Source organism: Plecotus auritus (genome assembly GCF_963455305.1).
Source record: "Plecotus auritus genome assembly, chromosome: 11".
Lineage (NCBI taxonomy): Eukaryota > Metazoa > Chordata > Mammalia > Chiroptera > Vespertilionidae > Plecotus > Plecotus auritus.
In genome coordinates, this window is record NC_137777.1 from 54,707,655 (window position 1) to 54,778,072 (window position 70,418).

Below are 70,418 nucleotides of genomic sequence, written 5' to 3' on the forward strand. Positions count from 1 at the left end.
CATCCGGGATCGCTCACCATTCGCATCACTGCTCCGCACAGCCAGGCCAATCACCTGCCGGGCCAGGTGGGCGGGCCGAGCCCGCTGCCGGCTGTGATTGGATGCGCGGTCTCTTAGTCCCACCCACGAGCTGTGGCTTCCCAGAAGGCAGCCATTCACTGAAGATATCTTACTGAAATGCGTATTTTGTTTAATATAAGTATATTTTGGAACAGAAAAAAATGAGTTGAATACTTATATAATAGTGTGATGCATGAGCTTTGTAACACCTTAAAAAATAATTAATGTGCCCTAGCCGGTTAGGGCCTGCGGACTGAAGGGTCCGGGTTGAATTCGGGTCAAGGGCACATGCCTGGGTTGCAAGGGATGTCCCCAGTAGGGGGGCGTGCAGGAGACAGCCAATCAGATTCCCTCTCATCATTGATGTTTCTATTCCTCTCTTCCTCTCCCTTCCTCTCTGAAATCAATAAAAATATATTTTTAAAAGCTTTTTTTAAAAAATAATAATGTTATAAATCAGAATTTCTCAAATAATGTTCCAAAGAATACTACTTCTTCAGGTTGTAAAGGCCTGAAGTGCCGGAGCAGAGGCAGCCACTGTCTAATCAGCTGTTTGGAAAACACCGTTTCCAGGTTACCTCAGAGACTCCACTCAGTGATGCTCACTCTATGTCCAAGGGGGACCTGCTTACTGCCTATTGCATCTCCCAAACCTGTATGTTCACGGGGCTTTTCAACCCCACCCGCCCCATTTCACAGAACATCTCGAGATGTGATAAGTCTCTGTGAATAAAGGTGGTCATGAAACCAGGCTGTGAAGTAACAGGTGAAAAGATGAAGTAATTTGCTGTTTAGGAAGCAGAAGGCTTGCTTGCATTAGTGATGAGACCAACAATGTTTGGAGATGGGGAACAGCAGGGCTCCTGATGTCTTAAAAAGTCTCTTGACATAAGCAACTGGAAGCCCCGTTTAAACTCTGATGTGACATTTCCCAAATGAAAAATGTCCAGTTAAGATGAAGCAAACGACAATTGCTATGATGTTGTGGTGACCTCTTGTGGCCCAAAACCAAAATGAGCTTTTGAAAAATGAATGCTGGTACCATGAGCATCAAATAACTTGGAGCTTAAGTAACCTTTTCAATGTTCACCCAAACGGCCATCGGTGTTCTCTCTTCAGGTTGGTATCAGAGGACACCCCACCTCATATATTTCTGTAATGGTTGGATTTTTGCAAAAAGCATGCTTTGCTCAGTTGAGCAGAAAATAAAACAATAAAGACAGAACAAAATATAAAATACAGGAAGAAGTAATCATCTTGCTTGCTCGGGCAATTATTCATTTCTCTGCAAGTCAGAATATAAAATTTGGATAAAAATGTTACCAGAAAGGGGACCAGGATGGATCAGTCGGCCCCGAGGTGCTGGTAGTGTGTGGGTTCCTGAATTCGTATAGAAAAGATTTCACAATATGAGTCCACGTGACATTGAGCGCACATTTATTAAAGCTGGGACAGGGAAACAAGGGAGGGCGTGGGACAGAAGACACAACAGGGGACTGGGCAGGGCCGCTGTGGCTTTAGAAACGGTAAGGGAGAGAAGTGAGACAAGGCACGCTGCTGTCAGAATGGTCATGGGAGCCACTGGCTTTCAGGGCCCTTCACTGGGAAGCCAGAGAAAGGGCGCCTTGGAGACAGGTCGGGGTTAGCTCGGACCAGCTGCTACTGCCCATTGCTCCCCTTGTTGCAAGTCCCATGGGCCCCTCAGAGTTTAGGAGGTGCACGCCTGAGGGGGAAGGAAAGGGGAGGAGAAAGGCGGGGATGTGATCCAGGGTCCTTTGTTTTGAGCATTTTAAAGGCTGGGAGTTTAGAGGTCTCAGGGGAGACCTCAGTAGAATATTCATCAGCTTTCCAGGTGCCCTTCCAAGGCTGTGGTCTCCACTGATGGTCAGCACCAGGGCAGGGTCATATCATCGCAGCCTGCCCTGGCTGCGCCCACCTGGTTCTGCTGCTTTTCTGGGCCTGAAGCCTAGATGTTACCTCTGGGGAGGTGACCTTCTGTATCTGCTGGAAATTGCGCCACCACTCTGGTTCAGCTGTCTGCCCTGGTTTCCCCATCCACTTGCCAAGGAATTTTTCTACCTTCTTACTAGGCTGCCTCAAGAATACTAATTAATGACCTCAAGCTTATGAAATAAACAGTCATCCTAGGATTCTGAACACTTTACCTGCTCTTTATAGCCATACCTGTGTAAATATTATGAGTGGTGACTGATTCCTTCCTGATAGGGTTAAGAACTGTTGCTGTTAGAGCAGGTTTTGTTTCCAGAAATGAAACAGGGTCACTGAAGAACAAGGAGACATGTACTGCCCCAGGCCCGGGTATAATTAATACCGCATAAAAGCAAAGCTATTATTTTGTTAAAGTACAAAAGGTGAACCATCAGGGCAAACAGCACATGGCCAGTCACTGGCGGCTCAAGTTCACAGCCAGCACCTGAACTGCTCTGCCATCTCTTCAGGAAGAAGAAATTACTGAGGGACCCTTCAGACTGAATTCTCCCAGATCAGCAAGGTGCCGAGTCCCATCCTCACCTCAAACCTAAGCACCCTCCTGCCGAAGACCACGAAAGCCGCGATTCCCGGGACCATCCACAGGCTCCCGGTCTGTGAGAAGCAAGGGAAAGCAGGTGTCCCCCCGCCCAGGTAACGAGAATTGAGGAGGGGAGGCACCCCAGGTTTGCCTGGAGCACCAGCCTGAGCCACCCCTGCTTTCTGGTTTCCTCACTGAATCCACTTGGATCCGGTTGGGGTTTCTTAGACATGCACAGGAGTTGGTTCATGTGCTTTGTCCCAGTTCTCTGGCAAAGGGCTTTGCTTGGGCTGGTGTCGGAGGTGTGTTTTGTTCTATTAGGAAAAGCTAAGCGCCGGAGAAGGTAAGGAACGGTGACCTTGGCCCACCCACCCAAGCCCTGCGGTGCTGAGCGAGACTGCTCCCAGCACCTGCTGCCCCGCCCTGTGGGGCTCACCCAGCCCCCAGATACTGGTCTGTGGTCAGCAGTTCAGATAAGAACAGAGCAAGGACGCTGAGCCAGGTACAGAAGGTCACCAGGATGGACAAGCCATTGCAGGGGGGACCTCGTCCCCAGGGTGACCTTTCTTCCCCTAGCATATGGCAGGTCATGTGGTTCGTTCCCCTTGACCTTCCCTCCCTAGAGATAACATCTAGGCCTCAGTTGTATGTCAGCTCCAGGCCCAGAGAAGCAGCAAAACCAGCCACGGCTGACGTCAGGACCAGCCGCATTGGACAGTGACCCCCTGCCCAGGTGCCGGCCAATCAGTCAGTGGAGACCACAACCCTGAAAGGACACACGGGAAAAGCAGCTGACTGTTCTACTGAGGTCTTCCCTGGGACGTCCCTAACGTCTCCACCCTTAAAGCCTGTAGGACGGAGGACCCAGTGTGCTCTTCATCTGGGGAGCACGCCCAGGCCTTTCCCTTTCCCTTCCTCCCTCCCACTCTCCCTCCCTTTTCCTTCCTCCCCCACTTCCCCATCCCCACTCCCAAGCTCCAAGACCCCTTCCTTTACCTCTAGAACTTGTTTGCTAAGCCCATTTCTTCTAGAAATTACTTCTTCTGCCTCTGTGATTTACCTTACAGTTCGGGTCTTACTCTGAATGCTTTCCCAGCCAGAACCCAAGTACCGAGGTTGCCGAACCCGGTCTGGTCTGACCCCGCCGGTCAGACACCTGGGGCCCTTCCTGCCGCCTATGAAGTCTTTCCCAACACGCCACAAGAAGGGCAGAGAAATGCCCATCCCAGGTCCGGGCAAAACTGTGCAGAGCGGGCCTGGAACCAAGACGCCCAGAGTCACATCAGAAGAATGTGCTACATTTAAACGCGGAATTTAATGATGACTTTTATTTAAGAACATTATTGGTCACTTTCAGAGGATGCGAAGGCACCATCTCGTTATCTGGAAAGTGGTGAGGAACAGAACTAATGACACATTTATCCGCCTTTCTTTTTTTCCTCATCCGAGAATATTTTTCCATTGATTTTTAGGGAGAGTGGATAGGAGGAAGGAAGGGAGGAGGAGAGGAGAGAGAGAGAAACATCAGTTCAAGAGAGATAGCAATTGGTTGCCTCCTGCACGTGCCCCAATAGGGGCCGGGGATTGAACCGACAACCCAGGTAGTGCCTTTTATGGGGATCAAACTGGAGACCTTCCATGTGCTCTAACCACTGAGCCACTGGCCAGGGCCTGCCTTTCTTATTTGACTGTAAACTAGGGTAACCAAGAGTTGATGCTGAGAAGGTTTCTTTCTATACGTAGAAGTACTTCAGCTAATAAATGAAGAACGATAAACTAAAGCATCAGCATTTTGTCACTCCCCATGAACCTGCATCTGGGGGGTGGGCATCACAGAGCTGACGTTAAACATGGAAAAGCGAAGGCGGGACTTACACACACCCTGGGCAAGCATTCACAACAGATGGGAGGTGTTCTTGGAAAACAATCCAGCATAAAGGGATCCTGCTTCCAGGTCTAACTGCTACCGTATACGAATTAGAGGCGGCAGAGCACGAAGTTAAATGACACCTCAAGATGGAATCAGCAATTCCAAACCGTGGGAAACTGGGGAACAGTGACCCCGTCACTTCAACAGCAAGCGGGCAGGTGGGAGGAGAGGCGCCCATGCAAGGACGCGAAGGGACATATGAGCCCAACGTCACATCTCCAACCAAGAGTAAAACAAATGAAATTTATGTCAAAAAAGTTTGAACATTGACAATATATTTAATATTATAAGGAATAACTTTATTACAGTACAATTGTGATGACATTGTAAAAGAATCTTTATCTTTTAGAGATACCTACTGAAATGGTTATGGATAAAACAATAGGATATCTTGGCATTACTTGACAATTATTCAGGGTGGGGAGGAGGAGGGCAAGGTCAAAGGTCAGGGGTTCGCAAACTATGACTCAGAGGCCAAGTGTGGCCACCACCTGTTTTTGTAAATAAAGTTTTATTGGAACACAGTCTCGCTCATTTATTTACATGTGGCCGAGTGGACTGGTTGCTTCAGAGACTGAGCCTTTCCAGAGAAAGCCTGCTGATGCAGCAAAGCTGACCCAGCACGGCCTGAGCGATGGTTACTGAAGCTGGGCGATGGATTCGTGGGGTCAGTCTGGTATTGTTTCCTTTTGTGTACGTCTGAAATGTCTCATGACAAAGAAATTTAAAACAAAAACTAACAAACAGGAAGAACTGGGTTAGGATTCTTCAGTCTGCCTGCTCCCAATTCCCCATCAGGGCACATGCCCAGGCTGCAGGCTCAAACCCCAGTAGGGGGCATGCAGGAGGCAGCCAATCAATGATTCTCTCATCATTGATGTTTCTACCTCTCCCTTCCTCTGTCTAAAATCAATAAAAGCATATTTAAAAAATTAAAAAAGAGGCCCTCTCTGCCCTGGCGGGGGTGGCTCAGAGGTTAGTGTCAGCCTGTGTACCGATTCCATTCCCTGTCAAGGGGTCAAGGGCACATACCTGGGTTGCAGGTTCCATTCCATTCCAGACCCCCGGTTGGGGCAGGTGTGGAAGGCAACCAATCATTGTGTCTCTCTCAAATAGATGTTTCTCTCCCCCACCTCCCACTCGCTAAAAATCAATGGGAAAAATAAATATCCTCACTCTTTGGGTGAGGATTTTTTTTTATAAAGGCCCTTGCCTGGCCGGTGTGGCTCAGTGGTTGGGTGTCAACCTATGAAGCAGGAGGTCACAGTTCAATTCCCTGTCGGGCACATAACCAGGTTGTGGGCTCGATCCCCAGTGGGGGGCATGCAGGAGGCAGCCCATCAATGATTCTCTCTCATCACTGATGTTTCTATCTTGCCCTTTCTCTCTAAAATCAATTTTTAAAAAGGCCCTCAATTTCTTCACATTGCTAGTCCTGAAGAAATTGAGGACAAATGTCATTTACATTCCAAAGCTCCGCTAGGGGGAGGGATGTTTACAAAACATTCAGGTGTTTCCCCTTTCCTGGAAAAACTGGGGCCCACCCCGCCTCCTCACCCCCCACCTCCTCAGGGGGGGCCTCCTGGGCTGATGGGTCATCGAGCTTATTCACTGTTGCCATCAACACCACTGGCCTCTGCTCAAAGGCACTGACGCTGGAGAAAACTAGTCACAAAGACCCCGCTGTCAGCGGCAGGCGGCTTCCCAGACCGCAAGTCTCCGAGGCTCCTGGACTCCGCTCCCACCGAGCCCACTGACCCGACCCTCGGACCATCCCCATGCTGGGAAGCGCAGAGCTGAGCTTCAATGTGGATTACGGCTACCTGGAGGGGCTGGTGCGAGGCTGCAAGGCCGGCCTCCTGACCCAGCAGGACTACCTCAACCTGGTCCAGTGTGAGACCCTGGAGGGTGAGCTGATGCAGCCGGGAAGGGATGTGGGAAGGGATGCGGGAAGGGATGCCACTGGATGCAGGGGAGGGCGGGTCGCAGCCACAGCCCAGAGCAGGGTCTTCCTCCAGGGCCCGGACCTCAGGGTCCGTGAGCTTGGACCAGGAGACAGTTCATCTCCGTGTTCAGGATTCTCGGCGTGAAGTTTTCCTTCCTTTCATGATGCATGCAGGTGCTTTGTCACCAGTAGGAAGGCAATATGTTTAGATGCTGGCGCAGGCCTGCAGGTGTTTGAAATATACTGTTCTCCCTGTTTCAAAACCACGGAGAATGCTGCCCTCCCCTTTCAGCCTGGGTATCCACTGCCTAGCAGAAGCACAATGTCGCACATCTTCAAATATCTTGCTAACTGTACTTTGGAATTCTACCTGCTTTTATTCTGCGTATCTATTGATATTATTTGGATAAAGACATCACCAAATTGCCCAGGGATCTATGGCAAAAAACAAACAAAAAAGCTAAGAGCCTCAGTCTGGGGAATTGCACTCTCTCCCCAGTTTCCCAGCTTCTACTGATGGAGAGTTTCCTGAGGCTTGTCTCTGATGCTTACAAATAGCCCCACAGGCCTGCGGTGAGCCAGCGGGCGGGTGGGCCTGCAGGAGCCCATGGAGACCTGGGGCTCTCGTTTATAAAGTGCGATGGCCACGCCACTCTGTCCAGTTGTTTGGAAAAATAAATGAGCTGTATGTGGGAGAATGTTGTCAGAACCGGGAAACGCTCTGCAAATGGAAATTATCTGTTTTGAAACCAGGGGATTGAGGTCTGGTCGACATGAAAAGCTGTACATGTTTATTGTAGACAACTCGGTGAGTTTAGAGATAAGTGTGCACCTGTGAAACCACCACCACCTCTGCCACAACCCGCCCCTCACCCCACACGCCCCCCCCATCATCATCATTAGTATTGCTGTTATTGTTGGGGTGTTAACTACAGGCTCTGTGCTGTACCGTAGATCCCCACGACTTGCTCCTCTTGTGAAACCGAAACTTTCTGCCCTTTGACACCTCCCAGTCCCCCCTCTCCGGAGATTACCTCTAAGCTACAATATCTTCAAAACCTCACCAAGTAAATCACATGGTGCAGTATTTTTATTCTTAAAACAGCTACTCACTCATTTTGAAACATACTTATAAAATCAGTACTGGATGTGTCCATAAGAAGGTGCTTTAAAACTTCCAGATTATTCTAGAAAAAGCAAGAAATCTGTAAGGATCCAGACTGCAAAGCGGAAGAAGGTGAAGGTGACTTTGCAGGCAACTCGGGGCGGGGGGGGGGGGGGGGGGGCGGACTGAGGGGCTGAGGTCGGTCACTTGTGGTGGTCTGACCAGTCGGAGCCGGTGGAGGCCCAGCCGCCCGTGAGATATGCACCATCTCACAGATAGGCCCAGGTTGTGGGTTCGATCCCTGGTCAGGGCACATACAAGAATCAACCAATGAATGCATAAACAAAGGGAACAACAAACCTCTCTCTCTCTCTCAAATAGATAAATAAAAAAAAATTAAAAAGGTGTAGTCCGTGCCTTGAAAGGGCTTTCATGCTGGAGAAGAAAATGAAACCCCGGAAGTGCCGGCTCCCTGGCCTGCGTCCGGTTTCCAGGGCGGTCACAGGTTTCTGAGGATGTTGTGTAGATTAAATCATAAGCTTTCCCAGGGCTCCCTGAGGAACCTGAACTGCAGCGCATCTACAACAAGAATTAGTCTCTGTTAGACTCTTGAATTCCTGAAATAATTCTTCCATCTCACGGTTATGGTTAGTGGTGTTTGAGATATGATTCCAAATTTGGGGGGACAGTAGGTTGGAAAATGCCAGTGAGACGGTGGGTGGGGAGGGGAGTTGAGCTGGAGAGATGTTCTGGGCCCGCAGGAAAGTTACTGAATTGCTGATAAGGAAAAATAAAGCGTGTGGGGGTTGGAGCCAGCTGGCTCTGAGGCTGGAATGCCTGGAGATAAGGCTGGAATTTAGGCTGGAAAAGGTGGAAGGGCTTGAAGGTCTGATTGCGGGGCTTTGAGATGCTGAACGAGTCAAATACTTGCTGCTTGACGCCAGGAGCGGTTACTTCTCTGGGCCTCCGCTTTCCTCTGAGACGGGGGCTATTGTTAAGGTTAAGAAACAATGTCTGTTAGAACCGTCCTGTCTGTGAAGAGTCCATAGGAGGTGGCCACAGTGCCGGGCGGCGCCCGGGGTTCTGAACCACAGGTGGGAGGCTGGGACTCAGGCTGCCACAGAAACGCAGGCGATGCTGGACGGGGGATGAGACACCAAAGGACGACACTTCATCACCGTAAGACGACGGTAAAGAGCGAACACGGGGAAGACGTCGGCTTTTATAGACATTGATATACATATTAAAATCAGAGTAATTGTAAGACATGATGGCCAATTCCAATATTTTGGTTGGAAAAAAATTCTGGTTTAGAGAGTAAAAACCACAGTCCTTAGCCAACTGAGTCAAATTATTTTGGTGTAGAGGCTACAAGTGAGAAGAAAAAGGAATTAATATGGTCGCTTCTACACACTGGCTCCTCCCTCACCACAACCCCAAAACCTGGGTTCTATAGCCATTTGTAGAGGAAGACACTGCCGAGGGTCGGGGACCCAGGGCCTGAGCAGAGGGCACCCCGAACAGGTGCCCTGGAGGGGCTGCCTTGACCTCGCCCACCTGGCGAGCGGGTCTGCATGCTTAGTGCGGCCCAAACAGGAAGCTGCCAGAAGACAGACAACAAACTCCATTTTCTGAAACTGATCTGCCCAGTGAATTCATAGATGACCACACAGCCCTGGTCCTTGTCCTGTCTCAGTAGTGATCAGGCAATTCCTGACCCTGGGACTGAGCCTGGAGACCCATTTTCTACTGTGACCCATAACCTGCATGCCCCTGCACACCCCTGCACACGCCTGCACACCTGTAAGCCCCTGCACACCCCTGCATGCACACGCACACACGCCTCTGTGTCCCATGCTCTGGCATTTGTTATGAGAGTCTAATCAACGCCTTTTTTCTATTGCTATAATCCGATTTCATTGATAGTGATCCCACAGATGGGACATTTTTCATGTTCTCATTTGTATAAAAAAAAGCCACTTGTAGCACAGCTTCTCTGGGTGAAGAAGCCGTGAATTTCCGAGTGTGCTGTGTGTCCCTGGGTGCTGTCCTCGGTCTGGGGGCTCTGGGGGACGTCACCCACATTCACTGGCAGAGGCTTTCATGCCTGCAGTTAAGAAGCCTGTTTATTCAAAAAAAAGTTTCCTGAAAGAGAAGAATCCACACAGCAAAATAGGAAACTGAATCACAGGAAAATCTGAGAAAGAACAATAGACATTGACCTGAGACAGTTACTGATCAAGTTACTATGATTCAAGACTAAAGAAGGAATTCTTTAGACATTTGGACAAAAGTAAGTCATTTTCAGGAGAGACGGAATAAAACTGCCCTAACCCTTCTTCATGTCCCAGTAGGTGCCAGGAGAATGGAAGTGCCCCCCCCGGGCGTGGCCAAGTCATATTTACAGTAGCGAGATAGTAAGTAGCTATTCTAGTCTCAAGAGCTCAGGGTCCTTCCTGAAAGCATCTCTTGACCATGAGAGAGAGCCAGCCCCGGCCTCAGCATGGAAGAAGCTCCTGTCGAGGACTGCCAGTGAAGACACTGAATCCACTAAGGATAAGAGCAGTGGTTGTAAAGCTGTGAACCCTGGAAAGGCAGAAGTAAGAGCTGGCAGAACTGGAAACTGGGACGAGGAGAGGAGGAAAGCGCACTGTGCTGATTTCCTCTTCCTGTGGTACGTGTGTGCGGAGTGCATTCTAAAATTAAAATGTACAGAAAGATTGAAAAAGAAGCGTGTTATTCCAAATCATGTCTCCACAGAGTCTGATTCCTCACGTGCCTACTTGGATGAGCGCTTGGGGACTGACGGAACGGACCCATTGCGAACACTGTAAATCTGCATGGAAGCATTGCGGTTATTGGTGGCCCGTCGTGGCCCGGCCGCATGGGAGTCCTAAGATGCTCTTAGCGTCTGCGAGCAGGTGTGCCCGGCCGTCATGGCGCCCATTGAGCTACGCGACGCATTTAGTTTCAGGGTCTCCCTGGCGGCCCGAAGGTTTGCGAGTTGTTTTGTTTAAAAGACACGTATCACGTGAGCAAATGTCACGGTTTCTACAGAAATGCCGTGTCCCTTCATTGGCCAACAGTCCTCACACGGAGCATGCAAACTGTCAAATGACAGGAAGATCTGAAATAAAAGACAAACGAGACATGGCCCCCCAAAAAGTGTATTTTTAAATTAAGTTAATTAAGTAGGTAATTGAGCAAGTAAATTCTGCAGCCAGACAAACAGCATTTCCGATGCATAACCTCCTCCAGATCCTGAGGAGGGCCCTGGCCGCTGAACAGAATCACACGTTTAAGCGTCGCTGCTGCCTCCCACTCGCCACCCCACCAGCTGCGCCCACCAGCCGTCCCCCCTCCCCCCGCCATGGCTTCCTGTGTCCTCAGGAGAGAGGTGCCCTGCCCAGCCCTGCTTGGAACACCCCCGCTCGCTCCCTGGCTCGTTTCTCACTCGCCTTCTCCCCTGAAGCTCTGGCGACAGGGGCTGCGGTGGCCCTGCCGCCTGCACTGACCCAAGGCACCCTTCCTCTGGCTCCTGCGGGCACGGAGGCACCCGGGCGTGGCGGCCTCCAGGGCACGTTCCTGGGCTCCTGTCCCTGTGGACCTGGCCCACTGTGTCCCCCTCAGCCAGGGTCCTGCTGTCAGTCACTGAACCCTGATGTCAGCTCGCAGTTGGACTCTCTGTTTGTGGTGCCTGTCCCCATCAGACTGCGCTTCCTTGGGGACAAGGAGTCCGTGTGGTCAGCGCACAGGAGCTATTTCATCAGCGCTGCGGTTAGTCCCAGGCGCCCCAGGATGCGATATAAGCCCGGCTGCGGGCTAGATGGTGCCAACGACTTTTCTGGTCTTCAGATCCTTAATAACACGTAAATCCCGGGTGCTTGGCTGCCCTAGTGTAGTGGCCAGTGGGGTTAACGCGCTTAAGCCTGAAGCGCCTTGGGACAGGTGCTATGCTAGGAGTGTCATCAGGGAACTTGGAAATTCAGACGAGTGAGAGCAAGTGACTCTGCCAAGAATTCCGGCTGCACAGAACAATGGACAAGCTAATTGAACGGGTTGGCAATAAAATACAGATTCTAAGTGGCTCTGGAGTAAGATAAGCCTGGCTTAGAATTTGTTTATCATCGTGATCTTGAGCCAATTATTAACCTCTCTGAGCATCAGCCTTCTTATCTGCAAACATCATTCCCACCTCCTAGGCTCACCATTAAGTGAGCTAATACATGCCTAGTACATACTAAGCCCTCAGTCACTGGTAACTACTGTGTCAATGTTGAAGGATCCGTTATAATGGGCAAATCTGGGGAAGCTGGGGGCTCCTGGAGAGGGTGGGGTCAGCATGAACAAAAGTAAGGAGGCTGCAGAACACGCCTTACTGAGGAGGAAGGACCAGTAAGTGGAATTTAATTCAATAACCTGGCAGCCAAGAGCATTTGATCAAAGGCTGCTGGCCTGGGCCTGGGGAAACGATTGATTTTAGGGTCAGGAGACCCTGGTTCGAGCTCTGCCCACCTCCCCCTCCCCCCCCACCATCTAACTGCTCCAGTTAGCCCCAGGCTCGGTGTCCTCATCTGCAACAAGGGTGCCGCCTCCGCACCGCTGGCCCAGGTCACTGAGGAACAGCTCTTTTCCACCATGTTGGGCTGGACCCCCAGTTCCTTCTCAAGTTTGCTGAGCAGCTATTTCCGGCTCCAGGGAAGCTCCTCGCCATCTCTGCACCGGGTGGTTGTTAATGTTCTCCGGCCGCGCTAAAAATCCTGGACTCCTAGGTCAGTGGTCGGCAAACTCATTAGTCAACAGAGCGGCAAACCACGGCTCAAGAGCCGCATGTGGCTCGCGAGCCGCAGTTTGCCGACCACTGGGTCATTGAACATGTGTGTTGTACCAGAATACCCATATCGATATTTAATTGTTGGTTGCTTTAGAGAAATCCGCTTGTCTAAATCATACATAGACCTCAGGCTGTGGTCTGTAAGGTAATAATAATTAATGTGCATCAGCATAAAGCTTGCATAAATTGAGTGATGGTTGTAAAGGCTGTTCCTGTGTGTTCAAATGCTAACCCGCTCTGTGGTTTCGTTGGATTTCAGATCTGAAAGTTCACCTGCAGACCACTGATTACGGCAACTTCTTGGCTAATCAAACAAATCCTCTCACTGTTTCCAAAATCGACACGGAGATGAGGAAGAAGCTGTGCAGGGAGTTTGAGTATTTCCGGAATCACTCCCTGGAGCCGCTGAGCACATTCTTCACCTACATGACGTGAGTGGCGGCGGGGAGCCCTGCGGGCCCTGGCAGCGCACGGGCGGGGGTTCTAGGCCTTTCCTGTTGCTCTCCTGTTCGAATGCATTCCAGCCTCTGAGGAGCTCAGGGGCCACACCCCACTGTGAGAAAACAGGCCTCACGTGTTAACCTCGTGATTTCGGTGGTGGCCTCCGGATAAAGCTTGCTTTCCATTTTCTCTTTTCAAACGCCCAGTGGAGCTGGTGGTGAAAGTGTCTGTGCTGTTGGGACTGGCGGTGACACCATGTGACATTTTTGGGTCACTTGTGGTGGCACTGAAACATCACAGATTGTTCTTCAGGCCACAGCTGCCCTTCAGGTCCCCTCACAATGGATAAGGAGGCCCAGCGCAATTAGGAGTGTCTGTGTTTATCCTTCTCTGTCATCAGTGGTCCCAGTCTTTCAATGCAAAGGCCCTTCACTCTAAAAAATGCTGAGCCCAGTCAGTGTGGCTCAGTGGTTGAGCATCAACCTATAAACCAGGTCACAGTTGGATTCCCGGTCAGGGCACATGCCCACATTTCAGGCTCAGTCCCCAGCAGGGGGTGTGCAGGAGGCAGCTGATCAATGATTCTCTCTCATCATTGATGTTTCTCTCTCTCCCTCTCCCCTCCTCTCTGAAATCAATAAAAATATATTTTAAACAAAATTATATATACTAGAGGCCCGGTGCATGAAATTTGTGCAGGGGAGGGGGGCCCTCAGCCCAGCCTGCACACTCTCCAATCCAGGACCCCTCAGGGGATGTCCAACTGCCGGTTTCAGCCCAATGCCTGTGGGATTGGGCCTAAACCAGCAGTTGTGGGATCGGGCCTAAACCGGCAGTTGTGGAATCGGGCCTAAACCTGCAGTCGGACATCCCTCTTGCAATCTGGGACCACTGGCTCCTAACCGCTCACCTGCCTGCCTATCTGATAGCCCCTAACCGTCTCTGCCTCAGCCCCCACACCCAGGACCCAGGCTTCCCTCCTCCAGCTGGCTGCAGGCACCCGAGACCTGGGCTTCCCTCCCTCTGGCTGGCCGCAGGCACTGGGACATGGGAGGGGGGTTCCTCAGCCCGGCCTACCCTCCCTCACAGTCCAGGAGCCCTACTGATGGCCTCGGGGAGTGGGCCTAAGCCACAGTGTGGCCTCCCTCTGTGGAAGATGGCCAGGCTGATCAGGGGAAGGTGCGCCCCCATCACCCCAGCCACTGCTGCTACCTCTGACCTCCCTCTGGGGGAGGCGACCAGGCTGATCAGGGGAAGGTGCCGTCTGCATCACCCCTCTGCTGCTGCCACTGCTGGCCTCCTTGGTGGCCTGCCTTCGGCCCTCACAGCCACTGTGGCTTTGTCCAGACGGACATCCGGAAGACGTCCGGTCTTATTAGCATATATATATATTAGCCTTAGCCAATTTGGCTCAGTGGATAAAGCGTCGGCCTGCAGTCAAGGCCACATGCCTGGGTTGCAGGCTCCATCCCCAGTGGGGGGGGGTGCAGGAGGCAGTGGATTAAAGATTCTCTCTCATTACTGATGTTTCTATCTCTCTCTCCCTTTCCCTTCCTCTTTGAAATCAATAAAAATATGTTAAAATTTAAAAAATTAATATATTTTTTTTAAATAAATAAAATTTTAAAAAATGTTGAGCTTGTACACAATAGTAAATGGTGCTTGTATTAATCCAGTTAATAAATTATATCCAGTACTCAAAACTTTGGTCCCCTCCAGCGGACAAGCTGGGAACCAAGGTCGGCAGCAGCTGAACTGTGTTGCGTATGTGCAATGTAGACGCCCTGTATGTTATGAAGACGAGACCAGGCCCTAGACTGGCTCAGAAAGGCATAAAATGAAAATGTCCCTCTATTCCTCCTGTCCCCCTTCCGCACTCAGCTCCTCCCCCCAAGAGTGACCACTTCTCATTTTCTTAAGCACTTTTCCAGGAAAACATTTACATTTGTATATTTATACTGACACACACTCAGCCGGCCCTCCCCCGCATTCCAAATCCATGCAGTGCAATCAGATGCCTCTGCACTGCCCCCACTTAATATTTCTCACAACGATCCTTGCCAACGCCATTCTTTTGTAGTAACTGCATAGGATTCCATGTTTGGTGACCAGTCATCTATTCACAAATAGTTTATTACTGTGTCCTTCTTGAATTCGTTTCCAAGCTGAATTTCTGCCAGTGGAAGTAGTGAATCAAAGGAATGTCTTCTTTTTTGTTTAAATTTCGCTAAGCTGTACTCAACAAAAGTAGCCTCAATTGGTGCTCCCTACACAGTGCATGGGGAAGCCTGTGACTTACACTGTTATGAACACTGGACATTATCTTTTTTTAAGATCTTTTTATTGATTTTTAGAGAGAGGGAAAAGGAGAGAGGGAGAGCAACATCGATATGAGAAGCCCCACATCGATCAGCTGCCTCCTGCACGCCCCTCCTGGGGATCAAGCCCAAAACCTGGGCTCATGCCCTGACACAGAATCCAACTGGCAACCTTCTGGTGCACAGGACGATACCCAGCCGACTGAGCCACATCAGCCAGGACTCGCACATTCTCTTTTTAATTGCCCAGCTAATCGGTTTAAAAATTGTATCCCTTTGCTTTAATTTATATCTCTTAGCAAAATTGAGCATCATTTCAATTTATTAGTTATCTGTATTTCTACCTGACCATTTTTTGTTGGAATATTCAGCATTTTTTGGTTGACATGTAAGGCTCCTTGTAAATGAAGCAAGTTAACCCTTCATCATATATGTTCCAAAGTTATTCTCTCAGTTTGATAGAATTTAACTTTTATACCTTTTTGCTGTAGAAACATTGAATATTTTTAATTAGCTATAATCATCATTCTTTTCATCTCTTGACTCCTGATTATTATATTCTGCATAGGAAGGCCGTCCCCACGCTAAACTCATTAATCCACGTGTCTCTTCTTCCACTCACGTATTGTTGATGCTTCATTCTTTACGTCTAAGACTTTGGCTCATCTGGAATGTGCTTTGGTGGAAGGAATGAGACCTGGGCTGCAGTTACGTTCCCCCCAGAAGCTATGCAGTTGTCTGTTGTTTCTGTGAATAAGTGAGAAGACGTGACCGCAGTCCAAGGAGGCAGCAGGGACGGGCATGTCCCACGAGGTCCGGGCCGGGTCCCTGGTCTGTGCCGTGGGCCCTCCCATCAGCGCTGGGCCAGGACGTGACTCACGGGCAGACACAGCCGCCGGCCTTTCATAGGAATCCCAAACAGACAGTGACTTGGGATAAAGACTAGGTGTGAGGTGGGTCTGACTCGGGGTCTTTGACAGGACGCCGCAGGTGGACGGAGGTGGGGACCAGAGAAGGCTGAGCGTCTGGGCTGAATCCTCGAGTGTGATGAGTAATGGGTCCGTCTGGCTGCAAACAGGGAGGGAGTCACGGCGAAGGGAGGCTAGAGAGGCAAATGCAGGCCAGATAAGGACAGCCTCCAACGGCGGCAAAGGCAGTTGGGCTGTATCACATCAGAGGGTATCTTCACGCGTGTGTGTCTGGGTGTTGGTATCTGCCAGACCTTCCTTAAATGTGACATCTAAGCAAAACCCACCATGTAAGGGGCGAAAGCAGAGGCCAGGAGTGCTCCCAGGACTCTCCCTGCCACGCCGGTGAGGCGGATGGTGCTGGACTCCGTCAGACCCGACTCCCTAGCCACCACCACGTCGCCTGCATTGCCTCCCGCACAGACATCGTCATGGGTCCTTACGGAGATGTTGAAAGTCCCGAGCGGTGCGACAAGGTGGCCCTGGCCATGTGGGAGGAAAAATGATGACGTCCTGGAATTGCCTGGATATGACTATACGCCGGGCCCTGCGTGTGCTCTGCCCAGTGTCTTGCTGAACCCTCCTGACCAGTCTTTCTTGCTTCTTACCACCTTTTTAAGGATAAAGAAATTAAAACCTACATGCGGTAACTTGCTGGGGCCACAGATCGAAAAAGGGGAGGCGTCCTGGTCTGAAATAACTGTTAACAGTAGGCTTTGTAAAATCAGTTTGCTCAGATGTTGGATGAATTCCGAAAATCTGACCTGAGGTCAAATTTTAACCAAGTCAGGACGCCGCCAAGTTTTGTACATTTTGAGTTGAGGGACAGGTCTCACATGACAGAAATTTGCCCCAGCCTGGCCGGTGTGCCTCAGTGGTTGAGTGTCCACCTATGAACCAGGTCACAGTTCGATTCCCGGTCAGGGCACATGCCCAAGTTGCAGGCTTGATCCGAGTACAGGATGCAGCTGATCGATGATTCTCTCTCATCATTGATGTTTTTATCTCTCTCTCCCTCTCTCTGAAATACATTTAAAAAAAAAATGATGCATTACAAGTCCAAGAATTGAAGAAGGTGGAGGAGGAGGAGGAGGAGGAGGAGAAGAAAGAGGAGGAGGAGGAAGAAGAGGAGGAGGAGGAGGAGGAGAAGGGGAAGGAGAAGAAGAAGAAGAAAGAGGAGGAGGAGGAAGAAGAGGAGGAGGAGGAGGAGGAGGGGAAGAAGCAGAAGCAGAAGCAGGAGAAGGAGGAGGAGAAAGAGAAGGAGAAGGAGGAGGAGGAGGAGGAGGAGGAGGAGGAGGAGGAGGAGGAGGAGGAGAAGGAGAAGGAGAAGAAGAAGAAGAGGAAGAGGAAGAGGAAGAAGGAGGAGGAGGAGAAAGAGAAGGAGAGGAAGAGGAAGAGGAAGAGGAAGAGGAAGGAGGAGGAGGAAGAGGAGGAGGAGGAGAAGGAGAAGAAGAAGAAGAAGAAGAAGAAGGAGGAGGAGGAGGAGGAGGAGGAGGAGGAGGAGGAGAAGGAGAAGGAGAAGAAATTTGCCCAAAATATTTTGGGAAATGCTGTCCCTGGAATGGCAGATTGCTCCATCGATGGTGATGATCGCATGGTTCATTGTTCCCTAATTTTAGAATCTCAAACATGGAAGGAGCCTTGGTGATGATTAAGCGAGCATCATCATTTCACAACAAACCCCCATGTTGATCTAGTTAAAATACACTGTTTTTAAAAAATTACTTAAATTTCCAAATATTTCCAGCTATAAGTGATATTTAAAAACTGTCCATAAGAATACAGGTGGTGCCAAAACCCTGGGTAGAAGGTTACTGCAAAATTGGAAGTGGACAGATAGTTTGGGTAGTATTAGCATTCCGCTGGTGCTGTTGGCAATGGACAGGTTTTAATTTGGAAAATCTCACTTCTTCTGACAGCCGAGAGGACGGGAGAGAACAAGTCTGAAGAGCAATCTCCCTCGCCCCCGCCTGGATGCTCTCTCTCTGTGTCCCTGTCCGGAATCAGTCGGCAGTACGGCCACCGGGTATTTGTGGAATCCATGTTCACTCCTGTAATCAGCGGCACGTTACAGAGCTAGAAAACCCGCGCCCCCCCCCCCCCCCCCCCCACCGCAAGACAACTCAGAATTTCATATTCTATGCGGCCCTGGTGTGTTGGCGATTTCTTAGCCAATATGTTAGGGGTAAAACCAGAGGCCAGTCCCGCAGAGAGTGTGCTGTTGTGTCTGACGGTTTAGGAGTTGGTTTGATGTCGTGGGTGTGGAAGAGCGCTGGTTGCCGTCTCTACAGCAGTTCCCTGGGTGGGTTACAAGATCTTTCCTTTGCTCATCGTCTTCGTCACCTTTCTGGTTAGGCCTCAACTGACCACCAGGGGGCATGACTGGTCACAGTAACCCCTTCTCCTCCAAAGGACTGTGCGCTCTCTCTCTCTCTCTCTCTCTCTCTCTCTCTCTCTCTCTCTCGTCATCTGTCCCGGGAGAGATAGGAGGCCTCCTGGACGCTGCTGCTGAGCCAGATAGCCCCTCGTTTTATCTTATCTTGTTGGCTTTATCCTTTCCATTTATTTTTTAAAATATATTTTTTATTGATTTCACAGAGGAAGGGAGAGGGACAGAGAGATAAACATCAATGATGAGAGAGAATCACTGATCAGCTGCCTCCTGCACACCCCACAGGGGATCGAGCCCACAACCCAGGCATGTGCTCTGACGGGGAATCGAACTGAGACCTCCTGGTTCATAGGTCAACACTCAACCCCTGAGCCATGCCGGCTGGGCTGTTGGCTTTATCTTTCTAATGGAAAAGAAGAACGTGCACTTTTTAAGAGGTTTTTTAATGTATCGGGGTGACACTGGTTTAATAAAATTACATAGCTGGCAGGTTGTACAATTCTCTATCATCTGTATGTTGTATTGTGTGTTCACCACCCCAGTCAAGTCTCCTTCCATCGCCATTTGTCCCCTCTTCATCTTCTTCCACTGCCCCCCACGCCCCTTCCCTCTGGTGATCACCATGCTGTTGTCCGTGTCTATGTTTTGCTTTAACTTATGCAGTGCTCTCTACAAACCAACATTCTCATAATCATTAAATGTGTTATTTTTTGTTAATCCTCACCCGAGGATATATTTTTCATTGATTTTTAGAGAGAGTGGAAGGGAGGGAGGGAGAAGTGGGGAGAGAGAGAGAAACATTGATGTGAGAGAAATATCATGAATGCACCCTGAATGCACCTGACCAGGGCTGGGGATTGAACCTGCAACCCTGCGGTGCGAGAGCCGACGCTCTAACCACAGAGCAACACCAGCCAGGGCTATTAAATTTATTTATTTTTATTTTTAAATATATTTTTATTGATTTCATAGAGGAAGGGAGGGAGAGAGAAATAGAAACATCAATGATGAGAGAGAATTATTGGTTGGCTGCCTCCTGCATGCCCCCATGGGGGATCGAGCCTGAAACGGCTGTGAGCTCCTGGTTCATAGTTTGATGCTCAACTGTTGAGCCACGCTGGTCAGGCTATTGAATTTATTTGATGTCCACAACAGCACAACAACCCTACCAGGCGGCACTGGTGTTACTGGCCTTTCAGAAATAAGGAAACAGATAAGGATGGGACTGCAGTACCCATTTCCCAAAGACCAGAGACCAGAGGTTACGGTTAGATTTAGGGACTCATAAGTTTGTTGCATATCTTTCCAATTATTTTGTAAAAAATAGAAATATGTGTGTGTTAACAAACAAATATAAATATGTGTATATATACAATTACACATACACCATTCACGCACCTTGAAAGGAACTGTGGGCTATGAGGCTGCACAGGGTGGGCACAGGGGCGGGTCTTGGTCCATCCTCTGTGGCCCCGCCCGGCCCCTCCTGCCATGGCCCCCAGTCCCCTGTCTGCCAGCAGCCCCGCTCCGCTGCCGCCACTCCCATGCACTGGCGGTGCCGGCCCCACTCGCACCTGCTGACGGCGTGGAGAGATTGGGGCCAATGCCGGCAGCGGGTGCGAGTGCCAGGCGGAACTGCGGCATGTGGGAGCAAAGAATTTTCAGTAACCACCAGAGGCTTGCCCCGATGACAGCGACCAGCACCCCGCCTTGGTCTGGCGCCCCCGCTCACCTGCTCTGCCATCCCACCACGGCCACACCTGCCATGTTCCGCACATAACCCCTGGTGGTCAGCGCACATCATAGCGACCAGTTGTTTAGTTGTTCTGCCGTTTGGTCTATTTGCATATTAGGGTTTGATATAGAGAGATAGTAGGTTTCATTGTTTGTTTCAGAACAGGGAGATCATATTATATGTATTACATAATTCAGTTTGTCTTTTTCATGTAATCCTCAAAGAATTTTCTACATGGATTATACAGAGCTATCTTATGCAAGGCATGTATTGTGTTCCACTGTGTGGGTGTGCCATCACTTACCTAACCGCTCTGCCTTTGCCCAGCCAGGTGATTTCATTGCTTTGCTGTTTCATGTAATGCTGCAACAGACTTCATTGTACATATATGGGGCTTTCTCGTGCCAGAACTTCTTTGGGGTGGGTTCCCAGAAGTGAAATGGCTTTGTCGACGGATATGCGATTTTTGATTTTGATAGATGCCTGCACGTTGCTCTCCATTCTTGTCTCTCTCCTATCTGCTCGGCTGCTTGCTCTCTCCTGGCCGTAGGACATGCCATTCTCTCAAACCTGTCACGATTGGTGTCTTGAGTGGGGCAGGTGAGAGCTGCCCCCACTGCTCTCGACGGGGTGCAGAGCAGGTGACGTCAGCACTCCACGCTTACCCCTCTGACTGGCGCGGAGAATTGCATGTTGGTGTTTCCTATGAGTCACCTAATACTCACAAACGTGTCCAGGAAAGGGCCACCTTGGAGCAATCTCCTCGATGGAAATGGGTAGAAAAGGCAAGGATGAGGCAGCGATGACCCCAGAAAGGGGCCGGGTGCAGGTGCCAGGTAGCAGTCAGCTCCTTCACTTCTGCTTGCCCAGTGGCATCAGAGTTAACCTGACTGTGTAACCGATTGAGAAGCATCATCGCGTTCGTGTGCAGGCCTCTGGGAGGCCACAAACAGGTACTGAACAAAGGCCCGTCTTCAAGGAGATTAGAGCTAGTGCGGATGGTAGGCGTTCTCTCTAAAGGCTGTATTTGAGGTGTGTGAGTGACTTGCCCAGAAGCACGGGCGGCACAGCCGTGGAATCAGTGCTTGCCTCCTCAGATATGTAAGGAGTATCTGTGAGTGGGCGAGCTAACTCGTCCTCTTATTCACCATTCTCAATACCAATATATATCAAAGATTAATTTCACCCCGGGATAAATAGAAATGAAAAGTGCAGAGAAAAGTCACTTCTAGCTGGAGACACTTTGAAAGCTTAATGAGAAATCTGGCCCTTGAGTGTGGTCTGGGAGGCAGGGAGGGTCTCCGCCTCTAGCAGTGGGGGAAGGGAGCGAGCGTCTCCTGAGAAAGCAGGGCACAGGCTGGTGCAGAAAAGGGCGGGCTTGGAGGCAGGTTTCACCTGAATGCCCTGAGAGCAGGACTCCAGGGAGTCTGAGGTGCAAGGGGAAGGTTCCCTAGCCGTTTCAGAGCCACCAGGATTGGGGGGGAGGGTGCTCCCAGAATTGGGGGGGTGCTCCCAGGAATTTGGGGGTGCTCCCAGGAGTTTGGGGGGTGCTCCCAGGAGTTTGGGGGGTGCTCCCAGGAGTTTGTGGTGAATGATGCTCAGCACTCTTTTTTTTTAATTTAATAAATCTTTATTGTTCAGATTATTACAATTGTTCCTTTTTTCCCCCCATAGATCCCCTCCACCCGGTTCCCACCCTACCCTCTGCCCTTACCCCCACCGCACTGTCTTCATCCATAGGTGTACGATTTTTGTCCAGTCTCTTCCCACATCCACCACATCCCTTTCCCCCCGAGAATTGTCAGTCCACTCCCTTGCTATGCCCCTGATTCTATTATATTCACCAGTTTATTCTGTTCATCAGAATTTTTTATTCACTTGATTTTTAGATTCACTTGTTGATAGATATGTATTTGTTGTTCATAATTTTTATCTTTACCTTTTTCTTCTTCTTCCTCTTCTTAAAGAATACCTTTCAGCACTTCATATAATACTGGTTTGGTGGTGATAAACTCCTTTATCTTTTTCTTATCTGTGAAGCTCTTTATCTGCCCTTCAATTCTGAATGATAGCTTTGCTGGGTAGAGTAATCTTGGTTGTAGGTCCTTGCTATTCATCACTTTGAATATTTCTTGCCACTCCCGTCTGGCCTGCATAGTTTCTGTTGAGAAATCAGCTGACAATCATATGGGTGCTCCCTTGTAGGTAACTAACTGTTTTTCTCTTGTTGCTTTTAATATTCTCTCTTTGTCTTTTGCTCTTGGCATTTTAATTATGATGTGTCTTGGTGTGGTCCTCTTTGGATTCCTTTTGTTTGGGGTTCTCTGCGCTTCCTGGACTTGTAAGTCTATTTCTTTCACCAGGTGGGGGAAGTTTTCTGTCATTATTTCTTCCAATAGGTTTCAGTATCTTGCTCTCTCTCTTCTTATGGCACCCCCATAATTCTGATGTTGGTACGCTTGAAGTTGTCCCAGAGGCTCCTTACACTATCTTCATATTTTTGGATTCTTTTTTCTTTTTGCTTTTCTGGTTGAGTGTTTTTTGCTTCTTTGTATTTCAAATCTTTGACTTGATTCTTGCGATCCTCTAGTCTGCTGTTGGATCTCTGTATAATATTTTTTATTTCAGTCAGTGTATGCTTAATTTATAGTTGGTCCTTTTTCATATCCTCGAGGGTCTCACTAAATTTATCGGCCTTTTCTAGAAAATTATTGAAAAACCTTATAACCATGGTTTTGAACTCTATATCCAGTCATTTGCTTTCCTCCATTTCTTTCATTTGTGATCTGTTTCTTTGTCTCCACATTTTGGCTGCTTCCCTGAGTTGATAGAGTGGCTTTGTGTGCTAGGTGTCCTATAGGGCCCAGTGGCTCAGCCTCCCCTGATGTGGACACTCTTGGTGGACCCCTTTGTGGGCTGTGTGCACAGTCTTGTTGTAGTTAAGCCTTGATTGTTGTTGGTATCACTGGGAGGAATTGGCCTCCAGGCCAATTGGCTGTGAGGATCAGCTGTGTCTATGCTGGGAGAACTTCTGTGCTGGAGACACCCTTATGAGACAAGACTTGCAAAAGCCTCTGTGCTCAGCTTGGATGGGGCAGAGTCTCAGGGCGGAGCAGACAGCATTGGTTTCCCGTCAGCCCTGCCCTAATAGGCCTCTGTGTCTCAGTGTCCCGTGCTAATTGCTGCAAGCACCTCTGAGAGAAAGCTGCCCTCAAGTTCCGCCCGCTGCCAGACAGTCCAGTTTCTCCCTGAATGAATCCGAGTCCTCAGAGTCTCGCTCCGAACTGGAGTTCAGTGCAGTCGGGAGCTTTTGTCTCCCTCCCGCTTGAGAAAGCCAGCCACGCACTCAATTGCCAGTCCTCTCCGCGTGCGCGTCTCAGTACCTCTGCCTCCTGCAGCTCCTCTGAGTCTCAGTGTGCTTTTCTCTTCCCTTCTAGTTGTAGAAATTCCACTCAGCCAGCCTTCCTGTGGTTCTGGATGATGTCCGTTTTGTCTTTTAGTTGTAGTTTTGAAATTCTTGTGTGAGGCAACAGTTTGGGTGTTTACCTATGCCGCCATCTTGGTTTCTCTCGCACTCTTGTTCTAAATATGCTGTTACTTCTGAGGAATTTTTCAATGTTTTCTTTTGCTAGAAGACAAAAAAATGTGTGTGAGAACAAAATGAATGGCTTTCTACTATTGTTTTAATTTTCACTTTTCTCTATTTAAAAAGGGAAAGTTCAGGGAAGTAAGAAATGTTGCCCAAAATGTCAAATTTCGGGAGGGAGCAGAATATTTCTAAGGAGATTTTTTTTTTTATAAGATTTTTTAAAATTGATTTTTAAAGATAGGAAGTGAGAGGGACAAACATCAATGTGAGTGAGAATCATTGATCTGCTGCCTCCTGCACGTTCCCTTCCAGGTATGGCACCCACAACCTGGCCACATGCCCTGACTGGGAATCAAACCTGCAACCTTGCAGTGCACAGTCAACACCCAACCAACTGAGCCATGCCAGCCAGGGCTGTGGGGGGGATCCAGCTCTCAACAGGCTATTTAGCACACCTGTCCCAAAGGCAGTCTGTCCCAGGCAAGCTGTGGAGTTGAGGTTGGATTGAATGAACTGAAGCAAAAAGACACGTTTGCAATGTCATCGAGGCAAGCTGGGCCCTCCTGTCCGGGTCCCGAAGAGGACCTGCGGGGCCTGTTGCAGGTAGATTGGCATGTTTTATAGGAGAAGTTCACTGGTAATGAATAACTTAATGTGGACCAAATGTACTTCACACACACCCAGTCCTTCCCATGAAAGATGGCTCCTGATTCTGCATGTATGTCCCTGTCCCTGTATGTACTTCCCAAATGGACAAGTGTGACCTGGCAGACGGCACATTGTCCTGGTCACCTGGCACCGAATTTTCGCCGAGAACACGGTTGCATGTTGCAGACCTCTCAGGTGGCAGGAACCCTGTAGCTCAGTCCTGAGTGGGGCGTGGCGCAGGGGGGAGTCACAGTGCCTTACGGGATGGTCGGCTGTGGCCACGGAGTTTGCCAGCTGCTTGCTGTCCAGTCCCACCCAAAGGGACACCCAGCCCGTCCTGAGGCCTCCATGTGACACAGGGGCAGGCCTTTCAGATGTAAAAACAAGTGTCATGGATGACGACTAGCTAACCAGCAGTGTTTCAAGTTTAATGAATACATTCCCCAAAAGATAACAGGAAGCCTCCTAGAGTTCACAAATCTTAAAGGGAACGTCCTATAAACTAATGACCACACAAGGTAACTCTAGGGCTACAAGATGCAAAACAGGATGGCAACAAATTTGTAAAATGGGCGTCAGACTTGGAGCGAATGTTGCAACAGGTAACATGGTTTATGGTCTGTGGGCGTTCCAGTCTCCATGCCACTCCCGGATGGATAACTCTCACCTTCTAAGAGCAACAGGTGAACTTAGAGAGGGTCCCATTGACTAGGACTCAGTGCACAACCACAGAGACGCAGAGATTGCAGGCGTAGGAGAGCGTACACAGGGCAGACGTTTTACCGGAGCGATGGCGTGGCTGGTCGCTTTCTGCTCCTTTCCCCCGCAGTCCCATTTACAGGAAACATCTTGCTGTGGGACTGTGGGACCTCCTTAGCCAAAGCCACTCCCCAGGGCTTTTCCGTGTGTGTGTGTGTGTGTGTGTGTGTGTGTGTGTGTGTGTGTGTGTGTCCCGTGCCCTCCCAGGTGCGGAGACGCCCCTCCAGATGAGAGGCCGCTGGCTCGGAGCCCGGGAGCCTGTCCTATCTCAGGGCCCAGCTCCACCACGGGACAGCTCGGGGCCACGCACCTTCTCTAGGAAGCACCGCCCGGTGTCTCCACCGTGGGTGCATCTGGCTGGGTGCGTGTTTCCCAACGGCCGTGCCTTCCTCCAGGTGCGGCTACATGATCGACAACGTGATTCTGCTGGTGAGCGGCGCGCTGCAGAAGAAGTCCGTGAGGGACCTGCTGGGGCGGTGCCACCCGCTGGGCCGCTTCTCGGAGATGGAGGCGGTCAACATCGCGGAGACGCCCTCCGACCTCTTTCACGCGGTCCTGGTGGAGACGCCCTTAGGTACGAACGTGGGTGTGGCACTCGCTGCCCTGTGCGGTCACTGCCATTGGGAAGTGTGCCCCACGTCACCGTGCTCCCGTGAGCACAGCGCAGTGGAGAGGTTGCTAGGAGTGGGGGGTCCAGCCCAGCCCCCCTGCCTCAGCTCAGACAGGGAGCACCTGCGGTCACCTCGGCCCGCAGCGCTGGGAGGGAGCGCTCATCTCCAACGCCCCCCACACTGTGCCCGGGCCCAGCAAATGCATGACCACCTCGTCCCTTGTCGAGCCACCCCTTCCAGGGTGTTGTTTAGAATCAGTGCCTTTCCTTCCCTTTCATGGTCAGTCCGCACAGGCTCCTGAGGGAGCGGGTGTCGGGCGCCCAGGGGTGTCTGTCGGCCCTGACAGCACGGAGATGCTACCGGGCCACTGCGCATGCGTGGTCGTGAGGAAGTCTGCACAGTAGCAATGCCCTTTGATCATTTGTCAAAATACTCTCCATTTTGGACAAAAGTTTTAGAGAAAAATAAATGTGTCATCAAGTGCCCAGTGCTATGGTGCAGGTCCCAGGAGGGCAGGGCGTGGCACCGACGCCGTGAGCGTGACGCCGGCTGAGCCTGTCCACCAGGCACGTGGGCGGTTCGGTTCCCCTCCGCCCCCCACTGTAAAGTTTTGAAAATGAAATAAGACATAAATAAGTACAACTCCGTGCTCGGCACAAAGTAAGGGCATGAAAGGTAAGTATTGCCATTGGCTGGCAGGAGACTGCGGACGTGAGCCTGGATGTTGGCACTGCCCACGCCGGGCACTGGCTAAGTCAGTGAGTGCATGCCTCGCAGGAGCCGCCGTAAATGCTTAAGGAGTGGTCTCGGTTGGTGCCCCATGGCGGTCGGCATGACGCGCCCGCAGATTGAAACCCGTGTCCTCCTCGTGAGCACAGGTGGTGCGTGCAGGAGACACTCTCCCCGCGTGCAGTCCTGCTTGTCATTAACTCATCCTGTGATGACTTCTGTTCCCAGCACCGTTCTTCCAGGACTGCATGTCTGAAAACACACTCGATGAGCTGAACATCGAAGTTCTGCGCAATAAGCTGTACAAGGTAACTGCTGTCTCTATTGCACAATCCATCCTAACCAGGGCTCTTTGTTAGACGCGATGCCTCCGCCCCCATGCATGCGTGTCAGCTTCCCGGGCAGGAGGTGGCTGAGGGGAGGTCGCAGCCCATGGTCTGTGTCCCCAGGCCTGGCCTGGAGCGTAAAGTGGCGATGAGCAGGGGGGCCAGGAGACAACCAGCATTTACAGGTGCCTCTGTCAGGCAGAGCTCACTCTGTCCTCCGTTCTGTGCGAGTCCTGATGCCCGCTACCTGTCCACATGATTGTAATCTCCTGGCCGTGGGCAGCGTACCGAGATGACCGGCTGGCGCGGGATGGCCTAGGTGCCGCTCGCATAATCTGGCCACTGACTAGACGGTGCCGCCCCCTCCAGGTCTCTCTGTGTAACAGGCGCTGAGTAAACTCTGTCCTTGCACTTGGACGACCAAGGTGCCTGCAGACATTCTCCCAGAACAGCTGAATGAACGTAGGCGCCACCCTCTGTGCAGCTTGCCCTGCTGCAGCGCAGGGTCCTCCCCAAAGCATTGCAATACAGGCACCGTCCTGGTTATGAATATGGGCTACGGGGGCACCCTGATGCAGCCAGCGGAAGGCACTGTCCAAGCAATGCAGAGGCGCTAACCCACTCTACCCAGCTAAACGGGGCTGGCTCCTCTCCTCAGACGAGGCCAGGAGGTGTGGGGGTGAGGTGGCGGGGCGAAGCAGTTCCCTAGTGAGTGCAGTGTGGACTCGGCCCAGGCGGCTGGCTGCAGCCAGGCCTGCCTTCCCACCTGCCCCCGTGCTCAGAGCCACCCGTGCGCCTCCGGAGAGAGGAGATGTCAGCACAGCACCAAAGCGGGGTCTTTGTGGAGCTTGTGAAAGGGCTTGGCACGCCTGGTGGAGGACCCAGAACAGCCAAGTGAGGCCACGGGAGGAGCACGCAGAGAAGCGGAGGTACGTGGTTTCGAGGCGAGATGAGTGCAGCTGTGTTCTCCTGCAGTTCTTTCTTCAGACTGTGCCACGGGCGTTAGTGTGAACTCTTCGTCCCCAGGTATTCATTCTCCCTCCCCGGCGAGAAGTGACTCAACCTCCCGGAAACACTGAATAAGCCATGAAAGGCTGATCTAGACATTTCCACAAGGAGCGTATCGTCACCTGTTGTTTGATGGTCTCTCTTCTTTTCCAGTCGTACCTGGAGGCATTCTATAACTTCTGTAAGAATCATGGTGACGTCACAGCAGAAATCATGTGCCCCATTCTCGAGGTGAGAAAGCGTGCTTGAAGCGTTCATGCCAAATGTGTGTTTCCATGTGTTTCATTTCTGTCATCGGACTGATGCTACTTCATTGCAGAAGCTCCTTTATCTAAAGTGAATCGAGCAATGCGGTCTACTCTCTGTATGCCATTGATGTCTCCCATTAACAGTGGTATTTTCTGGCCCTGGCTGGGTGGCTACATAGGTTGTGGGTTCAGTTCCAGGTCAGGGCACATACCTAAATCGAGGGTTCTATCCCTGCTCAGGGCATATAAGGAAGGGAACCGATTGATGTTTCTCTCCCTCCCTCTATCTCTCTTTCTCTCCCCGCCGACTCCCCTCTCTAAAATCAGTGAAAACATATCCTTGGGTGAGCATTCAAAAAATAAGAGTGATTTTCCAAGTTTCCTACATTGAAGAGTTGTTTTAGACTTAGGAAAGAATAACACTTATAAAAATGTGATCATGCTTGCTGTATAATATGAAGATCATAATTAGTGAAAAATTTAGTAATCTATGGCAATTACACGCTATAGGAATCAGAAGAACCCCCAGATTCCCTCTAGTGAGGGGCCACTGGGCCACTGGGACCCACAGGGGCATTGTCCCTGTAGAAACCTGCACCTAAAAGCCGCTCGTGCACCCAGCACTGGGTGGAGAGACTCTGGTGAAGACTCAGCGCTAGCTTCTACCTCTCTGACTGGAGTTATTATACTTCTTAATTCCCTTTGTCTTCAAAGAGGAATTTCATCTGTGCCAGAGGCCTCTTGTTTCAAATGTCACCCGCAAATGCTCTGAAATCCAGGCATCCGAGGGCTCGGGCATCTGGGCACAGTTGGCATTCAATGTGGCCTGTGTCAGTGGAGCTCTCTTGCTGGCTTCCTCAGACTCTTGGACTTAAAAATCCTATATAATAAAAGGGTAATATGCAAATAGACCAAACGGCAGAACAATTGAACAACCAACCAAAGCATAATATGCTAATGATATGCTAAGGCTGCTCAACCGCTCACTATGACGTGCACTGACCACCAGGGGGGCAGACAGTCAACTGGTTGACCAGTCACTATGATGTGCACTGACCACCAGGGGGCAGATGCTCCGACCAGTACCTTAGCTCGCTGCTGGGGTCTGGCCGATCTGGACTGAGCGAGATGGGCCAGACATGACCTGGAGCCTTCCCGCAGTCCCTCCCTGGCCCAGTCATGCACCGGTGGGGTCCCTCAACCTGGCCTAGGCCCTCTCGCAATCAGGACCCCTCAGGGGATGTCGGTTTCAGCCCGATCCCACAGGCCACTCCCCTTGGGAGGGCACCAGATGCAGGGCTCATGGCTTAACCCCCTGGTGGTCAGTGCACATCATGAGAGTTGGTAGGAGCGTGAGGGAAAGGCAGGGTTCTGACATACCTGCACCCTCAGGCGCTGCCCGTGCCCCAGGGTGTCGGATGTGGCCTGGGGAGGGGCGCGGACGGTCAGCCTCTTAGCGTTCCCATTACATCTTCTCACGGAGCCCAGGTGGGAGGGAACCAGGCAGAACAAAGGGCGTTACCAGCTACTGGGGTCCGAGGAAATCATCACGGAGTTGGGGGAGGAAACAGAAGGGCTTTCCATGAAAAGGCGGGTCTTGTGGGACCCTCGGAAGCAGGGAGGATTTCAACAAGCTGAGTTCTGAGTGGATCCGTGTGGTGCAGGCCACGGAGACGTGTTCCCAAGGGAGAACGCAGCGGCGGCTCAGCAGGCTGCCTCCGGTGGCCCCTCCTGACAGCCAGAGCCGCCCGGCCCGTGCCGCCTCCGTCCCTCTGCGCTCTGCACCCCCCAGCCTGTAGCCTGCCCGGTTCCTGAAATCCCCCCGACCCTGAGGAGGCGCACTGAGGACCTGCCCGTCAGCCCACTCCCGCCCAGGCTCCATGTCGAGGTCCCTTTGCCGTGGACCACCCTGTGGCCCATCCTGTCTCACCCCTGCGAGGTCTGAGAGTGCGACGGGCCGGGGCTGTCCAGGGCCCGAGGCAGCTGCCTTTGGCTCCAGATGAGGCGGCCCGGCCTCTGGCTGGAGGATGGGAGGGCTGGCCGCCTGGCTCCTGGCCTGGCTCCCCGGAGTACTGTGCTCATGGAAGGCTCCGGCAAACCTGCGGCTCTGGGTTTGGGAGGGGCCGTGAGCGGAAGCTGCCCCAGGATCTCCGACGAGGCAGAATCGCAGGCCCTTCTGGCAGGACCCCGACACCGGCCACCGGCCACGGGTCTGGCGCTGGGTGTTCCGAATGAAAGGTGAACGGGAAAGGCATGGCCCCCAGAGCGTCTGGTCTCGAGGGGAGAGAAACCCAGGCAGATTTTTAAATGACGGGTCACATGCCGGGCGGGCGCTCGGGTACCGAGAAGGGTTCCCAGCACCGGGCACCGGGGAGCAGCCGGTGTGGGCTGGGGTGGGGTCGGAGGAGGAGGACCGGGAGAAGGAGGACACGGAGGCCACGGGGAGAGAAGGACAGGGTGCGGGGGACCTGGAGGCCCTGCGGGGCCGTCTGCCCGGTGCTTCGCTCAGCGGAGAAGACAGGCGAGCACACTCGACCAGCGACCCTCACGTGGCCACACCCACCACCCACAAATGAGGAAACTGAGGCCAGAGAGCGAGAGCACTTGCTCGAATCGTGTAATTCTTAGCTACAGAGTGAGATTCGTTGCTATTTAACTTAAAAACAACAACACCGACCCAGCCGGTTTGGCTCAGTGGATAGAGTGTTGGCCTGCGGACCGAAGGGTCCCCGGTTCGATTCCAGTCAAGGGCACGTACCTCAGTTGCAGGCTTCTCCCCGGCCTGGGTCCTGGTCAGGGCTTGTGCAGGAGGCAACCCATAGATGTGTTTCTCTCACATCGAAGTTTCTCTCTGTCTTTCCCCCCTTCTTCCTAAAAATCAATGGAAAAATATCCTCAGGAGAGGATTAACAAAAAAACAAGCAAAACAAAATAACAACCCCACCCAAACCACGGGTAGCACGGATTTTCCTCATGTGAAGAAGCCTGACCCACATCAGGGGGCTTGGCGGGTGCGGCGTGCACTTTCTCTTCCCAGCGCCCGCAAGGCCTTCGCTGGGCACTTCTGCTCTGTCCCGGGGCACCCACACTTCTGCTCTGTCCTGGGGCACCCACCGCCGCGCAGGCCTCACTGTCGCTTCCAGGAGGAGGTGCTGCGCTGCGGGCTGCTGGCCTGTGTCACGCACCCAGCGCCTGGGAGCCGCGAGGGGTTTGCAGCAGGGCCATGGCCCTGGGGGTGGCCGCCCAGGGCAGCTGCTCGGTGGGGAGCAGGTTCATCAGCCTCGCCTGTGCGGCAGTCAGATGCAGAGCCCACAGGGAAACAAGTCGCTGGGAAACGGCGGCCGCCCTGGGGCTCTGTCTGCAGCCTGAGCAGGGCGCTCTCACCGCTTTCTCTCCTGCAAATGCAGTTTGAGGCCGACCGGCGAGCGTTCATCATCACCCTCAACTCCTTCGGCACCGAACTGAGCAAAGACGCCCGGGAGGCCCTCTACCCGACCTGCGGCCGGCTCTGCCCCGAGGGCCTGCGCCTGCTGGCCCAAGCCGAGGACTTCGAGCAGATGAAGAGGGTCGCGGACCACTACGGGGTACGTACATGGCCCCGGTTCCCCGCACTGTCACTTGGGCCCTGGACGTTGCACCCTCCCTGCCGGTGCTCCCTCCCGGGGGGCTGTGAGGTGAACAGGGATGTCTCTGTGGCCTCGGGAAGCACGGTCCTCAGGGGCTGAGGCGGCGTTTCCCCGGGGGCGGGCGTCCTGGGAACCTGAGCTCCCGTCAGAGCAGGTGGAAGAGCCGACCCAGAGGCCCTTCGACGCGGCCGGGGGTAAGCAGGTGAGGGGCCCAATGGCCACCTGCAGGAAGGGCAGGTGAGGGCCCAATGATCACCCGCAGGAAGGGCAGGTGAGGGCCCAATGATCACCCGCAGGAAGGGCAGGTGAGGGCCCAATGATCACCCGCAGGAAGGGCAGGTGAGGGCCCAATGATCACCCGCAGGAAGGGCAGGTGAGGGCCCAAGGATCACCCGCAGGAAGGGCAGGTGAGGGGCCCAATGATCACCCGCAGGAAGGGCAGGTGAGGGCCCAATGATCACCCGCAGGAAGGGCAGGTGAGGGGCCAATGATCACCCGCAGGAAGGGCAGGTGCCCCCGACTGTGCGCCCGGCTCCGGGGGGCAGGATGGAGAGGCCCCCCCACCGCTCTGCGGCTCAGGTCCTCCTCCCAGCCGCTCCTCGCTCCTCTAACTCAGCCCTGAAGGGGCTTTCTGGAGCTGAGAGACCTGCCCACCTTTCCCTGGGGCTCCCTGGAGGCCTCTGGGGACCACAGAAGGAGAGGCTGTGCCCAGACCTCTGCTACACCTCCTGTCCCCCAGGGGCTCTGTGCTCCCACGCCCGCACTTGCAGTCCCATGGGGATTTGATCAGCTGTCGTCTCTAAGGTGGCGCATGCACTGCACCCCTAGAGTGAGAGCTGAGCGTGGAAACGAGCTCCTATGCCCCCTGGCCGGGTGGGTCTGCGCTCGCCGCGGGCTCAGCTGTGCTACCCTCCCACCCCCGGTCATCGTGGGAAATCTGACATTTCCTCGGGGGGGGCCCGAGAGTTACAAGAACATGTCCTCTGGGGGTAGGCTTTTTAAATAGATGCAGTTTCTGTATCGCTGGGAAACACACACATTCATAAGAAATGAGGGTTTGTTACCAAATAGTCTCTTCTCTGTTCCTAAGGTTTACAAGCCTCTGTTCGAGGCTGTGGGTGACGGCAGTGGGGGGAAGTCGCTGGAGGACGTGTTTTACGAGCACGAGGTAGGACCCGCTCCTTCTCCCGCTCTGGGTTTTAAGCATCTTCTCACGTGGTTCTCAGCGGGCAGCCCCGGGGGCAGGTGCCCTGTGGGACGGAGACAGAGCGGGCTGGGAGGCAGGCAGCCCGGGTGAGGGGAACGACCCAGCGTTCTTGCCATCACAGCTTGCCTGTCCGCGGGCAGCCCAGTGCACGCCACCCTCCCGTGCCTCCCCCGGTTTGTCCAGGGTGAGGACGCAGCTCGGGCACAGCTGTAACACTTGGGAATTGTTCCTGCGGAATTGCACGGAGGGTCCGCCTCATGGTTCCCTAAAAAGGCAGAAAGGTCCTACTTCATCCGAGTCCATGTCTGGGTACTGAGCTGCCCAACAGAGGACTTGTTTCGTTTTGTGTTAGATTTTCTAAACCAGCAACATTCCCTAATCTAAGACATCTTTCTAGTGTGGCCCAGCCACTTCTCCCAGCCACTGGCCCTTCCACTGCCATTGATGGGAAGCCACAGGGGACCCTGGGATGGACCTGAGAGCCTGTGGGCTGCACAGGCCGCAGCAGGCGGAACGGAACGGGTTCCTGTCCATCCTGCTCTGCGCGTTCTCGGGGCCCGAGGGGCGTCATAACCGCAGTGGCAGCAGCTCCGGCGCCTCCAGCTGGCGAGGAGCCTGCGGCCACCGGTGGACAGGGAAGGCAGTGTCCAGAGCTGTGGGGGGCCCTCGGCCCTTTCTCCCTCCCTCCACAGGGACAGAATACGGAACTGTCCCATTTCCAACTGCCCCAGTTCAAAGTATTTTCTTGAAAAATGTCTTTTATCTCCCTTCTACAGAGAAAAACATAGACAATTGCCCTGTAAGTCAGGTTGCTGCAGAGCGTTCTAGAAAAGCTCATCAGAGCTGAGTCAGGACACCAGGGGCTGGGACGCTGCCCTGGAGGGGGTTAGGCAGCTAAAACCTTCCCAAGCCTTCAGAGGCTGTGGCCAAGGGAAATGCTTTCCCTGAATGAGACAAACCCACAAGCTAGACGCCAAGTAAATATGGCTCCAACATCACACACAGACACACAGATACACACACACACACACACACACGTGCACACACACAGACACACACAGACACACACTGGCACACACGGACATACACATAGACACACACAAAGATATACACAGAGACACACACATGGACACACACATAGACATACACACAGACATACACATGGACACACACATAGACACACATAGACACACACAGAGACTTACACACAGACATACACATGGACACACACACAGACACACAGACATACACATGGACACACACAGAGACACACAGAGACACACAGAGACATACACACAGACATACACATGGACACACACATAGACATACAGACATACACATGGACACACACATAGACACAGACATACACACAGACATACACACACAGACGCACACACACACACAGTCCTAAGAGTCTGTTCAGAGTGATGCTGAGATTGGGAGAGTGCCCTGTGGCCCTACACACTTGCTCTGGAACTGCTGGTGTCTGCACTTACTGCTCAAGCACAGCCAGGTTGCTGCTTCCTCCTTGGTAACCGTGCGCCGCGGGCAAGCTGACGGTGCCTGCTTTGCGCCCTTGCTCAGGTGAAGATGAACGTGCTGGCGTTCACCAGGCAGTTCCACTGCGGCGTCTTCTACGCCTACACGAAGCTGAGGGAGCAAGAGATGAGGAACATCGTGTGGATCGCCGAGTGCATCTCGCAAAGGCATCGCACTAAGATCAACAACTACATCCCGATTCTGTAACCCGCCCGGGCCGCAGGGGCAGAGATCTAAATGTGAAGAGGATGCTATTGAGCAAAATAAGAGGAATTGCGTTAGATTACCGGGATACACAGAAGGAAGCTGCGCGGCCCTGCCTGAATTGCAGACTTACCTTGTTTCCACATTTATGTCTCTCTTCCCCGGGCCTCGGGCATGCGTTTTCATTAACCCTCGGGGATTTCCCTACTCTGAATTTGTTGTGTTAAAACCAAATCTAATAAAAGTGTTTTACTCCTCCTCGTACTTCTCCACGGGCCCAAATACTGGGGGTCTGTTTTACTGTTTTCCCCTCACCTGAGGATGTTTTTCAGTGATTCTAGAGAGAGGAAGAGAGAAAAAAAAAAACATAGACTGGTTGCCTCCTGCATGCACCCCAAATGGGGAATCAAACCCGCAACCTGGATATGTGCCCCACCTGGAATCGAGCCCATGACCCTTTGGTGCACAGGACAATGCTCTAACCACTGAGCAGCCACCCAGGGCCTGTTTTACTCTTTACCTGTCCATTCCTTCCGTCGTCCACAAACCCCGGAGCTGTGCGCCGCCCACATGGCCACGTGTGATGGGAAGGCTCCTTTGTCAGGGGCACTGGGTCAGGTGGGCTCGGAGAGCTGCAGCTTAGCACAGACGTCCTGCACGCGGGCAGTGTCCGTTTGTCATCAGGCTACGGTGTGTAACCTGCACAGCTTTCTCTAAACACGAGACACAGCTCTCTTTCTTACGGCTCCTTCATGCTTAGCACTAAACTGGATTGTACACATTAAGCAGCAGAACTCACACAGTCCATTTGCAGCCCGTGGATTCTCTATAAACCTTCACTCAAATCGGTGCCCGGAGCCGCCCAGAGGAAGACAAGCAGCCCACACGCTGCTCAAGGCCTTTCTTTCCAACTGAAAGGTTCCAACACTGGAACCCGTGCTGCGGTTGTGGGGGCAGGGCGGGGGAAACTGCTCCACCTCCAGGTCCTGGCTGGCCTAGTAATCACATAGACAGGAGACGGGTGAGCCAGAGACAATGACCAGGTTAAATCCGTATGTGGGGGGACCCTGCATACGAGGAGGCAGGCTCAGGGGGGTGTGGGTACAGAAGCCCTGCGCTAGGGATGAGGTCAGGCGTCCTGGGGAGCGCACAAGGTCACTGCAAGACGATGGGAACGGAAGTGCAGTAAATAGCGCTGCCACACCAGATGGGTGAGTCGATTCAAGATTATTGCTGAGAACCTGTTGTGGGCAAGGCCCCTAATTCAGTTCTAGGTCAAGGGTGGGGAACATCCAGCCCACAGGCTGCAGAAGGCCCTCGATATCGTCTGGTCTGGCCCTGCCAAGGCATTAGGGTGAACTAAGTAAATGTCTGACCAAAGACACCAGGCCACTTTTTAAGCTGATAACTTTGTATGGCCCGTGAATGATGTGATAAATATCCAAATGGCCTTTGGCAGAAAAACAGTTCCCCACCCCTGCTTTAGGGACTTAAAGGGAGGGCAGAAGTTTCTCTTGGTCCTGAAGCTAAAATTGCCGTTAGCTCAAAAAAAACCACAGAGCAGATCGTGGGGTCTGGTTCTGAACCCCCACAAGGGTTTCATTAGTAATAGCGCTTACCATCTGCCACTGAAAAGGTACTGTCAATCAGGTCAGAGCACAGGTAAGACGGACACGAGAAGGATACAGACGCTGTCTGCTTTGTGTTAGTTTCAGGAGGAAACAAAATTCTCCTTGTTGGGTTCATCTCGTTCATCTTGAGTCATTTTCACTCCAGCAAATGGGAGCGTCCGCTTCCCGGTCCTGAGCACAGCGGTGAGGGACGCACGCCATGTGCGGAGGGACATGTGTGCCGGACAAGTGCTCCCATCCCTGCCTCCCAGCACAGGGGCCCGGAGTTTGGGGCTCGGCGGCCGTGTGGCTGTCAGGGGACAGGCCTTGTAAATACGGAAATGGGTGCAGAAGACACAGCCCAGCCCTCTGCCCTCAGCAGTTTCCTCGGTTACATCATTACTCCGTCTGCCTCCACGGCCCCTGGCCCCCGGCTGCAGCCTCCCACCCCTACCTCTGACCACTCACTCTCACAAACTGTCAGAGTAGAAGCACTGCCCGCTTTATTCAGGGAGTTAGCATGTGCTGGGCACTTACTGGGCACCGGCCACATCAGGTCCCCCGGCAGGCACCCCGCTCTCGCTGGCCCCTTTCAGATTTCCAGTCTGGAACAGGCTTCCTTGGGGCCGCCCACCCAGGCCCTGTCTCTACGTGGACATTTTCCCACTGGATCTCCACATGGCTGGCGCCTTCCCTGCAGGTTTTGATGTCGCCGCGGTGCCTTCTGCAGCGGGCACCTGTCCTCCCTTTGGGTCTGGGCACAGCAACCTTGCATACTCACCTCCTCACAGAGGTCCTTCAGGCTTAGGGGGCACCTTGTACTGGCCTCTGTCGGACACCCTGCTCTTCACCTCATAATTCTTACCAAGTTTGTAACCTTGGGCAGGTTTGTTTGCTTGGTGATGTTGGTTTTCCCCATCCAACCGAGCGCTCTCTCTGCAAGTCCGAGATGCATTCCCGGATCACCGCTGTCTGTCAGTCCGGGCACAGGCTGGCACTGGACGGCACTGAGTGAATGTCTGCCTAGTGAATGAGGGGCAAATCCTGCCGGAGGGTTCTGTGGTCCAAACCGTAGAACTGCTAACGGAGAAACTTGGAATTTTTAAGAGTTTATTTAAGCAAAAATCTATTCCAATTGGACAGCTCCAACAGGAAGTGGTTAGAAGTGTCCCGGACAGGAGCCGGGGAGGCGTTTCTAGAGAAAAGGCGGAAGCAAACAAGGAAAATGTCTGATCGGCTGTCGCTTAAGCAGCCGTCTGACTTGGAAGAGCCCAGGCGGCTGTTGGTGGTGGCTGTTCTTGAGTTCTGATTCCTGACCCCGAGACACCCACAGGCCCGGGTTTGGGTTCCTTACGTGGGCAGCTAAAGCGTGGGAGGCGCTGCGGTCCCGAGGCTCCGCGCTCAGTTTACTTCACAGAAGGAAAGGCCACGACGTGACTCGGCAGGGATCTGCCACATCCTCAGGGCACAGACATCTCAGTGCCAGAAAGATAGAAAAGGCCATAGCCCCTCTCCCCGTGGAAACGGGACCCCTGGAAGGCAGGCGCTGCGTCCCGGCTCCTGATCTCCGGTCCTACAGCATCAGGACATTGCGGCAATCACCACGCTCATGGAACAAAAAAGCCCAGATGCGGGCAAGGATCGCATGGCTACCCACACCACCTGGGACCGAAGAGGGAGCGTGATGCACAGCTTCCACCCCGGGAGCGGGACAGCAGGTGGGGCTTGCCGCCTGCAAGCATGCCTGGCCCAGTGCTCACGGTCAGGCCGGGCGCATTCCATCGCAGGAATGTGTCAGCCAAGAACCACTTACCTTAAATGGAGCCCACAACACAGGTCTCCACAGAGAACAGGCCATAGGCCAGGTAAATCCTCCAGCCTTGCTCCAGGGGGCCCTGCACAGCAGGATAACCTGAGTAATGACTTGCTTATTTGCCTGCCGCCCAACACTGACCTCTCCTGGAATTCCCAGGAGTCAGAGTACAGCAAGGGCTGGCTCATTCCCTTGTTTGCGGAGTTTATTAAAGGGGAAAAGACCACTGAATCATCAAGGCAGATGACTCTGCTGAGCACTGTCTGTTCCTTCAACTAGTGACATTCTCTCTCCTTCTAAGCGTGTTCAAGGTGCAGAGACAAAAGCAGGAGCCTAGAGTATTCTATTTGGGCAGTGAAAATTAATGAGTGTGTTAAGAGGGAAAAAATTAATCATCTTTAGAAAAAAGGAGAGAGAGAAACATCATTTCAAACAATTGCAAATGACATCCAAAGTCCCCGCCATCGCTGAAATCAGTATCGGTCTGTCCACCAGGCCCACCAGGCCCACGCACACACCACGCGTCCCATCAACCACAGAAGGACCCAGGCTGGGTTTGGGTTTCTTACGTGAGCAGCTAAAGGGGGTCTCAGATCGGCTGAAGTAATCGTTTGGGGGTCACATTCAGTACACACTCACCGTGTGCGCTGTTGGTGTTAGGTAGCACGTAGGCATCTTTTCAAAACAATTTTCTTGACTTAAACGTGGAACTCTCGGGGAGAGAGGGGGGCCGTCCCAACCCAACGCCCTCAGGTTCAGGTCAACATTGAGTCACACAGACTAAGCGCCAGCCGGTGCCTGGAGACGTATGAAACCTCTAGTTCCGAGGCCCTTTTGTGAAGAAGGCTGGAACCCCGCTCGCCGGGGAATGCGGTGTGTTCCCCCAGGGCACCCAACAACACATCTGCTAATGTTTCCCAAATGCATCGCTCCAGCCACAGCAGACACGCCCCGCTCAGCCAGGCCAACAGTCCCAGTCCTTGCATGAACCTCAGGAAGACGCCAACACGGACCGGGCAAGGGCAGCCCCGGAGGCGAGGGCCCCTGGACGTCCCGCTCATGGCTCCGCTGGTGCTCGGGCGTCCTTGCTGCGGACCCATCACAGGCGTGGAGAAGTATGTCAGCGCTTCCTCAAAGGCGTGGTCTGCTTTGCTAGCACATGGGAGCCCGGGCTTAAAAAGTCAGTGTTAAGTGATTTCAGAGGTGAGCTTTCTCCATGTCTCCACCTCCCGGCTGACAGGCAGTCTCTGCCTCCATGGGGTCCCTCCCTGCCCACCTCCGATGGCCCGACCTCCTGGTCAGATCCTTTGCTGGGCTGGCGGGCTCAGCAGATCAAGACCTCACAGATGAGCCCTTCAAATCGTGTTGGTTGTCCAGCAAGCACACACCTGGGCTCTAAGGAAGCCATGGTTAGAGCAGAGGAGCCTTTCTGGGAAGACATGAGAGCCAGGACTTGGAATCGATGTCCCTAATTTCCAGAGCTTTGTGGACTTCGACAAGTCACTGAACTTTTCATTTCCCCTCCTGTGAAAGTGGATAATTATATCTACTCTTAAGATTGCCATAGGATTTAGATGAAATAATATGTTGAAATGCTTAGTACGCAGCCTGCACAAAGCAGGAGTTTCATCCATGAGCTGCTCACACCTCCTCCGGACTGCGTGAGAGACTTGTGCAGTGGCGTCTCAGTCACCGCTGGGAAGCGAAGACCATCTCTTAATTGCCTTTGTTTCTCCATTCGTTCAGAACACAATGTTTGCTCAAAAGAAATCACACATGCTTTCCAGATAAAATGAAACATATGCTACCGAACCCTGACATATAAAGATAGATGACTAAAATAACTCTGCTTTATTCCCAGCTCACAATTGGCTGAAGATTAGTTAATTCTAATAAATGAGGCCCGTTGCCTTCCCTGTCGACCTGCACGGTACTGTCTGATCTCTCTTGTATGGTCATGTCTCTGTTTCCAACCCAAGGCTCCCTCCCCAAGCCCTGCACCACTCCGACTCCGCCCCTTCCTCTCCAAGCCCCAGCCTCCTGTCTGTCTGCAGCTGGGCTCAGCTGAAGTCCCGCCTCCCCTCGGTTTCCTGGGCCTCATCCCTGTTTATTGGTCTCCTCCCCACCACACTCAACTCAGTCTTACCATAAACCCAATAGGGAGTGGGATGAACACCTTCCGAAATAGAAGCCTCTATGTTGCATGAAACTCTTCTTGATGGGGATCCTTCCCTCCACCACCCTCCATTTCTTTATTTTTGTTTTCATAACTTCTATTTTTTAGAAAGTTATCTGTGGGGTCGCCATGTCTGAGTTGAAGAGGGGTCCCAAGGACCTGGACACCCTGCCTAGTCCTAAGGAGCGCGGCACCTCCCTGCACAGGAGGGTGAGGGCAGCCATGAGCAGTCGCACCGGGAGGTGCCCCCGGCCCTCTGCGTCCTGACCCTCCCCCAGTGGCCACCCAAGTGCCAGCAGCTCTCCACAGCCCTCCCTTGGGTGCCGTGTGTGTGCGCGCACAGTACAGTGTGGAGTTAAATCCTAGCTGCCTTCCCATAAGCACTCAGTTAGACAGTATCTTTCATTACCATTTCAGGACAGGAAAGGCACAACAACAACAGCACAGCCTTGCCGTGGGGGCCAAGCTGCGGGAGCCCCGGGCCGGTCTGTGAAAAGGCTGCAGCCAAGTCCGTGTGGTAGCTTCCTGGTGGCTCTGTCACTTTTTCCCCCTCCGGCTGCCGGTGTGATCAGAGTATTTTGATGACTGTTCCCCAGCTTCTTCTGTTGAGTCTGCTTGTTGCTCACCCACTGGGAGCAATGAAAGTAACCGCTCCTGAGGTTGGACTTGGCTGTGAGCGAGGACACAGCCCGTCGGCGCCAGCATGGGCTGTGCTTGGACTCAGTGGGCCCTTGGGCTCGAGGCATGAACCCCAGAGCTGAGGTTGTTCGGTCACCGCGGGTCCGGAAGATGTTGACCGTGTTAGCGTTCTGGGCGACAGGAAGTGCTGGAGCCAAATCAGCCCTCGCTAAGTCCTCGAATCCGTTTGAAATGACGCCCGCGATGCTCCTTGGGGACCTGGGCTGGTGGAGGTGCCCAAGGCCACGCTGCGGGAGCAAACCACACCTCTGACTCCTCCTGAGAGCCCAGCGAGCGGGCAGGGTCTCTTCCATCCTGCCTGCTCTCAGCTGGGAGTCAGCAAGGCGGGCGGCACACTCCCCTTCTGCTCCGTCTGGATAAATGTTGCTCTGGGTTTCCCAACATACAAGGCGATGTTTACAAAAGGCCACACAAGCTCTCAGCCTCAGGTGGGAGGCTCGCAGTGTCGCCAGCTGATGAGGAGAGCTGCTCTGGAGCGGCCGGAACGGCAGGTACTCCACCGCGCCTCGTTCTCTTTGGCGCCAAGGAAGTGGATCTCTGCTCTAGAAAGAATTTAAGCCAAAACCCTTTACTACCTGGACATGGCGTTTAAACTTGAAGTGAAAAGTCATTTTCGTAAAGGGGAAAAACATATCCTTTTTATGAAAAACATGAAAATAGGACACCTAAAAAGAAAAAAAAAAACCCTGACTTAACTGTGTTGATATGGTTTGTAGAAAAGATTAGTGCCCACCTGATGGGGCTCAGTGGTTGAGTGTCGACCTATGAACCAGGAGGTCAGGGTTCGATTCCGGTCAAGGGCACATGCCTGGGTTGTGGGCTCCATCTCCAGTAGAAGGCGTGCAGGAGGCAGCCAATCAATGACTCTCTCTTATCATTGATGTTTCTGTCTCTCCTTCTCCCTTCCTCTCTGAAATCAATAAAATCTACACTAATAAAAGAGAAAAATGCCTCTGCTACACCCACAGCCAAACAGGAGTGATATGTGAATTAAGCCAACAAAGATGGAGGGTAAATTTGCATATGCAGGAGGGGCGGGCGGTGCCTGACGCCATCCGCAGGGTCCAGTCCACCATGGGGGACCGGGCAGGCCAGGCGGGCAGCACCTGACACCACCTGTGGGGTCCAGGCCTCCATCAGGGACCCGGCAGGCCATGTGGGCAGCACCTGACACTGCCTGCGGGGTGCAGGCTACCATCGGTATCCGGGCAGGCCAGGCGGGCAGGGCCTGATGCCACCCATGGGGTCCAGGCTGCGATCGGTAACTGGGCAGGCCAGGCGGGCAGGGCCTGATGCCACCCATGGGGTCCAGGCTGCGATCGGTAACTGGGCAGGCCTGGCGGGCAGGGCGTGATGCCACCCATGGGGTCCAGGCTGCGATCGGTAACTGGGCAGGCCAGGCGGGCAGAGCCTGATGCCACCCATGGGGTCCAGGCTGCGATCGGTAACTGGGCAGGCCTGGCAGGCTGCACCTGATGCTGCCCGCAGGGTCCAGGCAGCCATCGGGGACCTGGGTAGGCGGGGGTGACCAGGGTCTCTGGGATCACTGTCTACCCCCGGGCCACCTGTGGGCACCGGTGGAGCAGGCCAGGGTTGAACATTTTAATGAAAATGGGATGCCTGTGCCCCGGCCCACCGCGCCCCATTCCTGGCGAGGAGAGGGCAGTGGACAGTTAGCAGGCACCAGGGCTTGGAAGGGACTGGAAGCAACCTGCAGGCATGGTACCAGGAAGAGGTGCTGAACCATGATGACGCAGAGGGCTGGCTGATGGAGGCGCGCAAAGGTGCAGATGAGGCGGCTCTCGCTGGTGCTGAGCTTGAAAAGCGCATCGACAGCCTGATGGACTAAATCGCCTTTCTGAAGAAGCTGCATGAAGAAGAGATCGCTGAGCTGCAGGTGCAGATCCAGTACGCTCAGATCTCCGTGGAGATGGACATGTTCTCCAAGTCCGACCTCTCTGCCGCGCTCAAGGACATCCAGGCCCAGTACGAGAAGCTGGCTGCCAAGAACATGCAGAATGCAGAAGAATGGTACAAGAGCTGCTTCACCATGCTGAGAGCACTGCCAAGAACACCTACGGGGTGCGCGCCGCCAAGGACGAGGTGTCTGAAAGCCGCCGCCTGCTCAAGGCCAAGACCTTGGAGATCAAAGCAAGCTGGGGCATGAACTAAGCTCTGGGAAAGCAGCTGGGAGAGCTGGAGGATAAGCAGAACTCCGACGTTAGTGCTATGCAGGACACAATCAACAAATTAGAAAATGAGTTGAGAACTACAAAGAGTGAAATGGCATGGTATTTAAAAGAATACCAGGACCTCCTCAATATGGCTTTGGACATTGACATTGCAGCTTACAGGAAACTCTTGGAAGGTGAGGAGACCCGGCTCAGTTTCACCAGCATGGGAAGCATAGCCAGTGGCTACTCCTAGAGTTCCCAGGTCTTTGGTCGATCTGCCTAAGGTGGTTTACAGACTAGCTCCTACTTGATGTCTGCTCACTCCTTCCCTTCTTAATACACCAGCCATGTCCAGGAGGAGCAGATCGAGGTGGAGGAGACCATTGAGGCTGCAAAAGCTGATGAAGCTAAGGATGAACCCCCCTCTGAAGAAGCTGAAGAAGAGGAGAAGGAGAAGGAAGTGGCTGATGAAGAGGAAGGAGAGGAAGAGGAAGAAGGTGCCAAGGAAGAATTTGAGGATGCAAAGGAGGAAGAGGAAGGATGTGAAGGTGAAGGAGAAGATGCCCCAGAAGCTAAGGATGAGAAGAAAGATGAAGGTGCTGGGGACAAGCAAGCAACCAAGAAAAAATTGATTATTTCAGGAATCCTTAATTATTTCAGGAATAATCCTCCTGAAACCAGGTCAACCCCATCACGAACCAAGCAGTTGAGTTCCCGATACTATATGAATTAAGTCAATATATATAACATTCTGAGGTGACTCAGGTTGGACATTAAATGTTGTGCTATGACTTTTCTCCTTATGCAGAGTCTCTGTTTGCTTGCAGAGTGGCTTTTTGGCTTGCTGCCAGCCTGTGCATGGTCCATGCTTATGAGTTCAAGATCTATGACATTGTGAATAATTCAGATGTTTACAATAAAAACACATGAATACATGAATTCACTGATGTTAATGTTAAACTTCATGGAAAAAATAGTCCTTTGAATCTTTGATGGTTAGAAATTAAAGACCTCAAATCATGTGCAATAAACAGTAAATAAAATTACACTGAATGACAAAAAAAAAAAATACACTAGGGGCCAAGAAACGTTCAAAAAACTGGGGAACCATTCCCAAATCAGGAAGGGAAGTCACAGGGTGTATATTATTGCTATGAATACAGTATTTCCTACTACTTACAACATATACAATGTAATGTATTAGATGCCTTCCTATCGCATGAAGTACGTATTCTCATAGAGTAATACTGGTACATATGTTATAGTTATGGCAGTATGTCATATTCTATCTATATTAATAAAAGGGTAATATGCTAATTAGACCATGAGACCTTCCAGAAGTTTTTCTGGACAAAGCCATGGTGGCAGGGCCGAGGCAGAGGCTATTAGGGGTGATCAGGCCAGGAGGGGAAGGCAGTTGGAGATGATCAGGCCAGGAAGGCAGGGCAGTTGGGGGTGATCAGGCTGGCGGGGGGCGGGGGAGGCAGTTGGAGGTGAGCAGGCCGGCAGGAGGGACCAGTTGGGGGTGAGCAGGCCTGGAAGGGAGAGCAGTTGGGGGTAATCAGGCTGGTGCGGGGGGGGGGGGCAGTTGGGGGTGAGCAGGCCAGGAAGGGAGGGCAATTGGAGGTAATCAGGCTGGCGGCGGGGGGGGGGGGGGGAACCTGTTGGGGGTGAGCAGGCTGGCAGGGGGGTGCAGTTGGGGGCAATCAGGCCAGCATGCAGAGTGGTTAGGGGTGATCAAACAGGCAGACAGGTGAGCAGTTAGGAGCCAGCAGTCCCAGATTGCGAAGGGGTTGTCTGACTGCCAGTTTAGACCCCACAGGGGTCTCAGATTGGAGAGGATGCAGGCCGGGCTGAGACACACCCCCCCCCCCCCCCGCCCCGCCTCCATGCACGAATATTGTGCACCGGGCCACTAGTATATATATAAAAGGAACGGTTGCTGTGTATTTGTCTACCTCTGTCTCTACTCAATCGAACGCCTTCGGGCACTGTCCAGTCCATACACAGAGGCCTTCACCATGTGAGTCTACGAGTAACATTAGCCCGCAGCCGAGACCTGCCGGGAGCTCCCACTCCGCCTGCTCCTGGTAGTGGTGTTTCGGTTAGACTCTCGTCTTCAAGTGGAAGAAGCTGGTGCTAGCTACTCCGGGTGACCTGCAGAGTGAGTCTGAAGAGCTGCTCGAAAACCCAGAGGAGGGCAGGGTGCCAGGCAACGAGAGGGCAGAAGTCAGGGCAAGTCCAGGTATCACAGGGCTGGTGGGCCCCTGCCCGGTTGGGAACTCGGGGCAGCTGACTCAGTGAGGGCCTCTGCTTCTGCTCCTCTCAATGCAGTTTCCATGTCTGCCCCTGGATGGTCAGGGCCACGTGGGAGTCAGGTGACTGAGCCAGCCCCGCTGCAGGTGCTGCTACTGGGGGCTTATCCTCAGCCTCCAGACTCCTGTAGCTGCACAGTGATCACTGGTTTCCCTGTGTTTACCTTTTAAATCAGTGAATAGTTCCCACACTTTAGTAAGTGCCTGCGATGTGCCGGGGGAAGGCGAAAGTCCAGGTGTGAAAAGGGAAGCCCTCCCTCAGATGGACACGCAGCAAGTGGGCAGTGGCTTCGATGGCAGCAGGGCTGGCTGGCTGGCGCCTGTGCAGGGTTAGGGGGGCCTGAAGCTCTAGGGAGGGTCAATCCACACCGCCTCGTCGGCAGGGCCACTTCCCAGAGGACGCGAGGTGGGTCCTGCCGGCTATGGCTACGGGAGCTTTCTGTGCCCAGAGAGCTTGCCCGCCCGCGGGCAGCAAGGGCAGCCTCCGTGTGCGCCCTGCAGGCCGGAGGAGGCCAGGCTCGCTCGGTCCCGCACGGCTGCAGCTGTGACATCTGAAGAAGTTGACAAGAGTGAGTCTGGAGAGAGGCTAGTTCCGAAGTTTCTGTTGTGCAACGTGGAGGTGAATGGAGAGGCCCTTCAGTCAGTGAAGGGGTTCTGCTCTGGGGAAGTGGCACGATCAATGGAGGCTGGTTTGGGCAGCAACTGGAAGGGGGGCGGGGGACAGCAGCTGCCTCCGCGGAGTCCGGCTGGGTTTCTGTCCTTCACTGGCTAATGAGTGCAGTTACTTCCAAGAGGATCCAGGAGAGAGGCTGCAGACAAAAAGACCCTGAACGTGCGAGTCCCTGACAGCAAGCCCGTTCCTGCTTGCCCGCCCGTGCCCCAGGTCCTACTGTCCTCCACCCCTGTGACCTCCATCCTTGGCCACGGCCTCTGCATCAGGAGGGGCTTGCTGCCATTGTTCTGTGTCTCAGGTGAGCTGGCCTGAGGGGACGCATCGGGGGCTGGAATTTAGGAGGACAGAGACCAAGCTAGGAGAGTAGGAGGGCCTGAGGCCCTGAGGGCAGGAAGCTGCGAGCCACCAGGGCAGGGAGAGAGGTGCATCCCAGGAGCAGCAGGAGGGTGGGACTCCGCCACCTCCTGTCCTGCCACCACCTGCTGTCAGAAACCTCAGCTGGAAAGGTTTGCTCCTGTGAGGCTGGACCAACCCACATAAAACTTCAGGCCATGCTGACATTTCATCTTCGCCATCAGAGGGAGAACTTTTAAAGGAATGCAAGCACCCTAGCCATTTGGCTCCGTGGATAGAGCATCAGCCCACAGACGGAAGGGTCTCAGGTTTGATTCCAGTCAAGGGCATGTACTTGAGTTGCAGGCTGGATCCCCGGCCCTGGTTGGGGTGCGTGTGGGAGGTAACCAATTAATGTGTCTCTCACATCAATGTTTCTTTCTGTCTCTCCCCCTCCCTTCCACTCTCTCTAAAAAATCAATGGAAAAATATCCTTGGGTGAGAATTGACAAAACAAAACAAAAAAGAAAAAGAAAAATGCAAGCAGCCCTGATCCGTGTGGCTCACTGGCTGAGCGTCACCCTGTGCACCAAAGGTTGCCGGTTGGACTCCCAGTCAGGGCACATGGCTGGGTTTCAGGCTCCATCCCCAGTATGGGGCATGCAGGAGGCAGCAGATGGAAGTTTCTCTCTCCCTCTCCTTTTCTCTCTCTCTAAAAATCAATAAAAATCTGTTGGAAAAAAATAAAAATGCAAGCATTTGGAAATCATTTTCACCACTAAGAAAACAAGTTGGGAGAAACAGTCATCCCCAACATAAATACACTACAATGAATCCCCAAGAACGTCCCCTTTACACAGGTCTCAGGAAAATGTTCTAATACGGAGTCAGGGGCCAGAAATGCCTTCGCCTGTGTCTTGGGCTATTTACATTCTTCCCTTTTTAAATCCTTGGGTCCAGCCGCCCGGGACCCAAAACCATGTCCTTCCTGTGCACGGGATGGCGCCCCACCAGAGCCACCTGCTGGGCAGCTAACCCCATGGCTGAGTCTCCAGACGGCTTCAGACCTCCCTCTGCCACCACACACCTTTGGAGGTTTCTTTTCTTCCTGCCTTTCTGGGTTCTGAAATGTACCCCTTCAGAACTCGACACTAATACACAGCTTGGCCACGTCCTTTTACACACTCCACTTTTCTCAAGCAGACACAGTCAGTCCTTGCCGGGGACGAGGAAAGGGCGCACTGGAGAACTGGCAGGAAGCAGTGCAGGGAGGGGCGGGTGGTTGCGAGGCCCACCAAGCCCGGTAACCTCGCCACAATCTCAGAATCCCAGGCACCACACACTGTGTGGGGATGAGCTCGGATTCTAACAACCAGCAGTATGGTTTCCAACTTCGCTGAACATTTTCTAGTGCGTCTTAAGGGCACCTGTGAAATGCAAGGTAATTCTCTCTTAAGATGTCAGAAATTCTTTCATCCACTCTACCTTGTTATAACAACAAACTGCAGGAAAGTATGAACGTCTGAGACGAATGCTGACTGCTCACGTCTAGGTGCCGGAGTTAGAGGCGTGTCTAAGACCATCTAAACAACTGCCGCTGGAGAGCTTTCCCCTGCGCAGATCCCCCGCGCGGAGCCCCTACTGCCGGCTCCACCATGTGTGCTTGGCCTCCCGTGAGCCTCACAGCCACCCAGGAGCATGGATGTTGGCCACTCTTGTCCATCCGGTGGCCCTGCTGGCCGGCTCCACCTCTGTCTGGACAGTGACCACTGTGCTTCTCAACCTGTCCGTGTCCCCTAATTTAGAAACTCTCTGGCTGAACATCCGCTCACTCTGAAGGTTGAGCTCTCACGTGACTGCAGCCGAAGGTGTCCTCAACGCAGTCAGATTCTCCTGCATCAGCCGCCGGTCCCCTCCGTGGATCCCGTGCACGACTTGGTCCTGTCAGAGCACGCTGTGCCTCCACTGATGGGGCTGGGTGACGGCTAGGCCCCCGAGACCCAGAGAGGCCATTTCAGTTCAAACACAAGATAAGGAAGCCTTTGCCCCATCCAGACACGTGCCCGTATCCAGATGAGAAACGACGGCATGAATTCTTTGAGGTCTTTCGCTTTTCAAAACCATATCTCTCCGATCCAGCTTTTAGGCTCATAAAATATTTAGACTTAAATCACTAATTTCTTTCAAGAGGACTTTACACAAATTTAGTCATTTAAGCCATTTCCTTTGTAACTTGGATTCTGTTGAGCTCTGGCTGACTCCGTGGTGATTCTGCAGAGCTTGCCCTCAGCCTTGGGAAAAGCCAAACCAAGAGCGAGCCTGGAGCCCCGTGTGACGTCAGGAATCGTGGGAGCCAGTGTTTCTCAGTGAGGAACACAACAGTGTTTCCTGTGAACAAAAGAAAACATTATCCTCTGAGTTTCTGCACGGTATTCCTTTCTAAACGCACACTGCTGTGGTAAGATTAGGACGGATGGCCGAGGAATTCAGGTGGAGCCCCAGCAGCCCCGGCTGCGGGAGAGAAGGCGGAGGAACGCCCTGTCTGCAGCAGCGGCGCTGGCGGGCCCATTTGCTTAATGAGTTCTGTGCGTGGCACAATGCGAAGTGCATTATAGAAACTGAGCTTTGACGCTGCATTACCCTGTGAGATTCTCAGATAAAATCCCAAATAGGCTGAGAGACAAAATCTGTTCTTAATGCAATGCAGGGACATTTCCCACAATGCTCCAGTGCCATTCCCGTGAGGCAATGGGCTGTTAGCAGCAGTCAGCGGTGTGACGCGATGTTCCACGGGGACATTTCAGATTTTGCCACTTATCAGACTGTTTTAAGTTCTCCAGGGGAACGACAGCTATTAAGTTTCTCACAGAATTTATTCGGATATCATACCACCACTCCTCCTAACAACCAGAGAAACCAATAGTCATAGCGTCTACTGACACTCACTCGTTTATTCCTCATTTACACATGTGATAAAAATGGTTGCACACCTATGCTCACTTGTTTCACAGGTTTTTATGGAGCATTTACCATGTGCCACATAGTAGACATGAAATATATATATATGGCTGTGCCTGCCTCCAATTTTAATACTCACTAGGCCAAATCATGACTATTAAATTTGTTAAATAAGATAGAGGTCTTAATTAATTTAAAATAATGTTAACTACTATTTACCTTGTGTGAGGAGCTGAGAAAAACAATCTATCTCATTTAATGTAATATCTAGTTCAATTCTCACTTTTAAAAACGGCAGGTGTTAACCCCAGTGTGTAGCTGATGAAACGGGTTTAAATTGAGCAATCAGCATCTCTCCTGCTAAGGGACCACTAAGCACCCGCATTTGATCACTTTTGCCAGTGAAAACGTTTGGGGCTTAAAGTAGAATAACTGGGTCAAAGTGCTTAAGTCAAAGCACATTCAGCTGAAGGCGTAAGAAGTCCAGACGAGCCGTCCCAAGGCTGGTTCCAGTTTTCAGCTTCATCGTGTGAGGATTCTCTGTTCTCCACTTTCAACACTTTTCTCTTAAAATGTATTAGGAGCAGTTAGTCTTATCAATTCAGATTTCTTGACTGAGTTAATTTTTTTTTTTAATTTTCAAATCTGGGTACCCCCTCCAAAAAATAAAAATAAAAATCTTTTCACGTGTTTTTAGTTTTTTAAAAATATATATATTTTTATTGATTTTAGAGAGAGGCAGAGAGAGAGATAGATAGAAACATCGATTAAAAAGAAAACATTGATCAGCTGCCTCCTGCATGCTCCCCTCCCACACTAGGGATTGAGCCTGCAACCCAGGCATGCACCCTGACTGGGAATCGAACCGTGACCTCCTGGTTCATAGGTTGACGCTCAACCACTGAGCCATGCCAGCCAAGCTTTAGTTCTTAAATGAATTGAAAATTAGACATCTAGGTTAAGACAGCAGATTAAAGAAACATCTTTTTAAGCCTCTTCTTCCAGAATCCAACTAAAACTGAAATTAAGGGAGGTGAGGAGGAAGAGGGGGAATAAAGGAAATTTAAAAATAACTCACTCACTCATCCTGGCTGGGCAGCACAGTTGGTTAAAATATCATCCCAATACACCAAGTTTGTGGGTTTGATACTGGTCAGGGCACATATGAGACTCAACCAATGAATGCATCAGTAAGTGGAACATCAACTCAATGTCGCTCTCTCTCCCCCCACCCCGACCCCCACCCCTCCTCTCACAAAAAAAAAAAAAAAAAATCAATGAAAACATATCCTCAGGTGAGTATTTTTGAAAAGTGAACCACGTAGCAAGTGTTGGCAGCACCTTCCCGTCCACCCCACCACACATTTTCACACGACGCCCAACACCCACACTGGTGAACAGCTATCTACCCACCTCCTTTCTGATCTCGGTGCTAAACGAAGAAAGGGGGGACATGTGTTCACTTGCCCCACAGATGGTAAAGTTACTGGAAAAGAAAACACGAGGATGGAAATGACCCCGTGGGTTTGGAACCACCGTGTCTGCAGCCTCCTCTTTGGGTTCGGGCGCTGGGTTTGGAGGGGGTGTGCCCTGGAGCAGAAACAGACGGCGCTTCACCAAAGCAGCAGGGGAGCTCGGCAGGAACGAAACAGTCACATCCGAGCTGAAGTAGTGACTCGGTGCGGGTCCCTGTGAACGGACACCGCAAGTTGTGAAAGTGTGTCACGTGACTATCTGCTGTCCCTTGGCTCTCACTGGTCCTCACAGCCACTGCCAGAGGGCCCATTCTCTTTCCTAGTTGCCTAGTGACCCTTCACTCTTCTTCAGCTCTCAACAAAACCACCGCTTCTGGGAAAAGAGAGAGGAAACTCTTCCTGACTAGCAAGGTTGTCCCGTTAACGGGCTCCTGCCTGTATGAAGAGCCCTGGGAAAGCGCTCCCCTGGGCGCCACCGACCCTGTAGCAGCAGTAAGTGCACAAAAGGAAAAGGAGGTCAGGATTCCGCGTCATGGACAATGGATTTCCGGGAGAGTCTTCTTCTCAGTGTACCGTGTCACCTGTCTTCCCGTTTCGCTATCTGTGAGAACGACCTGACATGGAATTAAACATCATGGCGATGGGCATGCAATATGCCCCGTGCCCTGACCCATAACAGAACCAAGGGCAGACCTCTGACTCCCTGGATGCCAGTCACTGCTGGACACAACCTTTCTCTCGAGACTGAACCAAAAGTCAATGAAACAGAGAGATCCAGGAGAAAAGCAGCATAATTGGGGCAAAGAAAGGCAGCTGGCAATGGAGCTGCCCCGATGCCTGGGACTTGCCTGCTCAGGTCTTCCTTAAAATACAGCACATTCTGGCCCTAGCTGGTGCAGCCCAGTGGATAGAGAGTCGGCCTGGGAACCGAAGGGTCACAGGTTTGGTTCTGGTCAAGGGCACGTACCTTGGTTGCAGGCTCCTTCCTGGCCCAGGCTCTGGTCAGGGTTCATGCAGGAGGCAACCAGTTGGTGTGTTTCTCTCACATCAATGTTTCTCTCTGACTTTCCTTCTCTCTTCCACTCTCACTAAAAATCAATGGAAAAATATCCTCGGGTGAGGATTAACAAAACAAAAATGTTAAAAAAAAATACAGCACATTCTTCAGCAAGTTGCCCTTTCATTGGGTAAGTGAATGTAGGAGGGTTTCTGTTACTTAAAGCCAAATTCCACTGGATGAATAAATGTCTGTCCTTTGACTGCCATCGAATTTCTTCCATCTGCAAGAGCCAAGGCTGGATGTCCCATCCGTGGCTTAGACCCCAAGGAGAGGGTCAGGCCATGAGCAGTAGAGACAGAACACTTGCACTGAAATGTTGCCTACACTACTTATTAATAGGTTTCTGGACAATTTACTGACTGTTGAGGTTTCCATTTCCTCCACTGTATGTTGGGAGAAATGGAATCCATCATATCTAATAAAAGAGTAATATGCAAATTGACTGTCACTCCAACACACAAGATGGCTGCCCCCATGTGGACACAAGATGGCCACCACAAGATGGCCAGCAGGGGAGGGCAGTTGGGAGGGACCAGGCCTGCAAAGGAGGACAGTTGTGGGGGGCCCAGGCCTGCAGGGGAGGGCAGTTGGGAGGGACCAGGCCTGCAAGGGAGGACAGTTGGGGGGGACCAGGCCTGCAGGGGAGGGCAGTTGGGGGGGACCAGACCAGTAGAGGAGGACAGTTGGGGGGGACCAGGCCTACAGGTGAGGGCAGTTAGGGGTGACCAGGCCTGCAGGGGAGGACAGTTAGGAGCAACCAGGCCAGCAGGAGAGGGCAGTTAGGGGGGACCAGGCTGACAGGGGAGGGCAGTTAGGGGGGACCAGGCCAGTAGAGGAGGACAGTTGAGGGGGACCAGGCCTGCAGGTGAAGGCAGTTAGGGGTGACCAGGCCTGCAGGGGAGGACAGTTAGGGGCGACCAGGCCAGCAGGAGAGGGCAGTTAGGGGTGACCAGGCTGACAGGAGAGGGCAGTTGGGGGGAACCAGGCTTTCAGGGGAGGGCAGTTGGGTGGGAGCATGCCTGCAGGGGATGGCAGTTGGGAGCAACCAGGCCAGCAGGGGAGGGCAGTTAGGGGTGACCAGGCTTACAGGGGAGGACAGTTAGGGGTGACCAGGCCAGCAGGGGAGGGCAGTTAGGGGTGACAAGACTGGCAAGGGAGGGTAGTTAGGGGTTACCAGGCCAGCAGGGGAGGGCAGTTGGGGGCAACCAGGCCTGCAGGGGAGGGCAGTTAGGGGTGACCAGGCCAACAGGGGAGCAGTTAGGCACCAATCAAGCTGGCAGGGGAGTGGTTAGGGGGTGATCAGGCTGGCAGGCAGAAGAGGTTAGGGGCAATCAGGAAGGCAGGCAGGCGAGCAGTTGGGAGCCAGCAGTCCTGGATTGTGAGAGGGATGTCCGACTGCCCTAAATGGGGAGGGGTCCCAGATTGGAGAGGGTGAAGGCTGGGCTGAGGGACATCCCTCCCCCATGCACAAATTTTGTGCACCGGGCCTCTAGTCCTATATAATAAAAGCCTAATATGCAAATTGACCGAATGGCCGAACGACAGGTTGGTGTGGGGTGGGGGGAAGGCTGGTGAGTGGGCGGTGCCAGGCCATCCAAGGCAGGTGCCAGCGGGCAGAGGGAGGGGATAGCAATCAGGGGGCAGCGGTGACTGGTGGCGGTGAGGTGATGGGGGGGCAGGGCCAGCCGCTCGCTGGCGCTGTCACCTGATCAGCCTACTGGTCATCTCCCACAGAGGACATCCCCCAAAGGATGTCAGTTGAACATCCCCAGGGCTCCCAGACTCGGAGAGGGTGCAGGCCGGGCTGAGGGACAACCCCCTCCAGTGCATGAATTTTTGTGCACCGGACCTCTAGTAGAGATAATAATATCCCAAGCATCTGATAAGTTAGTAATGACTATGGTTACTAGTTAAAGCTTTTGAAACAAAAGGACAACTTTTAGAATGAACTCCACTTTCCTCTTCTTAACTTTTTTTTAAATATCTGACTTTTTAAAAATCCTCACCAGAAGATATGTTTATTGATATTAGAGAAAGAGGAAGGGAGAGAGAGAGAAAGAGAGAAGCATTGATTGTTGCCTCCCAAGCCCCAACCGGGGAGCAAACCCACAACCTAAGTATGTGCCCTGACAGAGTATTGAACCTGCAACCTTTCAGTGTTTGGGATGAGGCTCCAACCAACTGAGCCACGGGGTCACGGCCTTTCCTCGTTTCCATCTGTATTAGATTTATAGAGGGGAGGTAAGGAATACAACACAACACCACATCAATCAAGGTTATAATGGCTTAGACAGGAAGGAACATCCTCAGGCTCGAACTTGGAAGCTGGCTGTTCCTACACTACGCAGTCAGCTGCCTACAAGTCACCACGTTACAGGTAAAGCTTGTCAGGATTTAGGATATTAAATGCAGTAAGTCCAGTAGGGACCCAGCACCGGCGAGAGCCCTCCGCCCTTGCTTCCTGCCAGCTGCCTGTGGAGAGTCCCATCTTCGTGGATGGTCAGTGGACTTTGTAAACCTATTTTCAGTGAAAGGACCAGCCGCAGTGTTTCTGGCAGGGAAGCGGCTCCAACAGAAGCAGGCATGACTCTGCCATCCTCCAAGAGGGAGACTGTTCGTGGTGCCAGCTCTCAAGCCCCATGGCCCATTTCATCACCTCCCACGTCAGAGCGGCCTCCTCTCTCGCTCTTTCCTCAGAACCTCACTGTTTAACTCCGTGCACACTGCCTTCCTCTCCTGCTCCAAGCTCCCAGCGACCCTGACTTAGTGCCAGGGCCTCTGACCAGCATTTCAATGTGTTAATTACACCTCACGTTGGAAGATGGGGCAATTTCCCCCCATCATTCTCTAAATCTCCTCTGGCTTCTTCGTTAAATCTTTCCCACCTCCCCCCTAAAAGCTGGCCTCCTGCAGCCATCGGTCTCCAATGTTGTGCCACTAGGCCCCGCTTCTCTCTCCGCACTTGCCTTGGGTATCACACCTGTTCCCAAGCCTTCAGGTGCGCCACTCTGCCGGGTCTTGTGCACCTGCGGCCTCTGGTCTTCAAGCTCCACTCATGTCTGTCTACTGCTATCGTGTTTGGATTCAATTAAAATTTCCACCTTTTCCACTTGATGACACAGCAAAAGGTGGTCTTACCTTTTACTGAATTTCTATAGTAATCATAGTTTTCCCTTAGAGTCGCTTACTAAATACTATCAAGACATTATTTGCTTATAAGGCTCAGAATCACAGTGATTTTGAGCCACAATGCTCACTTTTTAGGTGGAAGAGGAAAGGAAACGTAAGTGCAGAGAGGTGAAGGTAGGTGCCACAGCGGGTGAGCACAGAGGTCAGACTCAAATCCGGGGCTCTTCTCCCAGGCTGTCAGCCTCTTTAGGGTGAAGGTTATATTACTCATCTCAAAGCACTGAGGGGTTTTAAAATTCATCAGTGTTTTAAAAGGTATTTGCAGCCCTAACCAGTTTGGCTCAGTGGATAGAGCATCGGCCTGTGGACGGGAGGGTCCCAGGTTCGATTCCGGTCAAGGGCATGTACCTTGGTTGCAGGCACATCCTCAGTGGGGAGTGTGTAGGAGGCAGCTGATGGATGTTTCTCTCTCATCGATGTTTCTAACTCTCTATTCCTCTCCCTTCCTCTCTGTAAAAAAATCAATAAAATATATATATTTTTAAAAAAAGGTATTTGCTGATCGAAGGGTTTAATGAATGGTGGACACATCAGGGACTACAGGGCATCCTAAACGTAAAGGAAAATGTGTTCAAAGAGTCTACTTCCTGCTTAAATGTCAAGGGAAAAAACTGGTACATGGTTGAAGTTGAGGAAAATGGAATCAATGACCATGGAGGGTCCCTGAGGAGGGGACGGGAAAGGGGCTGGGTGGGGTGCAAGGGAGGAGACTGCTTTTGAAAATGGAGGGAACACTTTGTCCTGACATTGGAGGAAAGAGTATTAAATCGGCCTCGGAGCAGCACAGAAGACCTGATTCTCTTCTCCTTAAAAATACTCACAGGCTCTGTCCACACCCACCACAGCACAAATACTGGCTCATTCCTGGGTCCCCAGCCCCAGAACCCATCCATTCCAATGGAAAGAAAACTAGATCAACATAGAGGCCCGATAGCTGTGCTCCCAGAAAAGAAAGCTGAAAAAGACAAGTTGTTCAATAAAATACGTACTTTGGAATAAATTGGGGAGTGGCGGGGGAGTAAGAATACATGGTAAGTTCAAGGTTGGCGCATTCTGACCTGATTTAGAAAGCCACAAAGAATAAAAATTAATCACTGGTTTCAAATAAAACTCAAAATATAGTAGAAGATGTACATTTCTGCCCTGGCCAGGTGGCTCAGTTGATACACCAAGTGGTTGCAGGTTCTAGTCCCAGCAGGGCACATACCTAGGTTGTGGGTTCCATCCCTGGTTGGGGTGCATGCAGAAGGCAACCTATCAATGTTTCTCTCTCACATCAATGTTTCTCTCTGTCTCTCTCCTCCCTGCCTCTCTCTCTCAAAACCAATAAAAACATATCCTTGGGTGAGGATTTAAAAAAAAAAAAAAAGTTGTGCATTTTCTGTTAGTGCCAGAGGCATGGCTTGAGATGATTTTCTCATTGTTCATTACCTGCTATAGATGTAAAGCATCCCCCGCCTGAATATGCAAAATGCCCTGGAAGGCGGCTTGTATGAACTGAGAGGCATAGGAAACCCAGCATCAACAGCAGGAGCTCTGCAACCTTCCTACATTCTCCTCCTGCCTCTCAGCAGCTAGGCCAGCCACTCAGGGCAGAGGCTCAGGCTGCCTCCAGCAGGGCGCTGGCCAATGGGGCCCAGGACTCCAGCCTCCTGCAGGGCGCTGGCCAATGAGGCCCAGGACTCTAGCCTCCTGCAGGGCGCTGGCCAATGGGGCCCAGGACTCCAGCCTCCTGCAGGGCGCTGGCCAATGGGGCCCAGGACTCCAGCCTCTAGCAGGGCGCTGGCCAATGGGGCCCAGGACTCCAGCCTCCTGCAGGGCGCTGGCCAATGGGGCCCAGGACTGCTGCCTCTAGCAGGGCGCTGGCCAATGGGGCCCAGGACTCTAGCCTCCTGCAGGGCGCTGGCCAATGGGGCCCAGGACTGCTGCCTCTAGCAGGGCGCTGGCCAATGGGGCCCAGGACTCCAGCCTCCTGCAGGGCGCTGGCCAATGGGGCCCAGGACTCCAGCCTCTAGCAGGGCGCTGGCCAATGGGGCCCAGGACTCCAGCCTCCTGCAGGGCACTGGCCAATGGGGCCCAGGACTGCTGCCTCCTGCAGGGCGCTGGCCAATGGGGCCCAGGACTCCAGCCTCTAGCAGGGCGCTGGCCAATGGGGTCCAGGGCTGCCTCCAGCAGGGCACTGGCCAATGGGGCCCAGGACTGCTGCCTCCTGCAGGGCACTGGCCAATGGGGCCCAGGACTCCAGCCTCCTGCAGGGCGCTGGCCAATGGGGTCCAGGACTCCAGCCTCCTGCAGGGCGCTGGCCAATGGGGCCCAGGACTCCAGCCTCCAGCAGGGCACTGGCCAATGGGGCCCAGGACTGGTGCCTCCTGCAGGGCACTGGCCAATGGGGCCCAGGACTCCAGCCTCCTGCAGGGCGCTGGCCAATGGGGTCCAGGGCTGCCTCCTGCAGGGCACTGGCCAATGGGGCCCAGGACTCCAGCCTCCTGCAGGGCGCTGGCCAATGGGGCCCAGGACTCCAGCCTCTAGCAGGGCGCTGGCCAATGGGGTCCAGGACTGCTGCCTCCAGCAGGGCGCTGGCCAATGGGGTCCAGGGCTGCCTCCAGCAGGGCACTGGCCAATGGGGCCCAGGACTGCTGCCTCCTGCAGGGCACTGGCCAATGGGGCCCAGGACTCCAGCCTCCTGCAGGGCGCTGGCCAATGGGGTCCAGGGCTGCCTCCTGCAGGGCGCTGGCCAATGGGGCCCAGGACTCCAGCCTCCTGCAGGGCGCTGGCCAATGGGGCCCAGGACTCCAGCCTCTAGCAGGGCGCTGGCCAATGGGGCCCAGGCCACCTGTCTCACCCCCAAGAATTCAAGGCCTGTCTGGTGGCGCTCCTGCCCCCAAGACAGGCTGGTCCAAAGGTGCAGGAAAGAGACCCAGGTGCAGAGGTATCTCTTTGTTTTAATATTTTTATTGATTTCAGAGAGAAAGGGAGAGGGAGAGAGAGATGGGAACCTCAGTGATGAGAGAGAGTCATGGATAGGCTGCCTCCTGCACACCACCTACTGGGGATCGAGCCCACAATCTGGGGAATGTGTCCTGGCCAGGAAGTGAACCGTGACCTCCTGGTTCATAGGTAGAAGCACAACCACAGCCTCGCTGCTGGGCCGGAGGCATCTCCTGAGAAAACAGTTGTGAGCTCCGTGCTGGGAGGGTTAGTCTGTCTCCCATGAGCAGAGGGTGGTCGTCAGGGACAGCAGGGCAGGGGCGCCCAGAAGCCCGCCGAGAGCCCCACATGTGTGAGTGCACTTCAGCACCCCAGTGGGCGTCACAAAATCCCTACACCGAATATGTTGATGATTAAAAACCTAAGTCCCAGCCATACACAAACACGCTCTTGACTGCGTCTTCTCTCCTTTATCCATTGCAATTGAATTTTAAAATTCTACAGACACACCAATTTCTGAATTGTCCTGCCTACAGTGCGTGGGTCTCTGAAATAACGCAGTGTTGTCCTTTGTGGTCCCACCTTCGTATAACATAGCCTATTTCCAATCATTAACAAAACATAAGCGATGCAACCAAGTAACTCAGTGTAAGATTCCTTGTTTTTTAATGATTATTAAAATAGTCATTCGGATGGAAACAGGAATTTCAAATAAGATGATACTATAGCCAAAAGTCGGACTTCACTCCTCCCCAAACCCACTCTCAGTCCTTTTTCCTGGAAACGTGTTTTATAACACGTATGGCTGCTTCCGTAACCCTAAGTAACATGGCACTCTGATTCTCAAGCATCTTGGCTTTAGAGAGCAGCTATGAACTTGCTCTCACTATGCTACCCTTCTTCCTCCCATGTTTTATCATCAGATCTTCAAGGAACAAAGTATTTGCCTCTCATTGAGCCCTGGAACCAGTGAACAAGGCGAGGGAGTGGGAGCCTGGTCACATCCACCTGTCCCTTAGCCACTCATCCTGGTGGCCCGGGTCACAGGCAGCAAGACTGCACAGGACAGGAGAGGCCTGACCCATGGACACAGGGCAGGAGGGCCCGAAGGCCAGAGCTCTGACACGTGCGGACTTGATAAGGCGAAGCTTTGCTCTGAGGGTCTCCACAGCCTGGTAAGCTTGGAGCACACCCCCAGCCCCGGAAGTAAATTATTTCTGAATTATCCTCTAAGAGTAGATAAAAATGTTCATGCTTTTGCTTCCGTTGTGGGTCAACTGGCTATTTTCTGGCCAGTTGCATCCAGGAAAACTCACTGATAATTCTGTGTAGATCCCAATACACACAGCCAGGTCCAGGTCCCCAGTGGAGCCATGCCTCCCCTCCCGACCAGAGAGCAAGGACCTGGGAGCAAGGGGAGGAGACCAGAAAGCTCACGTATAGATAGAAGCAAAGTGAAGTAAGCCAGACACAGAAAGACAAGTATTGCATGATTCCTCTTACGTGAGGTACCAATAGTCAAATTCCTAACATCAAAGAGTGAATGGTGGGAACCAGCGGCTGGAAGGGAGGGGAAATGGCAGTTAGTAATCAACATCTTAACATTTCATCTAAGCAAGAAGGACAAGCAGTAACGATGGGCTGTGTAAACCGGTGCCTCTCACCAACAATACCGTGCTCTGAACATTTTTAAGAGGACAGAGCCCATGTTTACTGTTCTTATCACAATAAAATGTTTTAAAAGAGTAAAATATTTAACTCATTTAAAAAAAAATAGAAACAAAGTAGACGCAGGGGCAGAGCTGGCCGATGAGGTTTTTTTCAATCAATCTCTCACTTTCCTGACTGCTGTCCAGAGGCCCGGAGAGGGAGACCAGGCCCTGGCCTCATAGCAGGTGTGTGAGGGCAGAGAGCCTCTTCCCCAAGGAGGAGGTGGGGCTTCGGCTAGGTTGAATTATGTTTCCCAAATTTCTCAATTAGAAGGGACCATCAGAAAGACTCTCGTGTGAGATTTAGAGAGTTCACACTGACCAGGAACACCCAAGCTTGACCAAACTTTAGTCAAGGCCTGTGAGCCCTCTTCCCAACTTGGCCTTGTCCTTGGCCTGCGCTGTGCAGCATTTAGCAAGAATGCCCGCATCCTCCACATCTAACCAAGTTCCTCTTGGTAATTTTCCATCTGCGAACCCCTCGTTCAGTTCATCCCTCTGGCTGTAAACCCCAGCTGTCTCTGCTGTGCTAGGAGTTGGGCTCAGGTCTACATGGAATTCTCTCTCCCCATGGCACTGGCTCAAATAAAACCGTATCGTGTTTTTCACAAGTGTTCTATGCAATTTTTCTTACACAACATACATGGTCTTACCTCCTTGCTGTAATGGTCACGTATCTGTGGCTCACCTCATTGGCATGAGCCTGCCCCTGCTGCCTGGTCATCAAGATCCTCCTTCCGCTCCCCCAACTTCTGAGCCAGGTGTGTGTTTAGCTCCGCGATGAAGGTCCCCAGCTTCTGCAAGACATCTACACCTTCAAGACAGACAGACTTCAATTCATCCCTGAGGCTCAAACTCATGCCTATGGTTCCAGCAGGCTCTTGTTCTCCCCACTTCTACACCTGCCATCCCTTCTGATTCACCTGAACTTTGTCTTCCCAGCATCAGGCTTGGGAACAACTTTAATAAACACTTTTAACCAGCTCCCATTATCGCATACGGTCAAATCTCTACAACAAACAAATCCTTTTAATTCATGTAGGTATTTAGTTAGAGCCTCAGATATAGACAGACAAAGACATACAGGTAAGTAGATGTAGATGTAGATAAATAGACAAAAATGTAGATACAGATTTCCTGGTGGTTCTGCTTCTCTGAGCAATGCAAAGAACAGTTTCTGTAAACTATTAACATTAAGTTATGCCCCAGCTTAAATCACAGTGGGATACCATTTCCCACCCACCAGAGGGGCTGTAAAAGTCAGACAGGCAGGCCCAGGTGTTCCAAGGAAGTGGACCAACAGGGGCCCTCCTGCCTTGCTGGCGGGAATGTAGCACAGAGCAGGCATTTTGGAAAACAAGTTGGTTATTTCTTAAAATGGTAAAATTAAGCAACCATATCATCCAGCAATTCCACTCCTAAGCCCTAGAGAAATGAATATATATCTATATATATAAAAGCCTAAGCGACCATAGCAACCGAAACAACCGAATGGACGCCCGAACAGGCTGCGTGGGGCGACCAGGCCAGCATGGGGGTTAGTGAGGGACAACCAAACAACTGAGCAGCAGGCTGCGTGGGGCGACCAGGTTGGCAGGGGGGCAGTTGGGGGTGATCAGGCCAGCAGGGAGAGCAGTTAGGGATGATCAGGCAGGCAGGCAGATGAGCAGTTAGGAGCCAGTGGTCCCGGATTGTGAGAGGGATGTCCCGGATTGGAGATAGTGCGCAGGCTGGGCTAAGGGGACCCCCCTCCCGTGCATGAATTTCGTGCACTGGGCCTCTAGTATATATATAACTGAAAATAACCTAAGAGTCCATGAACTGATAAACAGATGTGGGTAGAGGGAGAAACATGGCATATCCATGAATGAAATTCTATTCAGCAAAAAAAGAGCAACCTTTATGAAAGAAGCCAAACAAAAGAGACCACGTACAATGCAGGGCAAAAGTAGGTTACATTTGTACATATGGAAAATAATACAATAATTAATTTAATAAATACTAATATAAGAATAAACTCTGTGTTTCACATACAACTGTAAACCTACTTTTGCCCTACCTGTATTGGGTATAAGTTCTAAATTTGGGGTATGAGTTCTTTATTGGATGACATGTTTTGAAAATATTTGCTTGTATTATATGATTCCATTTATATGCAATGTCTAGAAACAGCAAATTTACAGACAAAGAATAGATTGTGGTTGCCGGGTTGGGGGTGGGCCAGGAACGACCAGTAAGCACTCCTGAGGGAGCTCACTGGAGGCGCAGCTGCTCTCCATCCCAGCACATCCCAGGTGGGCCTTCCGCAAAGGAGAACCGACGGGCTCGGGAGGCAACAGAGCTTCCAGGAAGAGCAGACCCCAAGCTGATGCCACATTCCTTCCAGGTTGACATTAGAATGCACATCTTAGCGTTTGGCGGGGATCTGATAGATAAATTATAGAGAAAGTAAGGATCCAGTTAGAACGGAACAAGTCAAGGCCTGGATGGGTCAGGCCTTCCCAACCTCCACCTATGGCAGCTGCACAGCCGCTAAAAGGTAGAAATCCAGCCCAGGAAAAGGGATAGCAAATCGGGGTGGGAGGGGGAGCGGGGGCGGCGGGGGGAGGTGACACGGGAGGAGGAGACCCTGAATACAATTAAATTTCAAAATCAAATGACTGAAAAATAACTGAATTTATTTTTACTTATGAATGACTAGACTAGGTTTTTGGCCTCAGGCAAAATAAGAACTTGGAGACAAAAATCAAAGTGAATTATACAGAAAGTAACTGGATGGGCATTTGAGAAGCTCCTGAAACAAGAACTCTGCCCTCCACTGAGGTTCTCAAACTTGAACTTCGGGGATGAGGCAGGAAGTTTGGTCTGTAGTTTGCCTGGGGATCTGGCCGGCAGTCACTATAAATGTACAATTTACAGCACCACCCGCCCCCCACCCAGGCCCAGGTGCCGGGGGAGGAATCCAGCATGGGCACAGACCTGCGAACTCATTACTTACTGATTTTAATAATTTACAGACTGCGGACAAAGGCCACTTCTACAAACAGCGATCTTAAAGTTAGAGGACTTTCAACAAGCTTCCCCTGACCTTTGGCTTCTGTTTAAATAGCGCCTGTTCGGATTTTCACACTGTGTGGGCAGAGAAACCTTGTTTCAATCCATTACTTTAAATTTTAATGAATTGAGTAAAAACCGGAAATTATGTTGTTTTGTTTCTCTCATTTACACACTAAGGGGCCCTTCTCATACAGGAAATGGTGTTCAATATGTTTTGCTCAACTTTAAGCATTTTTCCCTGATCCTGTTCAGTTTCAAGCATTTATAGCACACCAAATTACATTATTTAACCTACCTTATTCCTCAGACACTGATGGAGTTAGGGACTTAGCTGGTAGGTATAGCATTAAAACGCACAGTAGTCTTGTATACAGGGTGGGGAAAGACTGGTAACTAATCAAAGGCAATTATCATTTGTGATCTCCTATTTTGGCTTGGATCCAACACCCACAGCTGTGACATCTCAGTATGTATGTCAGAGAGCATGTTTGCACAGAGAAAAAAAATGGGGAAGACTATTTGAAACTGAAGATCTGAAAGCGTTTCCATTACTGGTTCTGTGTGTAACATGCTGGCAAAACTCCCACCAAATGTGTAAGGAAAAGACATCTGCCACAAAGGTGGGTGAGACCAGGTAAACATCTGTACTCGTGTGGAAATGTGCCCAGTGCACTGGCGAAGCACCCACCCTTAGGAAGGGAGGAAACGGAGAGTGAGGACCCCGAAGGGAAGAGAGGGAGGGAGGGGGGAGGGAGTGGGGAAGGAGGGAGGGGGGAGGGAGGGAGGGAGAAGAAAGGAGAGGAGATCCAATTCATCCTTCGCTGTTAATTAAATTGAACCTTTCAAATTCAGGGGTTCTCCGGGAGAGTTTTCATGGTGACTTATAAGAATGTTTTGAGGGAAATGGCCAGTTTATAAAACCACTGCTTGTAAACAGCACAGTGCCCGGTGCGTCTGAGGCGGGACTCACACTTAGGCTGATGGAGAGGAGGACGGGAGACGAAGGGGAAGCAGCAGACCAGCAAATGCACCTTTCCTTTCTGAAATCCGCCTAGAAACTTTCCCTGCATTGGGAAGTGGGACCGCGGCCAGTTTGGCTTTGGGATCAGAGTCCTCTTTGCCTCTGGCACAAGGATACTGGGTGCAGGCCTACTTTCTGTGTCAGTTGGGATCACATGCAGATCAGGGCATAGGCACTCTGAGTGGCTTTAACAAGATGGTCATCTTTTTCTTGCGCCAGAGGAAGACGCAGGCCGTCGCCCTCAGTGCCGCCGCGGCCCTCGTCCTGCGCCCATGGTCACCGACGTCACCGATGGCTGCCAGGGCTCAGGCGGAGCTGCGGGCCCACCGTGGCGGGGCAGTGCCGCCTCACAGGTAGTTTTTACCAGGAAATTTGTGGAGATTCTCCAGCCCCAGGGGTAGAAGAGCTGTTGGGTCCGCCAGCCTGCTTTTAATTCTTGTCCTAAGATCCTTAGTATGAAATAACTCAAGTTCAAGAGTCCCCTAATCAGCCGCAGGGCAGTGATTTCAGAAGAGCTAACTGTTCCAGAGCCAGGGTACCCTTTGTTCCTGCTCCCCATTGCACCCGAATGCGAGTCGCGGGCACCGCGCCCTCTGCCCAGGAGCCCGCTGTCCAGAGAGCCTACGTCTGCAGGTGGCAGCTGCCAGGGCGGACACGCGCGGAGAGGGCGTGCGGTGCTCTGTGACCCATCGGAGGACGCCGGGCCAGTCGGATTCCTCCCTTCAGAAATGGGAACTGGAAAACAGGCAGACACGGTCAGGGGTGAAAGGTTCCAGAAAGCAGCCTTCCTGCGCAGGGAACGCCAGGACAGCACGCCTTTACAGAGCAGAGGATGCCCGCGATGACGGCGCAGGGTGCACGGGGTCTGTGTGCGTGTGTGTATGTGCGTGTGTGTGTATGTGCGTGTGTGTGCGTGTTTTCTACATGGTTCAAGAATCAGTAAACGAGAAAACAGCAGGCCTAGTGAGCTGCCCACAGTAAAGTAGTGGGAAAATGTAGTGCGAGCTTCCAGGAGCTGTTTTATAAATAAGGAGATAGCAATGCCATGGCATCTTTGGAAAGACCTTGACTTACAATCATGAATCAGCACGACACCGTGTTAAACTGCAACTGACTTCTCTGGAAAATCAACCCGAGTCGTCATGCTGGCCAGCGGCATCAGGAGGTCAGGACCCACGACATATATGAAGGTAACGAGTCCCACCGGGTGGGAGCTCCGAATCCCTTCACAGAAAAACACCAAAACTTACTCTTTTTTCTGCATCAAAACAGCAAGTTTTTAAAGCAGAGAACAGTGCCAATGTGGCTGCCTATGTATTTTGAATGTTTATCTTGTAGATTAATTTAGTGTGTTTTTCATATTTCACAATATTTCCCAGTGAGTAGCATTCCAGAAACTATCCCAGCTCGGCCCTCCTCCTGCCCCCCCGGCTCCCGCAAGCTGGCAGCTGCGCGGGACAGGTCCGGAGAGCGGGTCCGGAGAGCGGGTCAGGAGAGCAGGTCCGGAGAGCGGGTCCGGAGAGCGGGTCCGGAGAGCGGGCCCACCTTGGCGGCCGCACAGCGGAAGTGAGCAAAGCCCCCAGGCGTCGCCAGGGTAGCCGCTGCAGCGTGTCGGGCTGCTGGCCATCTCCGGGGTCTCCTCTCTGTGCCGTGCGGCTGAGCCCGTGACAGGCAGGCCCCAGCCTCCCAGGCTCTGGTAGGAAGTTCCACTGACTTTGGGGAACCCTGGGCCTCGCCGGGCCATGAGCTAGCTTCGTGGCTCGGGTCCTCTAGACTAAAACCATAGTTCATATTTGCACAAGGTCCTGGTTCGCTCTGCCCGGGAGGCAGGTGAAGGAGAAGAGCGCCCCAGCCCCGGGCCTTGGCCAGGAAAGGTCTGACACACCAACCGGGAAACTATTTTTGAGAACTTGGCCTTGGCGAGGCCAGCCGAGCTCTCTGCGAGCTATTTAAAACCTGCTCTCCCCCTCGGCGGCACCCGGTCTTCTGACTGCATGTTTACCCGCAGCCCTTGGAGACCCGGCTTGCGCCTGCTGCTGTCACCTTCACAGTGGAGGCAGACACCAGCCCGCAAGCCGCTGCTATCGCCGCCTGCCAACAGCAGAAAGTGGGCTTAACAGTCACAGTTTTGTGTGGAGGACAAGCCTGGTTCACGTGTAAATCAACGCGACAGGTGACTCGACGGCTGTGTGGCTTCCGGAGCAATGAAGGGAAGTCTGGCACCGGGAACTAAAGAGCCGACAGTCCTGCTCCGCGACCATCCTCACGGTTTAACAGCTGGCAGGGGCTGTGGAGTTCAAGCTGTAAGACTGAGGCTGCAGATCTGGGATGATAACAAGCCTTCAGCCGCAGGAACCAGAGTTTGCCTAAGTGTGGCCCTGGAGCAGGAAATGGATATGTCTTATTTTGAATTGAATACACACACAATAACTCTGTTTCTCTAAGGCATTTGAGAATATTTTCTAAACACATGCAGGGGAAAAGAGAGATAAATATCCCAATGTCAGTCTCCCCCCAGGAAGAGAATACTAGGGAAAATGTGCTGATTGGTAAATAAATGGCATGACCCTTGTTAAGGTTGCAGTAGAAACCTTGTTGCATTTACAATTCTTTGCTTATTGCTAACTGTCCCATTGGGCCATGAGCTGCCTGAGGGCAGGGACTACCTCCCATTCATTTTTGCATTCACAGTATCTAGCTCAGCTCCAAGACCACAATAAGTAAATGAGCAATGTAAGTGAGAGTGCAACCGGAACTGTTTTGAAGACGACAGCCCAGTGGTCTTCACCCCAGGTGTTCTTCCCTGCGGCCCAGCACCACAGAGCCGGGGTCAAGGGCTCGGAAAGCAGAGCCGGAAAGCCACAGTGGGGTCTGAGCCCCACACTCCTTAGCTGTATGCTCTTCGCTCAACTTCTTTCAGTCTCAGTTTATCTGCAACACACAAATACTTAAAGTACCTAACATTCGGCCGATGTGAGTATCAGATATGATAGTTCATGTTAAATTCTCAGCAATGAGCCTCATCCTTATCACCATCATTGTTATTACTATACTAGAGGCTCGGTGCATGACATTCGTGCACTTGCGGGGGCAGGGGGAGGTCCCTCAGCCCAGCCTGCACCCACTTGCAGTTCAGGAGCCCTCAGGGGAGCAGGCCTAAGGTGGCTGTCAGACATCCTTAGCCCTGCCATGGAGGCGGGAGAGGCTCCCGCCACCTCCACTGTGCTCACCAGCTGTGAGCCCAGCTTCTGGCTGAGCGGTGCTCCCCCTGTGGGAGCACAATGACCACCAGGGGGCAGCTCCTGCATTGAGTATCTGCCCCCAGGTGGTCAGTGCGTGTCATAGCAACCGGTCATTCCACTGTTCGGTCAATTTGCATATTAGCCTTTTATTATATAGGACTAGGTGTCTGGCACAAATGTACACTTAGAACATCATTTCCTTAATAGTTGCTTTCAGTCAAGAACTTTTTGCCCAGTAACTCCCCATAATAGGAACGTTGTTGCCCATCCATCTTTCTGTTGAAAAGCCTCTTTATCCTTTGAAGACCAAATGGTATTCACACACATGTGAGCGGCCGGTCCAACTGCCCTGGAAGCAGAGTCGGGAGGATGATCCCTGGGGCTGTCACTCTAGTGGGGCCCACAGTCCCCGGGGCTGTCGCTCTGAGTGGGGCTCTGAGGTCCCCGGGGCTGCTGTTGCTCTGAGTGGGGCTCTGAGGTCCCCGTGGCTGCTGTTGCTCTGAGTGGGGCTCTGAGGTCCCCGTGGCTGCTGTTGCTCTGAGTGGGGCTCTGAGGAGGACGCAGAAGCACCACGTGCAACAGTCCCCTAAGTGGAGCGCTGCCCGTGACGACGGGAGATGATGTCATGTGGTTCCCACCCTCCATAGCCTCTGGGAGCTCGCACTCCCAGAGCTTATGTGCTGTTTCTGTTTCTGTTCTCTCTTGGATGCAAACCATGTGAACTGACCTGGTTTCCTTGCCTGCCTGACCCCTCCCCACCTGCCGCACGCAGTCTGCAAGGGATGCTGGAGACGCACAAAGTGACTTAGAAACTGCCTCTCCACAGGTGACTGGACTCCCCAAAGAGATGAAGCAAAGCAATGATGCAGGTGCCACCTGGGAGGGAATCCTTCACTAAGTGAAGAGGGAAGGCTCAGGATGCAGCGGAGCGGGCGCTGTGGGCGGAGCCTTCCTCTAACCTGATTCCTATGGCCACAAGGGAGGCCTCGACCCTGAGCAGAAGCAGTGGTGACCCCGTGATGGTGACCCCACTGCCAACCTGGACAGGGAGAGCTGGCAGCCCGGGGTGGGATGCACAGACCACGCGGGGGAGGGAGGTGCCCCAAGCAGGGACCAGCCCTGAGGGCACCCTGCGTAGTACCCCTGGATGGTGCCTCCCCAGGATGTGGTGGGCTCCTGGGGTAATTAGGAAGCAGACACAGAGGACAGCCAGGAGGTGGAGCACTAGGTGGGGTACACTTGGGCCTTTCGGAGCCTCCTCTGCAGGTGGTGCACACCTGCAGGACAGGAGTGCTCAGGTGTGGACTCAGGGCTCAGCGACCATGGCAGCTCTGCCTCACCCTCTGTACTTGGAGCCAGCAGACTCATGATAACCCAATGCCCAGCTCTCAGAGTAGCACTAAGCGGCTCACCTTTATTTTCGTCAGGGAAATGAGAGCGTAGGCGGAGCTAACGATGAGAGAAGAGAGTCGCAGGGCCTGGGGAACTGGCTGCTGATGGCTGGGCTCCCCACAAGTGATCTCTCGGAACCAAAGCAGGAAGGACAGTGTGAACCAAACCCTGGTGTCCCCTGGGGCCATGCCACTGGGCTTCCACCAATGGGCCGTGAGCAAAACCTCCAAGTGCCACTTCCAGACCCATGGAAGGGCCTCGTTTTCCCTGCCCTTTCCATCGATTCCCCGAGCACCCGCTGGAAAGGACAGCCCCGAGCACCCGCTGGAGAGGACAGCCTCGCCAGAGAAAAGGAATTTGTCCCTGAGTGACTGTGGTTCCCCCGCCCCCAGATAGCCTCCTTGGCTAGGACATAAGTGAACTGTAATAAACTTGCATTGTGCTAAATCTGCAAGTTTTGAGAAATGCTTGTCACAGCAGACAGCTGCGGGATTGGGCCAAAACCAGCTCTCCGACATCCCCTGAGGGGTCCTGGATTGCGAGAGGGTGCAGGCCAGGCCGAGGGACCCCATTGGTGCACGATTGGGGTCACGGAGGGACGTGGGAAGTTGGCCAGCCAGGGAGGGGCCACAGGAGGGCTCCAGGGCATATCCGGCCTGTCTCACTCAGTCCCGATAAGCCAGACCCCAGCAGCAAGCTAACCTATCAGTCGGTCTGCCTCTTGGTGGTCAGTGCACGTCATAGCGAGTGGTTGAGTGACCTTAGCATATCATTAGCATATTACACTTTGATTGGTTGAACGGATGACCGGACACTTAGCATATTAGGCTTTTATTATATAGGATTATGTCATCTGGCTACCAGATGCTCTGAGCCCCAAAATGGTGCCAGCCCCCAGGGATGGGGAGGCAGAGGTTTTAAAGGACTCTAGGTGGGCTTTTTCTGGGAAGAGAATTCTCTGGGTTGGCCTGGATCCTGGGAAGGTCCGGAGGGGAAGGATAATGGTCCTAGCAAGTGGAATGTGGTCTAAGTGAATGGGGAATGTCAGTTGTGAAGTGGCCTAAAGGTCAGTTCTCAGGAGAGGGTATTCATTCAATTATTTGATCAGACCTAACCAAGAGGACTTCAGCTACAACAGCAGAGCCTAGGAATTGTTACACACACTAGACACCAAGTCCTCCCAGCAGTCCCCTCCTCCTGTCTTGCTTTGTGCTACAGAAAATGTCTCTAAGTTGTATCACAGAAAAGAAAGGCAACTCCTCTTCTTTTTGTAGACACCGTGCAAAGATAATCGGAAATTAAATATATTAGAGCAAAGATACATTCTAAACAACACTACACAAACACAAGTAAGGGGAAAGGGACCAGAAGACAATCCACTTACTATCCTATCTAATAAAAGAGTAATATGCAAATTGACCATCACTCCAACACGCAAGATGGCTGCCCCCATGTGGACACAAGATGGCCACCACAAGATGGCCGGCAGGGGAGGGCAGTTGTGGGTGATCAGACCTGCAGGGAGGGTAGTTTGGGACAACCAGGCTGGCAGGGGAGGGCAGTTAGGGGTGACCAGGTTGGCAGGGGAGGGCCATTAGGGGCAATCGAGCCAGCAGGGGAGCAGTTAGGCATCGATCAGAATGGCAGGGGAGGGCAGTTGTGGGGGGACCAGGCCTGAAGGGGAGGGCAGTTGGGGGAGACCAGGCCTGCAGGGGATGGCAGTTGGGGGCAACCAGGTCTGCAGGGTAAGGCAGTTAGGGGTGACCAGGCTGGCAGGGGAGGGCAGTTAGGGGCAATCAGGCTGGCAGGGGAGCAGTTAGGCATCAATCAGGCTGGCAGGGG

At 52.4% G+C, this 70,418-nt stretch overlaps 1 protein-coding gene and 1 pseudogene across 3 annotated transcripts; both read left to right on the forward strand.

Annotated features, from left to right (window-relative positions):
- Window positions 1–6,130: 6,130 nt before the first annotated feature.
- On the forward strand, window positions 6,131–35,027 carry ATP6V0D2 (ATPase H+ transporting V0 subunit d2). 2 transcript variants are annotated; one of them, XM_080646671.1, is made up of 8 exons: window positions 6,131–6,428; window positions 12,664–12,835; window positions 25,650–25,828; window positions 26,823–26,902; window positions 28,082–28,159; window positions 31,584–31,760; window positions 32,893–32,970; window positions 34,594–35,027. In XM_080646671.1, exons 1-8 carry the CDS (start codon window positions 6,299–6,301, stop codon window positions 34,753–34,755), a joined length of 1,056 nt encoding a protein of 351 aa, XP_080502797.1. In that variant the 5' UTR covers window positions 6,131–6,298; the 3' UTR covers window positions 34,756–35,027. The 2 variants fall into 2 exon arrangements, with proteins under 2 accessions (XP_080502797.1, XP_080502798.1); XM_080646672.1 differs by lacking the exon at window positions 32,893–32,970 and having other exon boundaries at window positions 34,594–35,009.
- A 5,453-nt stretch (window positions 35,028–40,480) lies between these two features.
- LOC308236856 (neurofilament light polypeptide-like) lies at window positions 40,481–48,534 on the forward strand (annotated as a pseudogene). The gene is made up of 3 exons: window positions 40,481–40,561; window positions 42,717–43,905; window positions 48,429–48,534. The product of its transcript is annotated as a neurofilament light polypeptide-like (transcript).
- The last annotated feature ends 21,884 nt before the right edge of the window (window positions 48,535–70,418 follow it).

What these genes read in the sequence shown, in the direction of transcription:
- ATP6V0D2 (XM_080646671.1), top strand. Translation starts at nt 6,299, where the DNA reads ATGCTGGGAAGCGCAGAGCTGAGCTTCAATGTGGATTACGGCTACCTG. An exon ending in TGCGCAATAAGCTGTACAAG is followed by an intron (nt 26,903 to 28,081) that starts GTAACTGCTGTC and finishes CTTCTTTTCCAG; the next exon opens with TCGTACCTGGAGGCATTCTA. An exon ending in GGGTCGCGGACCACTACGGG is followed by an intron (nt 31,761 to 32,892) that starts GTACGTACATGG and finishes TCTGTTCCTAAG; the next exon opens with GTTTACAAGCCTCTGTTCGA.